Here is a 72,089-nt window from a genome sequence, read left to right as displayed (position 1 = left end):
GGTCGCATACGAACATTACAACATTAAAACCATTGTATGTTATATATAAACAAACTGTTAAAATTTTAGCTAAAAAGCCAAGGAGCTATCATCATTGCAACTGTATTGCACAACAAAAATTACTAACATTTGACAGTTTCTTATTTTATGCTGATGTGTGTTTAATGTATAAAATATTTCATGGTCTTGCACCACCACCCCTCAAACAATGTGTGATTGTCGGCAAGGACAATATAAGACAGACTAGGTCATCTGTTAGAGGTGGTTGTTCAGTTAAACTTAAGAGAACTGCTTTTGAACAATCAGTTTTTTCAGTTAAAGCAGCAGAAAGATGGAATAAAATACCAGTGTATATCAGAGAGAGCAGCACTTTTAATAATTTTAAAACTGTTCTTAAAATCTGGCTAAAACAAAATCAAATATGCAGCCACTGATTTGATTTCATTTTATTGACAATGATGTATTGTATTTATTGAACTGTAAGTGTATATTGTATTTGTTATAAGTGTTAAATTTGTTACTTCCTGCCCAGGGACTACAGATGTAAATTAGCTTTATAGCTAACTCTGGCACAACATGTCATGTTGTACATTGTCCCTGTATAAATAAATAAAGTAAATAAAAATAAATAAAAAAACAGATTTCCCCAAAAAAATTATGATTAAAAAATTTTATTTTAAAAATAAGTATATTTTCATATTTGAAGAGTTTAGATGCAAAAACCTCTAAATGCCATTATTATATTTTCTTGTAAAATTTGTATTTTTTTCCAACTTCTGTGTGTGTACTCAGTGATTTTACTTTTATAGTGACGAATACATTATTTTTATTGTCTTTAAAGTGAAATAACCGAACATAAATATACGAGGCTTAGAAAATGGAGCATAGGCTGTAGTTTTTCTGACAAATTGTTTCAACCAAATTTGGAGATGTTACTCTAAGAGATTAAGAGAACAAGTAGGGTCATACGTTTACATGTAGGTGTTTATTCTGCTGTTAGTTTTCAGGGAATATTGTTCACAGACTATATCAGTCTGCTTTAACAATAGACTGACCGGAAAGCGGTGAAAAACACAAGCAATAGCAACATTATAATGATGGACTCATTCAGTAGCGAACTTGAGTTTATGTGACTTACACTTTTTGTTTAAAAAGGCTCTCTATGTCTACCTTTTTTTGCTACCTCCATCCTCACTTGTGCGTGTCACACACTTCACACACATAGGGAAATTCCCCCCGCGCAGTTTTTTTGGCGGTGCTGTTTGTATCTGAAACCTGAAAGCAGCCTCTCTCATGACGGCAGGGAAAGGCACAGCCAATCACAATGTTCATATGTGTTTGGTGGTGGTGCGACTCGAGGAGAGAACGTGATTTAACCCTTTCGGCATCTCTAGGTTTATACTGACAGCGCAATGTTTTTAAGTGAATTAAATTATTGGTGGGGACATTTCAGTAGTTGGTGAATATTGATGGGGACACGTCCCCACCGTCCACCCTAAATCTACGCCCCTAGCAGTGAATGAAAACCAGTACAACAGATAGCCACAACTCCAAAACCTCTTACCCTAAAAAGATCTAAAGTGTGTTTCCTACAAAAAGACAAAGCTGGTTATGTTTCACAGCTGCCTTTTTCTTTTTTTTCACTCAAAATTACGAGCACTGCTCAGTGGCGCCCCCAGAAAATTTTCTTAGGGGTGGCCAGAAGAGGCCGCTCCAAATCTTGGGGTGGCACACAAAAAAAAAATAATGAATTCAGTGTAATGTTATATTTTTGTTTCTGGTAAATGAAATAATGTAGTTTTATTCATTTAATTAATTCTACTTGAAATATTGCAATTTATTCTTTGAAATAATTCAGCAAGTACATGTGCAAACCAAATAAAAATCTATGTTTAGTTTAAAAACACTTTTCATATACTGTATAAATGACTTCTTTTTTTACGTGCCTTTATTGTACATCATACGAGATATGCCATGTCTAAAATTAATGAAGATTAATGAGTTTATTATTCCCAGTGATGGGTTGCAGCTGTAAGGGCATCCGCTGTGTAAAAATGTGCTAGATAAGTTGGCGGTTCATTCTGCTGTGGTGACCCTGGATTAATAAAGGGACTAAGCCGAAAAGAAAATGAATGAAAGAATAATGAGTTTATTAATTACCCAAACAAATGAACAAACTGAACAAAAGGCATTACTATACACACTCACTATACCTAATAATATTATTTATCCATATTGCTTTTTGAACCATTTTATTAATGCAGCTTCTTCTATTGATATACTGTAGCTTAAGGTAAATATTAAATAGCCATTGCTGTCTATCGGGGAGGGTAGTGGTGGTTCTAGTTTAAATGACACCCTGGGCGAACCACCCTATACACCCCCACCTCTCTTGAATTGTTAGATTTGTTATTCAATAAATATAACAATTTATTTATATTTATTCTAAATAAATACAATTAATATTAATATACAATTATTATTCTAAATAAATAACAGAAATCAGTCCTAAATATTACTGGAAAACAACAACTGGAGTGATATGCCAACATCACTTAAGAAACCTTTTGCATGAAAATTAATTATGACAATTTTAAAGAATACAAAAAATGTATTATAGAATTATCTGTGGTCTTAGACCAGATCATGGCTGAGAAATCATGTTATGAAGTCTTACCTCCCTGACTCATTATCCCTCCTTTCTGCTTTAAAGACATGCTTAGTGAAAGTAACATCATCATCATCATCATCATTATATTATATAAACTTTAAACGACTTTCAAAACTCGCTGCGTGCCGACACTTCTGCACAAAAGGCTGTTACTCCGGTTTCACGGCGCATGAGCGGTGCCTATTATGTCGGCGTGCATGCAAACAACCAACCGGGATTCACACAGGAGTGCGTGAGGCGCGCGGGAATGGTTTTCCGCGCGCATGCGTCAGTTTGCTTTCACCAGCATTGAACCAGAGGGGGAGAGCTACGTCAGTAACACCAACAATAATTTAGTGACTGCATTTTATTTATTTATTTATGTATTTATTTATTTATTTATCTAAATATTGGGAATTTATAAGTTCATTTAAATCAATAATGTCAACCGCAAAATTATATTGGGGTGGCCAAAGGGGTGGCCACAGGGGTGGCCAGAGTTTACCGAGGGGTGGCCGTGGCCACCCCTTGGAGGCGCCCCTGGCACTGCTCCGTTTGAGCCCTCGCAATCTGCATGTTGCCGGCGCCCGGCAGAGCTTGTGCTGAGCGGAGCTCTCAGTAAGGGACCGTCGGAAAAAACCGTCTTCTTTTTTTTTTTTTTTTTGCTCCGCCCTGCGTGTTTTATTTAAAACACAACTAATTTTCTCTTAAATGAGCACAAACAGTTACTAAAGTAATCAGATGCTTTCATTATAGATCTGTGCATTCTTACATTAACACCTCTGTTATCGAACAAAACAAAATGAGCGATTAATTTGCTGCTCTTCAGTAAAACTATAGTAACTTTAATCAATATGCAAATACAGTTAAAAGTGAAGTAGATTTTATAGCTTTATTTAATTTCTGGATGGACCATTGATTTTAATAGGCTAAACCTTTTTTTATTGTCAATATTTTCTAATGTTTGCTATGTATTCTATCATTTGAAGCGATTTGTTGTCCCATATTTTTTACATCCCAACGTTGAAAGATTGCTAATCAATAAATAGCTATAGTGCTATTGATTAGTCTTAACGTAACCTAATGTTATGGAAGGGCATAGATGTTATGGAATATAGTAATGTAACTACCCCCATCATTCCTTCCTCAAGCAAAATTGTAAATATTAGATCTATTCAGCAATAAAGTTAATTGCAATGGCATATTTATCTGACGTTTTCCCAGCTTGTAGTAGTCGATTAAAAAGCTATTTAGTTTCTTCTGACTACACCAGCAGTGGAATTTACTGCGATGTGACGGGGCTTGATCATAATCAAGGAGCTTAATCAAAGGTTGATCATATTCTCTTCTGAAGAAAAGAAGAGTTTTTTTTTCAACAAAAAAATTATCACAGTTACAGCCAGCATCCCACAAAAAGCACTTTGAGCCTCATTTTGTGCATATCAAAACGCAAAATCCAAAAAGCCACACACCATATATTTTTGACTGCTTTGAATGGATACTTTTTTTTTTTTTTACTCATTTTTCCATATTAAAATATTATGGTGGGTCTTGAGATTTAATTACTTGCCTAGGTGGGTCCCGAAATAAAAAAGTTTGGGAATCCTGAAGAAGATTTCTATTCTCTCAGTGTTAAGTATTTTCTAAGTGTAAAGCAGTTAATTTTCTCTTCACAAAATATATGTAGTGTTTGCAGCAAACATGCCAGCCTGTGTTAAAAATACAGTGATATGTCTGTGTAAGATGAGTATGCCTGCACAGGAGCAACACTAGGAGAAGGCTGAGTGACTGATTGTGTAGAATAACTGAATATGTAAAGCACTGATTATATATGTTAAATACTTCTATGAAGTTATATGTGTCAGAAGTTAGAATGAGTAACATATTATCAAGTGATTATGCTTTCATGACAATGTATGTAAACACTTAATCCTTTTGCATAAGTTGCATCTATGGAGAGAGAACTTTGGTGTCAAAACAGTTGCTGACAAAGACCTGTAACATCTCTGTTGACATGAGCTAGTGGGCTGAGAGCCAAGAATAGCAGGACCCCTTAGACTAGAAAACCTATTCAAAAATGGTCAAAAGTTAAAAGAGACACATAGGGGTGTGTCAAAAACATAAATGAAGGAGAAGGAGCTGGAGAGACTTTAGAAGGTGTCCAGGAGAGACTTCAGAATGCTCTGGGGTCTGCTCTGCTCTTTCTCGGCTTTATTATGGAGAATGAAGTCTATTTTCTGATATTCAAAACCTCTGGTCTGATAATTTCTAATTGATAAGACGTCGAATTTACGACAAATGGCGCCAAAATCATGGGGCTGGAAAGAGATGGACAGGTGACGCTGGACATGCTGGGGCTTGGAGGAAAATCACAAATATGTGGCCACGATAAAAACGGTAAGCAATTTTCGCTTATACGTTTGTGTTTTTTCTACCAAGGACCTGCTTGTAACGGTAAAAAGTCACTTGAACTGTTTCTCCAGTAAAACTAAATTAAGTAAAACTAAAAAAGTAAAGATATGAAAGTAAAACAATGGGGTTTTGAATACCAGGAGAAAATAACAATTTGCATGCAAATGATCTGTGTTTTCCTAAGAGGGCCTTGACGGATAGGATAAACGTTAACTAGTAACTGTTACTCATGTTTGGGAAATTTTTAATAATGAAGAATATGCATGAGCATTTTTAAGTTTTAAGAGGAAGTTCTTAAAGTGTGGTGACAGTTAAGAGATTAAAACAGATTAATATAATTAAAGGTATAGAGAGAAGCGCGCAAAGACCTCGGAGTACCCGTTCTGTTTTAATAATAATAAATATTATTATTCAGGAGGCTGGGGGAAAAAAGGCAAGAATCCTGTGAAATGCTATTTTTACTGAAGAACAGTAAAGACGGGAGCAGAAGTAACAGGTCACTCAAGAGGAGTGTAGTGGAGAATTCTGTGGTTACAGCTCTAAGGTTAGAGGCTGCTCGGATAGGTCACTCAAGAGGAGTGAGGTGTATTTATGTAATTGTAAATATTTGTGTATTTGTCTGTGTTGCAGGGGTGCTTAGAAGCTATCACCTTTGATCTAGAGAGACTAGAATAGAGGTGAGGTTCAGGTTACAGATGAGTTAGAATGAGTGAGAAGTATGATTGTGTTTAGAAGTATGTTTGCAATAAGAGTGAGTTTAAAAGAATTATCGTTTTATATTATAATATAAAAGAAGGACTGCATATGTTGTGTGATTTAAGAACAATAAGATAGAGAGTGATGCAGTTTAGGGAAGAGATTGTGATACAGAGGAGGTTTAAGCCTCATAAAAATAATTGAGATCATATTGCATTTGAAAGACACAGACTAAAAACAAGAATCGTCTCGGGTTACGTATGTAACCATAGTTCCCCGAGAGGGAACGAGACACTGCGTCTAACCAGAACGCTAGGGGAACACCTCTTTTATACGCGTCTTGAAGCACATGTGAAATCAATCTAATGTAATTAAGCAGGTGTCGTCAGACCAGAGAGTATAAAAGCCTGTACTGAGCATTCAGTATCAACTTCGAATTTGCTTGAAAGAAGTAACAGGCAGAAGAGAGTATGGCGGAATACGCAGTGTCTCGTTCCCTCTCGGGGAACTATGGTTACATACGTAACCCGAGACGTTCCCCTTCTAGGGAACTTCAACACTGCGTCTAACCAGAACGCTAGGGGAACGCAATACCCACTAGGCCAGACTCACTGCTGACTGTGAACGCACACTACGCAGTGAGAATAGAGGACCCTGGTGAGGGGTCTACATCGAGTTGATAGTGACGCACAAATGTATGTGGAGTCGACCATCCTGCCGCCAAACAAATGTCAGAAAGGGCTGAGCCCGAAATAGAAGCTTTGGAGGCCCTGACAGCCCTTGTGGAGTGGGCCTTAACAAATTTAGGTGCAGGGTGTCCAGCAGCCTGATAGGTAAATGAGATAGTCTCAACTATCCAATTACTTATTGTCTGCTTATTTGCCGGACTCCCCCTTTTTGAGGGTCCGAAGCAGACCAGTAACTGTTCACTCTTTCTCCAGTTGATAACCCGGTTAACATATGTATTCAGAGCTCTAACTGGGCAGAGTAAGTTTAACTTCTCTTGGTCCGACGACTGAAATGGGGGCGGGTTAAAGGCCTGTAGCACAGCAGGTCTCGCCACATGAGTGGTCACCTTAGGCACGTACCCCGGTCTGGGATAAAGAAAGGCTTTGGACATGCCTGGAGCAAACTCCAGAAATGAAGGTGCAACCGACAAAGCCTGGAGGTCACCAACCCTTTTTAAGGAAGAAATAGCTAATAAGAAAGCTGTTTTTAGTGTCAGAAACTTATCTGACGCCTCCTGCAGTGGCTCAAATGGGGGAACAGAGATGCCCTCGAGCACCAATGTTAAATCCCATGTCGGTACCCTGTGTGTGCTGACAGGCCTTAGCCTTATGGCTCCACGAAGGAAGCAACGAATTAGCGGATCCTGTCCTAGTGACTCATCATCTAGGGGAGAACGGTAGGCCGCTATAGCTGACACGTACACTCTCAGAGTGGATGCAGCTAACCCAGCAGACAGGCGATCTTGGAGAAATTCCAGCACTGAGGCTAACTGGCAGCTGACTGGGTTCAGCTGGTGTTCTCTGCACCAAGCTGAAAAGAGAGCCCATTTTAGGGCATAAAGCTTCCTTGTGGAGGGAGCCCTGGAGCTTAGAATGGTCTGAGCAACCTCGGTTGACAATCCATACTCTATGAGGTGGGCCCCCTCAGAGGCCACACCCACAGTTTCCACAGGTCGGGTAGGGGATGAAGTATCATTCCTCCCCCCTGGGACAGAAGGTCCCTGCTGATGGGGATCTCCCACGAGAGACCCGCCAGCAGGGCTATGAGGTCCGAAAACCAAATCCTGGTAGGCCAAACCGGGGCTACCAGCAGTAACCGTACTCAGTCTTGACGGACCCTCTCCAGGACTCCTGGGAGCAGAGCGATCAGGGGAAAAGCATACAGACGTAGCCTCGGCTATGTCTGAACCATGGCAACCAGTCACGGAGGGGCTGGATGCGAGAGAGAAACCCATAGTACGCAATGCGTGGTCTCTTGGGAAGCAAACAGGTCTACCTGCGCTTTCCTTAATCTTTCCCAAATGGACTCCACCACCTCGGGGTGAAGAAGTTTCCATTCCCTGGATCTCACCCCCTGCCTCGACAGGAGATCTGCTCCCATGTTCAGATGGCCCGGGACATACATTGCCCTGATGGACAGGATTTTGTTCTGGGCCCACAGGAGGATCCGATGTGCTAGTTTGCATAGCATTCGAGACTTCAGACCCCCCTGCTGGTTGATGTAAGCGACCACCAATGTGTTGTTCGTGCAGACTAAAACATGATGGCCCCTTAGATCTGGGAGAAAGTGTTTTAAGGCCAGAAACACGGCCATCATCTCCAGGCAGTTTATGTGCCAGTAACGATGATGTTCTCCCCATCGTCCCGCTGCGGGAAGCCCCCTCAGGGTTGCTCCCCAGCCCGTTAGAGAAGCATCTGTCATAAGCATGACGCGATGACAGACAGCCCCCAACACTAGGCCCTGGGACAGGAACTAGGGCATTTTCCACATACTTAAGGCTCGAAGGCAGCGCCGCGAGACCTTGATCATGCGGATCAAGCCCGTTGCTCCCTAGCCCGTCAGAGAAGCATTTGCCATAGGCATGACGCGATGACAGACAGCCCCCAACACTGGGCTCTGGGACAGGAACCAGGGCATTTTCCACATACTTAAGGCTCGAAGGCAGCGCCGCGAGACCTTGATCATGTGGAAAGGATTCCCCTTGAGGGAAAACCCCCTGGATTTGAGCCACCACTGCAGGGGTCTCATGTACAGCAGACCGAACGGAATCAAGCTGGCTGCTGCTGCCATGAGACCCAACAACCTCTGAAAATGTTTCACAGTGATGAACTGGCCTAGTTTGACTCTGTGTACGGTTGACTGAATCGAAGCGATTCATGGCGGGGACAGACGTGCTCGCATCGTCATGGAGTCCCATAGCACACCTAAAGAAATGGTCGTCCTGGCTGGAACAAGCACACTTCTTGCGGTGTTTAACCGAAACCCCAACCTTCTGATATGGGTGAGAACGACATCTCGATGCCGAACTGCCATATCTTGAGTCTGAGCTAGAATTAGCCAATCGTCTATTTAGTTTAGGATACGTATCCCCTGCATACGAAGTGGAGCTAGTGCCGCTTCGACTATTTTGGTAAAGGTTCGAGGTGACAGAGCTAGGCCGAATGGAAGAACCCGATACTGGAACGCTTCGCCCCCGCAAGCGAACCTCAGGTATTTCCTGTGTTGGGGAAGGATGGAAATATGGAAGTATGCGTCTTTCAGGTCTATCGTCACAAACCAGTCCTCGGACTGAATTTGTGACACCACGTTTTTGATGGTTAACATCCTGAACCTGAGGGCCTCGACGGACCGATTTAGATTTCTCAGATCTAATATGGGACGCAATCCCCCATCCTTTTTGGGAACTATAAAATACCGGCTGTAAAACCCTGACTCTTTGTCGAGTGGGAGAACACGCTCTATTGCGCCTTTTATTAATAAGGCCAGTACTTCCTGTTCCATAACCAGAGCCTGTTCTGGCTTCACTATGGTGGGTGCAATACCGTTGAAGCGAGGTGGGAGTGCACAAAACTGTATTTTGTAGCCGTGTTCTACTGTGAACAGGACCCACTGGGACACCATCGGCAGGTGTTTCCACGCTGCCAAAAAATGTGCTAGGGGTACCAGCCTCTCGAGACTGGCCTCTGGTTGTTCTTTGACCCCCCTGCAGAGGGGGTGGGGCCCCCAATGCCCTCAGACACTGAGGAACGCCCACCCCGGGAGACACAGAGCCCCCCACCAGCATACGTGGTGAGGTGGTCTCTCCCTTTCTCCGCGGACCCTGGTTCAGTGAGAGCGCTGAATGGTGCTCTCGGTGTCCAGGGGGGGCCCTGGAAAGCCTGACTCCCAACACGTCAGGACTTAGTTTTATCCTTTGTACTTCATGATATGAGGAGCTGGTTGACGGCTGGCCCTGACTTTTTGATCTTGGGGGGAGAAAGTCCCCGAGGGAGCTAGAGCGTTTTTTAACTCTGTCGAGGGATTCGGCGACGCGATCAACGGCGTCACCGAAGAGCCCTGAGCTCGATATTGGAGCGTCCATAAGAATAGCTCTATCGGTTTCTGACACTTCTGCTTGTGTCAGCCAGAGGTGCCGCTCAGTAGCCACAAGGGTAGCCATAGATCGCCCCAAACTAGAGGCTGCCTCTTTAGTAGCTCTTAAAGCTAGATCTGACGCCCGAAGAGCTTCTCGAAGCTGTTCGGGTGTTGCTCCCCCACCATCTAGGCACTCTTTAATTAGGTCAGCCTGATATGCCTGCAGCACTGACATGGTGTGCAGGCATCCAACAGCCTGACCAGCCGTCATATATGCTTTACTGACTAGACCCGATGTTAATCTTAATGGTCTCGACAACAAAGGAGGGACCCTTGCAGATTTTAGATCTGAACGACGATGACACGCTAAGTCCTCTTCTATCATTGGCATTACTGTACATGCCTTTTCCCCTAGCCCACGAACTGCTGAATAAATAGCTGTTTTTGGTGTCATTAACCATGCTGAATACGGATTTTTCCATGATTTAGAAACCGCATCATGTAGCTCGGGACAAAAGGGGAGGTCCCTTAGTGGAGGATCTACTCTGCTGGGTAATTCTCTCTCATCCAGCATTCCTGTCAGACGCAGCTGCTGCTGCTCACGTGCTGGCTGCCAATCTATTACTTCGAACCTGTCAGCAGCACGTGAAATCACCTCCACTAACTCCTCATATTCCACTGACTGGGGCGGCAGATTCCCCGACCCTCTTTTTATTTGTTGCTGCGGCGCCTCGGTTTCCTCGGAAACGGAGGACGCCGCCCTCCCACGAGGCGCAGAAGAAACCGCAGAGCGTGCTTCTGACGCTCCCAAAGGAGGATTAGATCTCACGGATCCAGAGAGAGAAAGGACAGAGTCCGTCTCCATCTCATCCGCCAGATCTAGCTGCGAACCCCACGACCGAAGTCGACGCTCAGCCTCAGCACGAGCGGGACCCGAACCGCGAGGAGCGTACGCCACGGGAGCTTTATTAAAGAACTCTCTCCGATTGCGCAGCTCTTTACGGGAGAGAACGTCACAGTGTCCACAGTCAGCATTCTCAAATGCTACCAGGGCATGCTCTTCTCCCAAACACTCTAAACACAAATCATGTGAGTCACCAGCCGTAATAAAGCGAGGGCATGGAGGCACACAACGTTTAAAGTTTTTCTCTGCCATACCAAAATAAAAAAGTAAGTTGTCAGTTTTTTTGTATTTTGTGTATGCAAATCAGTAATGAAAGTTCACAGAAAGAGGGTGTATTTTCACGTGCGTGCTTCTTGAAAGCAAAGAAGTTGATACTGAATGCTCAGTACAGGCTTTTATACTCTCTGGTCTGACGACACCTGCTTAATTACATTAGATTGATTTCACATGTGCTTCAAGACGCGTATAAAAGAGGTGTTCCCCCTAGCGTTCTGGTTAGACGCAGTGTTGAAGTTCCCTAGAAGGGGAAATACTAGTTAAACATTTTTCTGAATAATCTCTGTGTGTTTAAAGTGGTTTTAAATATGAACTAGGCAGAGAGGGGACTGAAATTCCTGACATGTCGACAGTCTGGAAGAAGGTCTGCTTCAGGAGTGGTAAGAATCTATCTATTTTAAGAACAAAAGTTTCACAGGACAGATAGAAGCTAAAGAGTCAAGATATATTATAAGGTATTAAATAAATAGAAATATTATAAAGTAATGTAATAAGATAAATGAAATAAAAAAATATTCATGGTTGAATAAGATTTTATAAATAAAAAGTGTTAATAAAAATACAACTGGAAGTTAGACTAATAAATATTAAGAAATTAAAAAAAAAATTAAGCATAGAACTAACTACATATGGAGATAAATTGATATATTAATAAGGAAATAAATTTACTAAATCAGTATGAATCAAAAATAGATGTCAATAATTTGAGTAAAGAAAAAACTAGAGAAGAGGAAAAATTTAATGAATATTTATTAATGAAAGAGATAATGATCAAATGTTTAAGGAAAATAAGTTTAAAGAAAAATGAATTAGGAAAATCTAAGAGACAAAAATGCTAATTTTTGAAAGGGAAAAGAAGCATAGGAAAATGGAGAAAAAAGAAGTCCAAACTTTGTTTAATAGAATAAAAAGAGAAGATGTTTATATATATATATATATATATATATATATATATATATATATATATATATATATATATATATATATATATATATATATATATATATATATATTAAACAGATAAAATAAAAATTAGAAAAAACAGTAACATTTTGAAGAAACTAAGATTTGGCTTTAAAAGATAAAATTATGTTTAAGTGCAATAAAAAATTGTTGTGGTGTAAGTTGACTGTTGTCATCTGTTTTAAAGTCAGCTACAGGCTGTCATCTGAGCCAACAGCTATTTGTAGTAAAGCAGTGATTCAGATGTAAAGCATAGACAATGAGGAGACATTAAAGAACATCATACACTGTAAAAAATCCAACTTGCAAATTGCTAACTCAAATCAAAATTGTAAGTTGGGTGGACATATTTTGAGCTCAGTGTTGAGTTTACTTTTAAAAATGAGTTAACTGAAGGTGTAAAACTGGTTTGTTCAATGAAAGTAAATACTTAAGTTGAGCAGACTTTACATTTTGAGTTCTTCACTGGATCATCTACTTCCCGTCTTTGCACATGCTCAGTCTGTCTTCGGGTGCCATTTTGCACGAGGTGTCCTCTCACCAGCAGCAGCTGCCATCTCCTGATTCAGGTAAGCTTTGTTTTAGCTTTATTATCAAAATTAATCTAAATAGCGTGCAAATCTAAAGTAAAATGTAATGTTATGTTCCCAAAAAACTAAAGCCGCTTTTCCACTATCGTGCTGAATTGTTCTTTAAACAGAACTGTTCCATTCCGTGCCAAACTGGGCCAGACAGCACGGATACGGTTTCATTTTCCACTGTCGTGCTGCGACAAAGCTCTTTAAAACATTACACAAAACGCATCAGTAGTTGCCTTGGTAACGCAATGTAAACGGCTCCCTTTGTTCAATTAAAGTTAAATAAGAGCCGAAACTTTTTTTTTTTTTCATAAAAGCAAAAGCAACCATGTGACTAAACACTGTTATGCCGCTCTATCAAATAGGGGTGCTAAATGTGCACCCTTATTTATTTATATGTTTCGCAGCTCTGGCTAAATTTTATTTGGAGGGAAAATGACCAAAATGTACCGTGATGATTGAAAATAATTGGAGGGGAAATAAATAATATTTAAAATCTCTGAACATAACAGAAAAATAAACAATGATAAGACAACAATAATAGTGCATTTGCATTATAGTGGCAGAAATATAATTTTGGACAGGCCTTGTCAAAGGTGAGCGGGCACTTTCACTAATAAATACACAGCACATAAATATTTCATTTTTATCAATTAATTAAATTACACTGCGTTTTTATATCAAAAGTTGATAATGATATAAAAAATACTACATTTTGATGGTAAAATGAAACCAATTAAGCGATGGCTGTTATTTGTTTTACTATTCAAACATTAAATAACGAATGCAGCAAGTGAAAAAAAAACGAATATGAAACAACACATATATTGCAGGATTTAAAGCATATAAAGCACTATTATATTCAGCAAAATGCTGCTCTATTATCTTTTTATTTTGATCATTTTATTTTCATTATTATAATTATTTTTGTGCTCATAATTAACTAACAAGCTGTAGGCGAATTATTGCTAGACGTTTTAGAAAATATTTGTGTAGCTATATTAAAGATCACCACAAAAAAACAAAAACACAGAAACATGTTACATGCCTCATAAATGTCATATAACTTATGTATAACTGAATCATATAATTGCCTATAGCTGAAATGATGAAAATTGCTCATTTTATTTTTATAAAACATTTGTCAAAACGTATTGATATTTTTTGAGTAAAAGAAATACTGACATTTAAGAATCCATATTTATTTAATTCATTAATTCTTTTGACTTGTTTATTAGTGCATATGCTATAATATAAATCATACAACAGTACCTTGGACAGTTACAGTGCCGCTCCGTAAAGCTTTCAAGCAATGTCTTTTGGACGGCCGACATTACAACACGAACACGCCGTCCTTCAGGTGGTCTCGCCGGTATTAACAAGCTGTCCTGGCTTTGAATTAAAAAGTGCAATTATTTCCTCGTTGTTTAAAGAGTCTGCAAGTTCGTGTTTCATGGGTGATGTTGTTGTGGAATTTGGACATCGACGATGCAAAGCGTGACTTTATTCGCTTTATTTGATGCGCAGCAGGAAAAAAAAGTCAGCAGCGCAAGTCGCTGGCATGTCTCTCCCGGATCAGAGCGAGTTTTGTGCTGTGAAATACTGCGCTGCGTGCAATAAACTCACATTCAGGCAGGCGAAGTAGGTCTGTATTCAAGTCAATAAAATAATAACTTTAATGAATAAAATATCTTCGTAAGAATGTGATGAGTTATTCACTTCTCTGCCAGAGACTGCTCTATGGTTTTAAAACCCTTTTCAAACTGTATCGTTTAGACCTGGATCATTATTTTATATTAAATGTACTGTAGTTTATTGAGGATGTCTGATGACTAGCGCGCTTCTGCTGAGCCAGCTGTGGTAGCTTAGCAAAAGAGTCGCGACGTCAACACACAGAATCTGTCAGCACAGTTCAGCACGGTTGTCTAACCGTGCCGAGAATTCCGGGCCGAGAACGGTTTGTAATCGTGCCGCGCCGTTCCAGGCTCAGTGGAGAAACAACCGTAACCGTACCGAAGTGTTCTTAGAACGGTTTGGCACGATAGTGGAAAAGCAGCTTAAGTTACATCGTGTGAAGATCATTTCTGACAAGCTCGGGCTAACAAGCTAGCCACCTGTGACGTTTGCTTCATTTGAAGGACTGTTTAACGTTAATTTGCTTCTTAAACTGGAGGGAAATGTAGTGAAATATTGTTGTTGCAAACAGACATATCTGAGCGGCCGGTCACCACTGTATTGTTAACCCTGTTGTGTCTGTATTAAAACAGCAATGCGATAACATTAAAACCACTTCAAAATAATATTTAGCATACCACTTTAAATATACAGTCACTAGTAGTGTACAGTACATATAGTATTCCAGGAGCTTGTGGTTTTTATGATTATTTATTTGGCATACATTAACCATTTATGAGTTAAGTAACATGTATGTATGTATTATTTAAATCTTCTCTTTTTATGTTTGCAATATTTATTTTATATTGTGCTTTTTAAAAACATCAGTTTAATTTATGAAAACAATTTGACCTGCAATGTTACATTTTTATTTACTTTTTTATAGGTTTGTAATGCAGTGTAAGTTTTGCAAATTTGTAAACAGTAGCTGAGAAGTTACACTACAGGCTACATCGCTATCAAGGACCATCCTGGCAGCAGCCTTGTTTGTTCGCAGACTGCTTCTGCACTTTAAAGACTGTAGGTGCATTAAAATCACATTTGACATTAGCACATTAACAGTCTGCTGCAGTTACTGACTATTTGATTTTTTTAACCTCCTGTAGCTGATGTCCGAAAACAGTGGCCTGCATGTTTTTGGGAGTTTAGGCAAGTTTGCATTTAAGATTATTTATTTCAAAATGTATAACCCTTGTTCACAATTCATACTATTCATTTTTTTATGGTCTGTTTGTAGGTCTATGCTGAGTTTTACAGGATTACTCAAACCAACCTCAAAGATACCTTCTCTTTTTCGGATGAATACGCTATCAAGTTTTATGGATCATGTGGTGGGCGATATGGAGAGATAATAAGGACCGCCCTGGACCAACTGGACAATCAAGTAATTATTTAGCATTCAATCATATCACTGATTAAAGAAGGGCATATTAAACTTTATGGAGTTTACCATGGAGTTTCTCTTTTTGTGTGCAATATTGGAATTCATGCAGGTAATTAATCTTTGAAGTTACAAAACAGTTTGTTCCCTAAAAGAAAAGTTTGTAGCACTGTTTTCACCTCAGTAAAGGATGCTACATTTTCATCACTTAGTCTTTAGTAGAACAACCATGACTGAGTCCGGCTGACCAGGGAGTGAAAACAGGTGCTGCAACAATAATTATAAAGCAAATTTCATTTTTAATAATTAAAACATGTTGGGAATTTCTGATGAAAATGACTAACCTGTGAATAACCATAATTAATGCCCTTCAATTGTAAAGTGGTGCCACCTGTCATCTCTCAGGGTCAGAGCATCTGGTTTAATGTGACAATAGCTAATGACCTATGGCAAGCCGTTTTAACTTTTATTCTATAGCCCGTACTAGTATCTATTTTCTTGTTACTAGTACTTATATTTTAGATACTAGTATCTTTTCCATTAAGTACTAGTACTTATTTATTAGATACTAGTACTTATTTATTAGAAACTAGTACTTATTAAATAGATACTAGTTCTTATTTATTAGTTACTAGTACTTATTTATTAGATACTAGTACTTATTTATTAGTTACTAGTACTTATTAAATAGATACTAGTTCTTATTTATTAGTTACTAGTACTTATTTTAATAGTGACTAGTTACTATTCTGTTGTTACTCGTAATGAATTAAACATTTTCCCATTCATTTCTATGGGATCTCTAATTGAGATATCAACTATTCAGTTTTGACTAGTATGTATTCCAGCTGTGACTAGTGCATATTTTTATCTACTAGTAGTTAATCATTAGGTACTAGTACCTGTTACTGAGATGCTACTACCTAATTAATAGATACTAGTACTTATGTATTAGATACTAGTTCTTATTCATCAGGTACTAGTATCTATTTAATAGATACTAGTACTTATTTATTAGATACTAGTACTTATTAAATAGCTTACTAATGTTTATTCATGTAGAGTTGATGCTTAACGGATAATCAATTCACTATTTGCTAATGCTTAATAAATGATTCATTATTATAAAAGTGTTACCTGAAAAGTTTTATAAATAGAAGGTATATAAATGACTGTGTTACTGACATTACTACCTTTAGTTTCCAAATTAAGTTGCTTTGCCTTTGCTTTTTTTTACCTTGCTTTTTGGAGATGTTTGTGATTTAGCAGTAAAAATGTTTTTCATCCTCTTTTTATGTTTCTTTTTACTGCAGGACACAGAGCCAGAAGATATTTGCACAAAAGAGATGGAGATGGACATCCTTAGCACTGTTGAAGATGATGTTGCCACTCTTCAGACCAACCTAAATGTAAGGTGCCTGTCTGTGGTTCTGGGAGAGCAAATCGTGCTGGTAAAGATCTTCCAACAGCTGTTGTTCTCCTCTTTGGTTTGATTAATTTCCTCATTATGAACTACCACAAAGAACTGAAACACATCTTTGAAACTATTCAGAAAGTGTTTATTGGCCTTGATCCTCAGTGCTCAGCAAGAGTCCAGTCTTTCAAAAACAAAATGCATTTGTTTGTACACTGAAATAGTGTTACTCTTGGTGTTGTCACCAAACTTAAATTCAGTTTTGATTTTACATTTTCAAATTTTAAAAACATCCATTTCCCACCAATTGATAGATTGGCTGTTGTGTTCAAGCGCTCAACATAAATGACTGTGATTGGCTGAGAAGTTCACCATTTCACTGCTCTTCACTGATGTTCATGGAGTGCAAACACAGATACACACACACACACACACACACACACACACACACACACACACACACACACACACACACACACACACACACACAAACTGGAGTGTTTCAAAATGTCGCATAGTCGATCCATCAGCGTAACACTTGTGTCAGCTTATACACAGAGGAGTTGATCAATGTGAAATTCTTAAGTGTCCCTGTATCTGTGGTTACACTCAGTAAACAGCAGAGAGTTTGGTGAACTGATGATCTTCACGCCCAATCAGTCTTTTCTGTTGAGCATGTGAACACAATGGCAATATAACAGTGTTTAAAACATGGTCAACAACGCTCAAATGTTAGCAGGAAATGGACGTTTTTAAAATTATAGAACTGATGGGTAACAAAATTAAAATATCGTGACAAAACGAATTACTTTTGCACTTTGAAAAAAATGTTGATAGTGCAAGCATTTTAAATATTACTATTGCTTAACTCGAGCACTTAAAAGGCAATATAGGATTTGAGGATTTACCTTTTTGTTGCCTCTTTTCCTTCACTGGACTGCAGTACATTTCATTTGGACAGAAAGCTGTTTGCAGAATTGTCAATAAATATATTTTTTGATATTGTGTTTTATAGTGTGTTTTGTAATCTCTTAACTTCATACTTAGAGTCATACAGGTATTTGTTTGAGAAGCGCAGATATAAGATTTCCATAAAATTATGAATTAAAAGATAAAGATTAAATCAACTTAAAAAATTAAGGCAACCAGCTGCACAGCTTTGAGTTAACTGAACTTCTGTTAAGTTGTGCCAACTCATTTATTACAGTTTACTCAACCCCTGTTTAATTTTAGGCAAACTCATAATGACAAGTTAGATAAACTTAGGCTTGAAAGTTGTCATGACTTAAACCAGCCATTTCAGTCAACTTAAAAAAATAATTTGGCACAACTTCAACCACTGAAGTTGAGTAAACTCAAAATTTTTTTGCAGCCGGTTGCTTTAGAATTTTAAGTTTACTCAACTTTTTATTTTTTACAGTGTAGAGTGAGGTAAAAAATTGTATAATTAATATTTTATGTACCTAAAAATTAATTTAAAATTAAAAATTGCATTTCAGATAGGAAAAATGCTTAAAGTAAACAAACACGTGGAGTTAAAATAGTAATATGAACTCTAGCTATTGCAGTAAGGATATTGAACAGGTATATTAGACATTAGGCCACCATATAGTACTGTTGAATTAAAACAGGTATGGAAATGTTAGAGAAATTAAAATAATGTAAGATGTAATGTAACTAGTGAGGAAACACTAGAATAAGATTAGGAAAAATAAGTGAAGCACAATCTGAAGCCAAAGAAATTAATTATAAGAACATTTAACAAATAGAAAATTAAGCATATTTACATATGATAAAAATGATTGAGAATTAGAAAAAATAAGTTGTTAAACAGCAAACAAAAATGGATAAATAAATAAATTAATTAATAAAAAAATGGATAAAAGGAGTCTTTATTTGATGAAGGAAAAAATGGGGGAAAAAAAAGAGTCATGAGCTAAATTCTATATATATTAATTAAGAGGACATATGGATGAACTTTGGGGGACTGTAGTCTCGTACCTACCAGACATCTGAGTGCACTGGCAAATGGAAAGGTGTTTGAAAAACACAGAGCAAAATGGCTGTGGACACTTGTGACATGAACTTTTTGCTCAGGATTTACTGAGGACTGAAAAAGCTACATTTGTTCAGAGACATTCAAAAGAGACACTAACAAGAGACTGATGAACTGATCAAAGAAAAAATGCTCCACCAGAACTTTACAGTCAAAGAAAGAAGCCAGCCCAAAGAGAGAGGGGGAAACACTGCCCTGATATGAAGAAATTTCAGGACACCACAGAAGCACCAATCTGTGAGCTATAGTTGTCTCAGGTTGCGAGGGGGGATAGTCTGACAGTCCATCTCAAAGTAGCTCCTAAAGTCCAAATTAAGTTCAAGCATTACAGAAGGAAAATTAAGAACAAAGTTTAGCTACCCATTCTTGTATCAAATCAGACTCCTGTCAATTTGAGAGAAATTATGATCATGCAAATTTTTAAGAAAAAGTGTTATAAGGTAATTTTAAGATTAAACTTTAAATATTGAATGGTATATTATGATGAATGTTAAATAATTTAGGTTTAAGTTTTAATAGGTTTAATCATAAAAGTCCTTAAACATTGAAGGATAAATTACAATGCAGCAGATTGACTAAAGAAAAAGAGAAAAAGCTTTTGATAAGGCAATAAATAATTTGGAGAATAAATAAGAATGGAATTAAGTATTTAAACTAAAACTAAGTAAAGGAAATATCTTAACACAATCTTATTGTGAATGGCCTAAATCAAGATTGGATATTGAAAACTGGAAAGAGATTCAAATTTAGAAAAATTATTTATAGTTAAAGAGAAGATTGAAACAACAATTGAAATTAATTCATACGATATGATAAGGTCAAAAAGTAACAGTTCTAAATTACTATAAAACAAATTGAAAGAGAAAAGTGTTTAAGAAAAAGATAATGTTTTACATGAAAACATATGTGAAAAATAATTAGAAGAAAATATTAAGGAATACTAGTTAAAACAGAGCAAAAAGAAATTTACAAAACATGCAGTAAGTTTTAGTCAGCTGATAAAAAAGTGCATCAAAATTGTATAAACAACTAGTTTAATGGGATTGCCTTAGGAAATAATTGTTAGCCAAAAGACAGTAACACATATTAGGACAAAAAAGGAATTAATATATAGCTCTGAAAATTGATTAGTAAAAGAAAGAAGTGTCAAATTCCAACTAAATGATTGTCATTACAGGACTGAGATGCAGATGAAATCAGCCTGCACGGTGAGGGTTAAAATGGATTAGATGCAGATCTGTCCAGAAAGAAAACCACTAAATGCTGAAATAGGTATAAAACTCTATCGAAAAGTGAAAAATAGGAGCACTAATAGAAACATCTAGATACTGTAATATGCAATCTGTCCTAGACATTTCTATCTAAAGTCAATTTCAATGGAGTTAAAAAATTATAAGTAACTAAGAAGATTTAATTGAAGTTAATGTGATAATTAAAATAAATGGTTAATCAAGACAGATAAAAGAGACTTAATGTTGATAATATGATTTAGGAGTAATCAATAGGAGAAGATTTTCCAGCTAAAGTTAATATTGTATGTAAAGATATGTTCTTTTGGATGATAAATATTTCAAGTGGTTTGGTTTCTATTGAGTTTATTTTAGGTAACTACCAGAGGAAGGTAGAAACTTGTTTGTACTTATGTAGGCTGATGACTATCATATATTGTATACACCAAAATGCATAAAGGGTTATAATAAGGGAGAAGATCTTAGGATGGACACTGCAGCAATATGTGGATGATTGAATTGTCTACAGCTTCACAAAGATCTAGTTCAATTAAAAGACTTGACTGGAGACCATTGCTCCAAACAGTGAGATATGATGACTGTTTTTAGTGCTGAATGGATAGAGATTTATTCTGTAAACAAGCACAGTTGAGAAACTATGATGAGTAGATGATTAGAGGTAGCATCAGGAGCAGATTATGAAGCGGGGATAGTTATTACATCTGTGACAAGAGAAGTACTTCCTAAATTTCTAAATGCCTTCAGAAATAAGTTCATAAAGGGTTTGCATTCATAAAGTATTCATGAAGTTAATAAGTGATCAATAAATAAAAACATCTAAAGGAGTATGAAAAATTATGAATAAAGCAAAAGAGAGAATAATTATATTATGCTCAATTACCAGAAATGACTGAAAGAGATGAAGATGATCCATCAAGACCAACGCTCAATGAAATATGTGAAAATAATAAACTTAATGGGATTAATTTGCTAACAAGTGCATTGGTGAGTGATGGCATGGAAACTGACAGAAACAGACATCTAACACTGCATCGCATGAACTGCTATTGGGTCGACCCTTGAATGAAACCTTGCAAGAAACCACATGACCCTTGCAAGAAACCACATGAAACTTTGCATAAAACCTGGCATATAATCTCACCTATAACCTTGCACATAACCTCTTGGAATGGTTTGCAAAGATGTCTAATGCAGTAGGGATTTTTATGAAGAAACAAATAATTGCCATGTGCAAAGCGATATCTGTGCAGGAAACCAGAAAGGAGCCATGTGAGAGAGCAGAGATATAAGGTCCAATTGGTCCAGCTGATCGAGTCTATCTGTGGATGCTCTGGAGAGCTCAGGAGGAAAGGACCATATCTGGATGAGGGCAAATCCAACAGCTGCCAAAGTGGATGCCATTGATGAGGTACCAATGCCTCAATGAAGCGAAAGGAAACAACTCCAGCAAGGAAAAGCTGACCGGAAACAGAGGAGCCTGAATATTCCAAAGCTCTAAGCTACTAAGTGCAATGTGTGGAAGCAAGAGTTTATCAGAGCAAAGAAAAGAGTGATTCTGATAATGTGCCTTAGTACCACATACAGAAGTGTCACAAATCAAGGGATGATGAATGCACAACTGCAAATTTCAGAACTCAGACTCTCAACCACACATCTCCATCAACATCTTTTCAAAGTTTAATGAAGATGCTGATAGCTTACAAGAAGAGAAACAAGGATGAGCAAAGATCAAGATCAACATTTGATGCTTTTTACGTTTGCATATTGATTTTGTTTGCATATTGCTTTCATGGTACCTATATATAATATCACTTCAGTATATTCTACATGAGTGTGAAAACTAGCAGCTAGCACTGAACCAACTGAATACTTATGCTCAAAACATTGTTGTCTTTGATGTGTTAAGAGAAAAACAGAGTACAGTCTTTTACTTCCTTCAAATCAAAAGAGAAAGGGGAGATGTTTGGCTGGACTTCTGTCAAAGTACGGTGGCATAATCTAGTCAATTGATAACAGCTATGTGGCTAATATCAGTCACTAGATAGAGGTAATTAAGAGAACTGGATTATGAAATTGTACTTTGGGGTTAAAAGACAATAATATTAAGACCAAAGTCTTAAGAGGAGGGATTGAAGAAGATTTCTATTCTCTCAGTGTGAAGTATTTTCTAAGTGTAAAGCAGTTAATTTTGTCTTCACAAAATGTATGTAGTGTTTGCAGCAAACATGCCAGCCTGTGTTAAAAATACAGTGATATGTCTGTGTAAGATGAGTATGCCTGCACAGGAGCAACACTAGGAGAAGGCTGAGTGACTGATTGTGTAGAATAACTGAATATGTAAAGCACTGATTATATATGTTAAATACTTCTATGAAGCTATATGTGTCTGAAGTTAGAATGAGTAACATATTATGAAGTGATTATGCTTTCATGACAATGTATGTAAACACTTAATCCTTTTGCATAAGTTGCATCTATGGAGAGAGAACTTTGGTGTCAAAACAGTTGCTGACACAGACCTGTAACATCTCTGTTGACATGAGCTAGTGGGCTGAGAGCCAAGAATAGCAGGACCCCTTAGACTAGAAAACCTATTCAAAAATGGTCAAAAGTTAAAAAGAGACACATAGGGGTGTGTCAAAAACATAAATAAAGGAGAAGGAGCAGGAGAGACTTTAGAAGGTGTCCAGGAGAGACTTCAGAATGCTCTGGGGTCTGCTCTGCTCTTTCTCGGCTTTATTATGGAGAATAAAGTCTATTTTCTGATATTCAAAACCTCTGGTCTGATAATTTCTAATTGATAAGACGTCGAATTTACGACAATCCCTGATCTAAACAACTACATTCTTGACTTAAAAAGCCTCAAAAGTATATTTTGTTACGTAACAGCAGTAATATTTGTCAAAATGTAGTGTCTGCTTGTTGCTGGCTATATGTGGGCGGAGTAATACACAAAGGGTAAAGAGGCGGTACGGATGCTGATATTACTTATAGTGATATTACTTATATTACTTAATATATCACGGCTATCAGCCAATCAGATTAAAGATCCAGACAGAACTGTTGTAAAAAATATATATATAAACACACACACACACACACACACACACACACACACACACACATATATATATATTTATATATTAGCGCTGTCAAAATTAGTGCGTTAACGCATGCGATTAATTTTAAAGAAATAACGTGTAAAAAAAAATTTACGCAATTAACACAGTTGTAGGATTTTTTTATTTCCTGTTGTGGTGGACGTGTGTTCAACATGCAAGAAATGTGGATAAGTCCAAGGAAGCACTTTTTGAAGGCAAGTTCCAGTATAAAACAATTAGTTGCATCACAGGTTATCCAGAGTTTCATGCAATTTCGGGTGTTTCATTTTTAACTTTCGACTTCTGTTGTAAGTTGATACCGCATGGCAAACAGAAAGAAAATCCTCCCCATTTCGTGACTCTGTGTTGCTTTAAGGTTATAAAATCACTGCTTAGGCTACACGGTAGACTTTTAGTAAGAGTATAATCTTAATCATATTAAAATCGGAGTATTGGTGTCTTATGTACTTGTACTCAGAAAGTCTCTGGTGAAGTCGCGAACTGTCAAAGACAGGGCATTACTCTGCCTTTCAGCATGAGCCCTCCAAGTTTAGCGTGTTTCCTCATTAAACGCAACGTATGCTTCGCGTTGTTGTGTCAGAATCGTTCAAGGTTACAGAAGTAACCCTTCGTTCCACGAGGAGGGGAACGAAAGTGCTATACAGTGGATTTGATCTTTGGGAAATCCACGTATGGGAGGTTTCGGTTTAGAAGACGCTTGTCTGAAAGAGTATTGAACGGGCCAATGAATAAATGAATTGGCAGCGTAAGCTTGCACAGGTGTGCTTCATTGCCAATTTTCCCAGCATATAAGCACACCTGGAGCAAGCAAACGTCATCCTTTCAAGCTGAAGAGACTTTCAAACAGCTAAGGGACCGTCATTATGGCGACGGAGCATAGCACTTCCGTTCCCCTCCTCGGGGAACGAAGGGTTACTTCTGTAACCTCGAACGTTCCCCTTTGGTTGGGGAACTTCAGTGCTATACAGTGGATTTGATATTGAAAATCCACGTATGGGAAGACTATGGAAAGAGCCATAATGACTGCACCTTACCAACGCCCCCGATGAGGGGATAGTCAAGCAAGCGTGACGCACCCACATCATGGGAGGCACGGTCCTCCAAGGTGTCCCTGGCCCTAATTTATCCTACTTCAACAGAAGTCTTACGGATTTAGATATATTTGTGGGGAGTCGTGAGCATCTAGATAATTCTAGGAAAATACGACAGTACGTTGGGAAGCGTGCAATCCCGATAGGGGGGACGCTGCGGAGGCCATCCGTTACCCAAAGGGGGATAGATGGCAGAATTTACATATGGACTAGCCCTAAAAAAGGGGGAGTACGCATGGCAAAAAAGTGATTAGCTGTGAGGGAAGACACGGGTCCACCCAGGGGACGGGACTTAACCGTGGCAGAATAAGCATATGGGATCGCCTAGTGGGGATCACGCATAGCAGGCACCTATACCCAAAACGCGGGCTGACCAGTGGGCAGACCTACAACGTAGTGGGCCAGCAGGTGACTCCTCCGCTGAGTCAGTGCTGGGGGCCACGGAGGAATCTGCAGGGCTCACCTGACGGGCTTACTGACAGATAAAAAGGCGCATGTACCTCCGTGTTAGGGAGAATGGGTCAGCAAGCGTGTTTCAACACCCTACCGAGTTGTTTCCTCAATCACCAAAGGGTTACCTTATACCCTTGAGGAAACCGGCTTCACTTGCAGATTGTAAAACCTTGCAAATGTGTTGGGTGTCGCCCAGCCCACAGCTCTACAGATGTCTGTTAGAGAGGCGCCGCCTGCGCGCACCCGAGAGGATGTGAAGCTCGGAGTGGAGTGCGCACTCTCTGGGGACGCGGCTCACCTCGGCTCTGATAAGAGAGAGAAGGTATCCACAATCCAGTGGGAAAACTTAATTTCGGTACGGCTCTTCCCTGCTGTGACCGCCATAACAGACGAATTGCTGCTCAGATGATCTAAACTCTGAGTGCGGTCCGGATAATACGCAAGATGCGAACTACACAATAAAGAAAGGGCTGGGTCTGCCTCCTCCGAGGGCAGCGCTTGCAGGCTCACTACCTGGTATTAAAACGAAGTGGTAGGAACCTTAGGTACATATCACGGGTGGGGTCTCAGGACGTGAGAGAAAGCCAGCCCAATTACAGGCACGAGTCACTGACCGAAAAAATGCCTCCGATTCCCCGACCCTCTAATCGATATCAACGCAACCAGCAGAGCTGTCTTCAGGGACAAAAAGATACTGAGTCGAGGATCGAAGGGATCTGACGCGGCTCGTGTAACGAGGGCGAGATCCTAAGAGGGCATGAGAGGGGGCATGAGAGGGGGCGGGGTTCAGCCGCGGATGACTCCAGTGGAGCAGACGGCAGGCGAGCTGAGACATGCGGCGAGAGCGCATACCCCCCTTACGGTTGATATACGCTGCCGCCGTAGTACTGTCCATCCTGACCAGCACGTGTTGTCGCTCTAGCACCGGAAAAAACGGTGGAGAGCGAGAAACACTGCCAACAGCTCCAGGCGATATGCCAATGCAACTGGTAACCTTTCCACAGGTCCGCAGCCGCATGCCCGCAACGCACAGCCCCCCAGCCCGTGTTGGAAGCGTCTGTTGAAACGACAACAAGACTGGACGCCTGTCCTAGAGGCACTCAGGCCTGTAGGAACGAGGGGTCGCTCCAAGGGCTGAGGGTGCGGCGACACAGCGCAGTAACAGAGACTCGGTGTGCGCGCGCGTGCCATGCGTGTCTGGGGACTCGATCGTGAAGCCAGTGCTGAAGTGGTCTCATATAGAGTAATCCGAGCGGCGTGAAGCGGCTGCGGATGCCATATGCCCCAGGAGCCTCTGAAATAGTTTCAGTGGGACCACTATTTTACTGTCGAGCTCTCTCAGACAGTACAGCATCAGCTGAGCGCGCTCTCCGGAGAGGCGCGCTGCCATGGTGACCGAGTCCAGCTCCAGCCCAAGAGAAGAGATCCTCTGCACGGGGCGAGTTTGCTCTTTTCTCAGTTGACCTGAAACCCCAACAGGTGGAAGTGCCGGAGCACTTTGTCTCTGTGCATAATCAATTGCTCGAGAGTGGGCAAAAATCAGCCAGTCGTCAAGAAAATTGAGTATGCGGATGGCCGCGAGCTGAACCCTCCGCGGGCTTGGTGAGGACCCGCTGAGACAGAGAGAGCCCGAAGGGGAGGGCTTTGTATAGACCTTTTACGCAAAAACCGGAAGTAAGTCAACAACGTGTAAACCCAGTTCTGGTATGAGTTTTTTGGCGGAGAAAAGGCAGCTAGAGTGTTTTCGGCGAGCCTGAGTTGTCTTCCGAAGTTAATTAAATAAGTAATTAAATACATGCAATTAAAATAGGGGAGAGCGGGGCAGAACCTAACACAGGGCCAGTTGTAACACTCTTGTTTTAAATACTTCCACACATGCTAGTATGATAAAACTTCGTGTATTTACTAGATGTCACAGCAAATAACTGTTTCATTATTAAAAAAAAAAAAAATGTTATTTTATTAGTTGAGTTTCGTGAACAGCTTATATTATTAACATTAATTTGTTCAGGTAGATATGCATAACGGTACACACAGGTGACTATCGTTAACTAAATACACTATGAACAATCTTAACTGCAGGTGGGATAGTGGTAAAGTTGGTTTTATATTTGCACATTCAGACTTTCTCTTTAACAATATAATTTCTTTAAAGTATTATTTGCAAATATAATAACTCTAAATAGCGAAATCATATTAGCAGCCAATGACTATCAAAGTACAGCATTGTTCACAGTCAAATAACCAGTGTTAATGTTGTTTTTAAGTCATGTTTGCATGGTAATTTCGATCTATTATTAAAAGTAACATGGTAAATAATATAGAGACTTCTAAATGAAGGAATGTGTGAATATAAAACCAACTTTACCTCAATGCAGGTGGGTGTGTCACGTAGTCGTGATCCATCCTTGCTGCCTTCAGTGGCGCCCCCAGAAAATTTTCTTAGGGGTGGCCAGAAGAGGCCGCTCCAAATCTTGGGGTGGCACACAAAAAAAAAAAAAATGAATTCAGTGTAATGTTATATTTTTGTTTCTGGTAAATGAAATAATGTAGTTTTATTCATTTAATTAATTCTACTTGAAATATTGCAATTTATTCTTTGAAATAATTCAGCAAGTACATGTGCAAACCAAATAAAAATCTATGTTTAGTTTAAAAACACTTTTCATATACTGTATAAATGACTTCTTTTTTTACGTGCCTTTATTGTACATCATACGAGATATGCCATGTCTAAAATTAATGAAGATTAATGAGTTTATTATTCCCAGTGATGGGTTGCAGCTGGAAGGGCATCCGCTGTGTAAAAATGTGCTAGATAAGTTGGCGGTTCATTCTGCTGTGGTGACCCTGGATTAATAAAGGGACTAAGCCGAAAAGAAAATGAATGAAAGAATAATGAGTTTATTAATTACCCAAACAAATGAACAAACTGAACAAAAGGCATTACTATACACACTCACTATACCTAATAATATTATTTATCCATATTGCTTTTTGAACCATTTTATTAATGCAGCTTCTTCTATTGATATACTGTAGCTTAAGGTAAATATTAAATAGCCATTGCTGTCTATCGGGGAGGGTAGTGGTGGTTCTAGTTTAAATGACACCCTGGGCGAACCACCCTATACACCCCCACCTCTCTTGAATTGTTAGATTTGTTATTCAATAAATATAACAATTTATTTATATTTATTCTAAATAAATACAATTAATATTAATATACAATTATTATTCTAAATAAATAACAGAAATCAGTCCTAAATATTACTGGAAAACAACAACTGGAGTGATATGCCAACATCACTTAAGAAACCTTTTGCATGAAAATTAATTATGACAATTCTAAAGAATACAAAAAATGTATTATAGAATTATCTGTGGTCTTAGACCAGATCATGGCTGAGAAATCATGTTATGAAGTCTTACCTCCCTGACTCATTATCCCTCCTTTCTGCTTTAAAGACATGCTTAGTGAAAGTAACATCATCATCATCATCATCATCATCATCATCATCATCATTATATTATATAAACTTTAAACGACTTTCAAAACTCGCTGCGTGCCGACACTTCTGCACAAAAGGCTGTTACTCCGGTTTCACGGCGCATGAGCGGTGCCTATTATGTCGGCGTGCATGCAAACAACCAACCGGGATTCACACAGGAGTGCGTGAGGCGCATGCGTCAGTACCGCGCGCATGCGTCAGTTCGCTTTCACCAGCATTGAACCAGAGGGGGAGAGCTACGTCAGTAACACCAACAATAATTTAGTGACTGCATTTTATCTATTTATTTATGTATTTATTTATTTATCTAAATATTGGGAATTTATAAGTTCATTTAAATCAATAATGTCAACCGCAAAATTATATTTGGGTGGCCAAAGGGGTGGCCACAGGGGTGGCCAGAGTTTACAGAGGGGTGGCCGTGGCCACCCCTGGCCACCCCTTGGAGGCGCCCCTGGCTGCCTTAGCCACCGTGTCGCTATCTTCACAGCATAGCTGTTTAGACTGACATTTGTAGGTTCTGTCATATACTGACTCCCTTCTCAAAGGAGCTGTAAAGTTGTTCCAAGGGAATAGGCTCGGGACAACACCACTCTTCAGGCGGCGAACGACGCAACCACCACTGTAATCATCCAGAGCGAAGTGCCGGCTGCAGACATAGGTGCTACCTGTTTTACATTAAAACTATGCCCTTCCTCTCTTTAGATCGCCTGTATCCATTTGGGTTTCAGGTTTGAATCCACAGGAAAAGAATGAAATAAAAGGTAGGGCTGTTTTTGGTTAGAAGACGAACAGCCTGGAACACAACAGAAACTGTGATTTTTCGACTCTGCCATTTTTCGTATCTGCCGCTATGATAACAGGAAGTTCTAACACACTACATTGACGAATTCCGTTCGAAAAATGCGGAAGTGCGTTAAAGGTCTATTGCCAAGCTTGACCTTCAAACGCAAACCGCAGAAACTGACGGTGGTGAGGAAGAGTGGAGATATGGAAATACGCGTCCATCAGGTCTAATGCTACAGACCAACCCAGAGGACGAATGCACCGGAGGATGCGCTTCTGCATGAGCATTCTGAACGGCAGCTTGTGCAGACAGCGGTTCAAAATGCACAGATCTAGGATTGGCCGTGACCCACCGCTCTTTTGGGCACGATGAAGTGTGGGCTGTAAAACCGGCTTTCCATCTCGGCTGGAGGGAGCGGCTCGATTGCATCCTTCGCCAAGAGGACAGCAATCTCCTCTCGCAAGACAGGGGCGGAAAGGGGCTCCGTGACTTGGGGGGCCGTTTCGCAAACTGGATCACATAGTCGAGTCTGATTGTGCGTATGAACCAGCGCTAAGTCTGGCCTGCGCTAACCAGGCAGGCAGAGGTCTTGCTAATGGACTCCTCGCCACAATCGCTGACGTACCAGCAGTGGGGCAGCGCGGAGTGGGTGTACTGATCTGGGAAGCGCGCGGGTCCCACATAAGAGCTGGAGGTGAGAGATTTGCTCTCACTCCGCACCTGAGCTCTGGAGGGGAGGCTCGAGGGGTAGGAGAAAGGAGACTGTCCTCCCAGCGCTCGTGAGCCACTGGCGAAACGCACCAAATCTGCAAGCTAGAAAGCATAGCGTCCCAGACTGGCAGATTTCGGGCTGTCACATCCGGGGAAGTGGAAAAAGGGCTCTTTAATGATGTTTTCATGGCAGTAAAAAGTGCCATTGGAAATGGGGCCCTGCCCTCCAGCGGGGAAAGAGCAAGTTCCCTCTTCTCCAGATGGCCTGTCCCAGGGACGCTTCGCGGTCCGTTGCCGGACTTAGCGCCGTTCTGGGCAGGGGGGCTGCATGCTTCCGAGGTGCTCGACGCGCTCGCTTCGTTAGAGGCGTGTGCGGGGGCAGTGCAGCTCTCGTAGGCGGGCGCCTTTGGCGAGGAGCAGGTATGAATGGCACGGCGGGCGAATCGGGCTACGGACCACCGATAACACATCACCCATCAACTGCTCTCTCACCGCCTCGAATACCTGGGTGAATTCACAGACGGTGTCACCGAACATGGCTCGGGATACGGGGAAGTCAAGAAAGCGGACTTTGTCGACTTCGCGCATATCACCCAGGGGTGGCGCTCCTGGATCACTAATGTGGACATCGTCCTCCCCAACGCACACGCAGCGGACTCAGTAGTCCGAAGAGCTAAGTCGGCGGCGGTGCGAAGCTCGTAAGCCTGGGTTGGACCCACCCTCGTGCAGCTCGGCCAGCGCCTGCACTTGGTAGCGCTGGTAGGTGGCTATCGCATGCAAGGCGGAATCAGCCTGGCCCGCAGCCCTGTAAGCTCTAGCTCCAAGGGAGGCAGATAACTTACAGGCTTTGAATGGGAGACGAGGCGGACCCCTCCAAGGAGAGGCACCGCGCAGATTGACCGCCATCGCACACTCAACCGGAGGAATCGCCACATACCCCCTGGCTGTTCCACCGTCAACAGTGGTGAGGGTGGAGGGACACGCAGCACGAGCAGAAAAAAGTGCCCTTTAAGACCGCGTGAGCCTACTGTGCACCTCCGGGAAGAAGGGAACGCCCCTCTAGTCGGTCCGGCCGCGGAGCTGGGGGATAAACCATCTCCAAGCAGCCCGGGAAAGCACGGCTAACATGTCCATTTCAGGATCCGTTGTGACAGCGCTCACCTGCCCGGAGGGGGCGAGCGGGTCTGGATCATCATCAGACAATAAAAGCCCACCCTCCGATGCCGCGGTGGACGTCTGGTCTTGTCATCGGGCGTAAGGGCTACCATCTGTTAGACGGATCGCTTCCCCCACCCGAAGCTTGGATGGAGCGCTTAGAGGAGCGGGAGGTCCGCGAGCCCGTGGGCGACTGATTATCTCTCGCTATAACCCTCAGATCTGCCCGAGTGCCCGCTGCAGAGCAGGGGACAACTGGGGTGGTTCGCCCTTTTGCAAAGGCTAGCCGCGATCTTTACTCCGCAACAGTCATGGCATCGGAATGATGACATGCTGGACTCCCCAGGCATGCAACGCAGTGCCCGTGCCCATCATCCGAGGACAGGACACCACCGCATCCAGAAACGCACAGTCGGAGCGCCATCCTGAAAAGGACGTGCTGCACGACTGTGTTGCTCTTTCTGTAAAGTTTGCAACTTTATACGCACCGCTCTGGAGGACCGGACCCAAAGAACGCCAGGCAAGGGAGAACCCCAGCTCGACCGTCTTCTGGTACATGTACACACTCTGGACCGGGAGGATGCTCTCGTTCGCTCGGAATCGCTGGATCACAGCAGGAGGAACCCTTGATCGACTCGATCAGAAAGTCTCTGAAGCGAAAAGGATGGCGTTTGCTTGCTCCAGGTGTGCTTATATGCTGGGATAATTGGCAATGAAGCACACCTGTGCAAGTTTACGCTGCCAATTCATTCATTCATTGACCCGTTCAATACTCTTTCAGACAAGCTGCTTCTGAAACGAAACCTCCCATACGTGGATTTTCCCAAAGATCAAATCCACTGTATAGCACTGAAGTTCGTCAATCGAAGGAGAACCTTGTGAAATACAGTAATACTTTAGAACGCTTAGTTTAAGCAAATTTGATGAACGCGATCAAGCGTGTTGAATCTGAGGGGAGTCGCTCCAGTATGGAAGGCCGTTGGGGCCAAAACGTCTGCAGCGCGTTGTGTGTCTCTGTGTGTGTGTCTGTTTCAGGCCCGTTGAGGGGTATCAGGGGTGGAGTGAGCGACGAATATGAGTAGGGGCGTGTGCGTGCGAGACGTACCTGAGTTGTGCGCGACATAGGCTACCTGAAGAGCTAGGAGGGATGCGGGGGAGAGGGGTGTGCAACGTATTTAACGACTGGTTTGCGAGAAATTATCATTAATTTGCGGGCATTTGGGAATCTCTGTGCACTTGCGGGATACTCCTAGTCTTAGCAACTGGATTAATGTAAAGGAGGATTAAGCAAAATTGTTTCTACTCTATAACTAATGTTCTCAACTCACAGCAATAAAACTTTACAATGAGTGCAACAGTTTGTATTCAATATTTTATTATTATAATTTTTCATTTTCCATATCTGCAATTCCTGTATTTTGGCATTTTTTTGCAGTCCACTTGGAATTCAACATGGAAATCAATGTTTTCTTTATTGGCATTGATTGTTTTAAAATTTAAATGTCATTAACATGCCTGTGTTTTAATTTCTTTAATAAATATGGCTGTCAAGCCAGGATCTTGATGGTTTATTGTGGGTATGTTGATTACATAAAGAAATCCGTGTTACAAGTTAAACAAAAATTCTATTAAACAATTATATTTTTAATTTTAATTCTAATAAACAATTATATTTTGAATTTAAATAGTTTTTGTCTTGCGTTTACATTAATTTTACATTTGAATAGCCAAAATTACAAGTTTCAGTATTTTAAATGCGATTAATTTTTTTTTAAAAGGTGCGATTAATTAGTTAATTATTTTAATCGATTGACAGCACTAAAATATATATATATATCAGAGGTTGCGTTAACTGAATTTTTTTTGCAGTGCTTGGTGGTCGTGGTGTACCACAGAAAGTTTTAGTCAACATCCTTTTTTGCTCAAGAAAAAGTCTACAGTAAAGCTGTGCGGGTCGTTCACATATCATATCAAAAGCTCATAAATACTTCTGTATAAATGTTTATTAATAACTTTTCTATGAAAATGTTCATCAAGACGACGACAAGGTTTGTTTGAGCTTGGGTCGACCATGCCCTGCTATTATGTGTATACATTATTACCCTGTAATCCCTCGGTTGTGTATTTAAAACATGGTGGTTCCTTTGTTTTCATTCTGGCTTGTTGCGTGTGCAAATGATGTATCTCTGTAAACCAATAGCATTCAGCTGTGTGTCTAGCTCCGACCTTTGGTACCCTTGGTACCCTTTTGCAAAGGGTGCCGAAAAAGTGGTACGGTCTGCTTTTAGGTACTCTTTGACAGTGGAAACGGCCATAAAAGCGTACTGAACCATACTGTACCCCTCAATAAAAATGATAAAAAATAAAATTTTTATAAAATAAAATAAAAAAAAACATGTCTGTAGAGTCGTACCTGTTTCAGACAAAATCTCTTCAAAATGATTAATAATTCAACTCAAATCAGTACTGGCCAGGCACGTGCACACATAGGGCTCAACCTGTGCAGTGCATATGCCCTTTTTAGTCTTGGATAGAAAGTGCCCAGTTCGCGACAACTCGTGCTGATAGAATATTTGAAGCAGTGCTTTCATGTTAACTTTGACACAGTTTTATGTCAGACATGGCACGTGTATCAGCAGCAGATTTTATATTGATTGTGTCACAACTTTCTATATGAGATAATGAAAAGCTGATAAAATCAGAACGTGTAAAGTAAAAAAAATACTAAAATCTGCAGACCTTATTTATAATGAGTGGTTATTTGAGTTACTGTTGCCTTTCTATCAGCTGGAAAATTATTATTATTAAGAATTTTCTTTAACAATTTCATTAAGAAGAAATTTTCTGCTGCAGTTTTTATTTATCTTCCAGGAAATAATGTTTTAGACATGATTTACCTGTTGCTCCTGTTTACTGAAGATTTTTTAGCAATACATTTGGTAACATTGACCTTCAACATCAACATTTTTAAAGGTTACTAATGGTCCAGTTACCAGCAATTTACTTTTTTGAATTTTTACTGTAGTTGGGTTTAATGAAGTTTAATTTCATCTCAGTGTAAGTAATGCCTTAGCTAAATGTTTTACAACAATAGATAAGTATGTTGGTTAAGTCTTAGATGCAATTTCAAATTAACTAAAACAAATTAAAATTGAAATTAAAGTGTCCCCTCAACCGTTACGGTCTTCAACCCCGTCAGTCAATGTATTTTCAACCCTGTGGAATTAATATTTTTTGGAAAATAAAATAAGGAAAACAAATAAATATAGAAAAATTTCTTCATGAGGACTACCCACCAGGCCTAACATTGTCAATATGTGGTTTGGGTAAGACATCTAAATTCAAACCTGTTTTAGAAAAATTAAGAGACCACAGAATGCATAAGTTGTAAAATTGTAACCTAAATCACATTTAAATCTAAAACTTATCAAAAATGTCATATTTTAGCCATCAAATTGATTTAAGGGACATATGAACAATCAGTAAATGCTGGTTTTATTGCAAAAGCTTTTTAAAATACTATTATTAACAACTCAGTTTTGTCTGTTATGTTGTTGATAATAATGGGTGTCCAAATACGAATAAAACAGACAATAATATAAAGGCTTTAATGCTTGAGGTTGGAGAATATTTTTTGAAAGTTTAAATTGTGCCCAATTATGTTTGCTATTTTAAAATATAATCAATACACTTTTAAAAATGAGTTTGCTCAAGCTGAAATATTACCAAATGCCAGGAATGACCCTTACACCAATTCTACCAACTGTATTTTTCTCACTCTAAAGATACCCAGAAACCAGACTGCCTTACTACAGGTCAGAGTTTACTCATATTTCCACTCATATTTGTATAGTACATTGTCATTTTAAAGGATGTAATGCATTCCCAAAAGGCCAGACAGACTTACTACATTTGAGATTTATCCATATATCTATTCATATAAATATACAGTATGCAAATATTTTGAAAAATATTTAGTCATTCACCCTAATGTAATTTTATAACCCAGTCTCACGGCAGTTCGTGAAATAGTCACGGAATTTAATCTATTGATTTGTGTTCATGGGCACGAATTTTTTTTTCATGTCACCCTGCACGAATTTCCATCTAATGTATTTCAATAGGAAATCATTTTCGTGTCTCTAACACGATTTATTTTGCCATAGGGTACCCGATGCTACGCTTTTTTTAAAATTATTTTTAATAAATAATATTATAGCCACAGGGTACCAGATGCAGTATTTTGATTAATATTATTATTGACACAGGGTACCAGACGCAGTATTTTGATTAATAATATTATAGCCACAGGGTACCAGACACATTATTTTGATTAATATTATTATATCCACAGGGTACCAGATGCAGTATTTTGATTAATATTATTATTGACACAGGGTACCAGACGCAGTATTTTGATTAATATTATTATAGCCACAGGGTACCAGACGCAATATTTTATTATATTGTTGACACAGTACCATATGCAGTATTTTGATTAATATCATTATTGACACAGGGTACCAGACGCAGTATTTTGATTAATATTATTATAGCCACAGGGTACCACATGCAGTATTTTGATTAATATTATTTTAGCCACAGGGTACCAGATGCAGTATTTTATTATATTGTTGACACAGTACCAGACGCAGTATTTTGATTAATATTATTATTGACACAGGGTACCAGAAGCGGTATTTTGATTAATATTATTATAGCCACAGGGTACCACATGCAGTATTTTGATTAATATTATTATAGCCACAGGGTAGCAGACGCAGTATTTTATTATATTGTTGACACAGTACCAGACGCAGTATTTTGATTAATATTATTATTGACACAGGGTACCAGGCGCAGTATTTTGATTAATAATATTATAGCCACAGGGTACCAAACGCAGTATTTTGATTAATATTATTATAAACACAGGGTACCAGACGCAGTATTTTGATTAATATTATTATTGCCACAGGGTACCAGACACAGTATTTTGATAAATATTATTATTATTGGCACAGGGTACCAGACGCAGTATTTTGATAAATATTATTATTATTGGCACAGGGTACCAGGGTAACAGGGTATTTTGTTTAATATTATTATTATTATTATTATTATTATTATTATTATTATTATCACAAGGTACCAGACGCAGTATGTTTTATTCATTTTTATTTTATTCCATTTTTTCCATGGTCTTGCAGTACAATTACCAATAGATACAAACGCAATAATTTAAACCTGGTTTACGCCTATTATCGTTTTTTTTTTTTTTTTTTAATTATTTAGAAATATGTGATTTTTGTTTTGTTCATGAAAAGCATCTGTAAAGAGGGTTGAGACAACTGGTAACGAGAATATACCTCGGTTAACGTGACTTTTATTTAACGGTGAGATTAACATTGCTTAGCTATTGGTCAAAATGCAACACTGGTGAGTTTACTGATGAGTTCAACTGTGCAGCAATACGTTGTAGGTTAATGCTGCATAATGTATTTTTTTAATTTATATTGGAGATTAGTCTGTGTTGATAAATATGTTATCATTTATTTTATATTTAATGAGTGAAATTATATTCGGTTGCCCAGTTTATGGTAATCATGCTTATCAAAAGCAGAGGTGGGACCAAGTCATTGTTTGGCAAGTCACAAGTAAGTCTCAATTCATTGCCCTCAAGTCCCGAGTCAAGTCCCGAGTCAAGACAGGCAAGTCCCGAGTCAAGTCCCGAGTCAAAGGCAACAAGTCTCAAGTCAAGTCCAAAGTCCTGCAGTTTGATTTTCGAGTCTTTTCGAGTCTTTTTAACAGAAAAATAAAATATATACAGATTAGGTATGGTTGTAAGATCTGTATTAATTAAACAAACCTTTTTATGAAAGAACATTGCTCAGATATATAAAATACAAATGCAATTTTCTGAAAAAGTACTGAACAGTGCTGCGTCTCGTCTTCACAGCATAATGCACAAGAACGAGTTCCACCAAAAAAAGACTCCATTTCGCCTCACATCACACAGAAATTGCAGGTCTACTGCTGTCTAATTTATTAGGTTTAGTTGTGCTATGTTATGTCTTCGGTGATCAACTTGTGATTAACCAAAATTACATAACCTCAATGTGGTAGCAGACCAACTCCTGTATATGCTGCAAAGTTAAATTGAGTGAAATTGGAATTTTGTCAATTGAATCTCGTGTGTGCTAAAGAGATGGAGTTGCAAATCTGTCTAGCAGCAATGTAAAATGGTAGCACATATTGTTAATGAAGTAGGCTACTTCATACAAACAATAACGTTGTTTTCTTCACATAGCGTTGAAGAGCTTTGCTCTCTACCTTGTGTGATGCTCGTGCACAGATTTCCTCTGTTTGTGGACAAAACTGATTGCGACTTCTCAAATATACGCTGCTCACGCGCAAATTTTCTCTCGCTCTCAAAGATGCACTGCTCACACACAAATTTTCTTGAGCGCTCTCAGATATTATATGCAAACTCACAATTTGTGTCGTGTTCCCTCTTCCTTTCATGCTTTTTGATATGATTCATATTGCTGCACTGTTTAATAACAATACCCAAAATACTAAAATAGACTTACATATTAAATGTTTAATCTAATGAACCATAACATTTTTGGTTGTTTTATATGATGAGATATTTTCAGTTTCAAACACTTAAAGACAGAGAATAGACCAGTGGTGCCCCCCTGAAAATTTGCTTAGGGGTGGCCAGAAGAGGCCAGCTTCGTCAGTGGCACCAATCAATCCACAATAATTTAGTGGCTGCTATTTATTTATTGAAATATTGCATTGTATTGCATTTATGCAAGTAGATTTAAATAAATAATGTCAACAGCAAAATCATATCGGGGTGGCTAGAGTTTACACAGGGGAAACACCCCTTGTAAAGGGGTTTACACCACTATAAGGCACCCCTGGAATAGATGTTGGATGTAAAGAATACATTTTATTTTAAAAGCATTTAAACAAAAACTAATGCAAGCGGAAATGTAACTGTGATAAAATAAGGAAACACTTGATAAGGTATTATAGCCTACTGTACTATTCACTCTTCAAATAAATCTCACTATCAATCTCATTTTATCATGGCAGCTAAAATAAAGTAAACTAGTGTCTGCTGGCTTCCACTTTGCTGATGAGATTGTGGAGGACATTTTCCATGTCATCCTCTTCATTTTGAGGAAAGCTGTTCCACAAGGGCCCCTAAACACGTATATTGGCATGTACTGTGTTTTGAACAGTAGCCTACTACAGTAAAGAACTTCAATTGATCAGTTGTGGTAATACTATAGCTGCTATGGTAACACAAGTGTAATATAAACAAATTACCCAGTGCTGTATTATTTTACAATATAGGGTATTTTATACTACAAATCACTACACTTTACTGTAGTAAAACTACACTTTGTATTTTATCTGTTCACTATTGTTAATACTACTATAATAAGTATAATACAAGTATACAACAAGTATAATACTCAAAAACACTAGATTTTATTAAAGAATTTACCTTAACCTTTTAGTTTTTGGTGTATTGTAAATAAATAGTAAAGCAAGAAAGAAACCATATCAATATTCTTGGAATAACCCTTCGCTAAGCCTCGCCCTCCTTAGTTACTGTTGCTACGCCTGTCAAGCTTTCATGCCTGGCACATCTCTTACAGTGTGTATGCGCTGGTGTCAGACATTCCCAAGGATTTATTAGTCATTTTTGACAAACAGGTGAGATATCTGAGAAAGCCAGACAAAAGAGGACTGCAGTATACATTACAGGGGTATATTCACAACATAATAGCAACTGATTAGAGAATAATTTTATCAAAATTAAAGCAAGGTTAGCCTAGCAACCTCATATGCTGAACATTCAACAGCATAGTTCATGCACAGCAGGAGAGGTGAAATTATAAAATAATATAATAACCTAAGAAACTGATAGATTTGTGCCGAATATTAGCATCATTGACCCATAACAGTGTACAGTACCTATTACTGTCAGCATGTTTGTGTGCTCTTTATCCAGTTTTTATTCAAACTTGCAGTTAAGTGGAAGAAAAAAAATTGAAATGCAAATCAAAGTATAAATAACAGAAGTGAACAAATAGATATTTCCTACCAGCAAATATTAGTGTATGTATTTATATGCGTTACAATGGCGAGGGTTTAAACTAAGCAGTGCTCATAATATCGAGTGGAAAAAAAAGAAAAAGACCGCTGGTAAACATAACCTGCTTTTTTTTTTATAAGAACACAGTTTAGATCTGTTTAGGATAAGAGGAGTGTGAGTTATTGCCACCTATCACTGAATGTGAATATCGAAAACAAAATCAACTTAGCTGTTAACTCCTTTACCGCCCCTTACACCAAGTACACCCGTCTGCAGCCCGCAGATCGGGGCGGGGCTGAATATGGGGCGGAGCTGATTGTGCAGCCCCGCCCATAAATGGGCGAGACTGAACATGTCACTCCGCCCACAAGTCTTTCATTGGTTCATGGAAACAGACGTTGATGTAATGTATGCTTTCGATTCCGGTTTTCATCTCTGCATGGTAAGTACACATCTTCTGTCATGTAAATGGTCAAATTATAGTGCAGTACACCTCACGTATTATGTGTCATTTATTTAATTAAAGGCCTTTAAGGAGATATGAAGTTTTAAAGCCTAAAAAAAAATGTTTTCTGTGTTAGGGTTGGCGTTTTCCAGGTTGATCGTACAGTTGGTGGTTTTATTCACTTAGAAGAATAATGTAAACTTTAAAGAGTTTTGAGCAAAACAGTTCATCACATGAAGTTTATTAATATCAAAGATAACAAAATATATTTTTCTTTGTGGCATGTTCTCTAATTGATATACTCTGGTAATGTTAATGCTAAATATGTACAATATAAAACTTGATTCTTAACTTACTGATCTATACTACATTCTGTTTGCAGATCATTGGCATTGATATATATAGTCATCACTATGATTCCTGTGGAGCATATTCTCTGTTTTATTTTATTTTACCTCAGTTCTTTCTCTCTTTTGTTTTAATAGATTTGTGCATTTAATAATTTTTAATATATTTATTTACACTTCATGTTCTCTCTCTTTTTTTTTTTTTTTTTTACTTTATAACCCATGCATGAAACTTATGCAAAGGGGAATGTGAGGAGGGGCATGCCTAGTATAAACAAATTTAATTCTTTGAGTTTAACTTTAATATACTGTATGTTAAGCGACATGTTGATGATTGTTGGTTATTTTGTACAGATGCCGCCTGAGATCCTGTAGTGTATCCTACTGAGAGTTGTCACACAGGATGGTGATGGGACATTTCTGCAACTCTCACTGACATCCAGGACCTTCTGAGCAATTGTCATTCATTCATTCATTCATTCATTCATTCATTCATTCATTTTCTTGTCGGTTTTGTCCCTTTATTAATCCAGAGTCACAACAGCGGAATGGACTGCCAACTTATCCAGCAGGTTTTTACGCAGCGGATGCCCTTCCAGCCGCAACCCATCTTTGGGGAACATCCACACACACACACACTCATACACTACAGACAATTTAGCCTACCTAATTCACCTTTACCGCATGTCTTTGGACTGTGGGGGAAACCTGAGCACCCGGAGCAAACCCAGGCGAAGGCAGGGAGAACATGCAAACTCCACACAGAAACGCCAACTGAGCCGAGGTTCGAATCAGCGACCCAGCAACTTTCTTGCTGTGAGGTGGCAGCACTACCTACTGCGCCACTGCCTCGCCAAGCCATTGTCAGTAATCCAAAATTCAAGAAGCAGGCTGTGTGTGTGTGTGTGTGTACACATGATAAAGAGTACAGAATATGCCAAGCACTTTTTACTGCAGATTGTTACTAATGCTGTAGTGGAATTTCCCTGTAAAAAATATATAATTGTTTTTATGTTTATTAAAGATATTAATCACAAACTGCTGTATCTTAAATTATTATTATTTTTTTCTATAAATTGTCAGTCTTCCTTTTGTACGTGTGCATGTGCATACACAGATGTTCTGTAGGTGAGACATCTGACATCTAAAAAACACAGATCTGCCAGATTTTTACTCGAACCGAGAAAGAGGGACTTTCAACTGACTGTATTGCTTTGTGTTGGTGTTTTACTGAAGATGAAGTTGGTATTTATTTCTCAGGATTTGTCAAATAAAAAAAATCTGAAGTTTACACGAGTGCTGCACTTATTAATGTCAAATTTATTTTCATTAATTTGTGTCCTGATAGATAAGTAATAAATAAAACTGGCCGTTTGTGCCACACTATTAATATAATATTAAGTGTATTTAATATTCTAATTAAATGAAATAGAATAACAATGTTGTATGTGACTCTTAATAACCAAACAAAATCATTATAAAAAATATTTTTAAAGATCTACAGTGCAGAAATGGACACAGAAGGGTTGTTAGAAAGTGGTATTAAAGTATTTACCCTGCATTTACAAATAATACAAAAATAAAACCAAGAAGACTTCATTTTAAATCAGTAATATTAGATTATGAAATTATTTGTAACTTATTAATTAAATTGTAGAACAGATATCAAAACTACCCAGTAGGTGGCAGCAGAGCACTGTCTTCATTCAAATGGAGTAACTGAACAAAACTTTAATGGATTAGTAAATAATAAATAATGAAATTGATTGCATTCATAGATGACACACCATGTAATATGAAAAAAATTAATATAAAATTTTACTCATGCTGGAACATTTACATATAACAGATCATATACATGTATATTCATAGCAGCATCAAAGTAAAAATAAATCCATTATATGATGAAATAATCTGATTTAATAAGTAAAAAGGTTACAAACGTATACTTCCCTTAATAAATAATAGCTTATTCCTGCTCTTAATAAAACTCAAAGCAGTGCAGTATTGAAAGAAAAACAATTGGACACATGCCCAATATTTTTAATAGACTTAAATCAAAGTATAATTTTAATATTTTCAATTGTAAATTTTCCAGAGAACTCTTCCATTCAAAGGGAAAAAATTAAACTGAACTAAAAACACTGCATTTTTATTTATTTATTTATTTTTTCTCTCTCCATCTTTATTTGTTGTAAATATGCAATATGCATTTGCATTTTGAAGCAAAATAATAAACCATTAAAATATCAGAACTAAAATCACTGCGTTTCTGAAGTGACACCATTGTGAAAAGAGTCTTTTGAGTCTTTTGTAATATTTTTTAGCAGGAAAAATACCATTATGAAATTCACATAACTGTTAACATAATTAACATATAAAACGCTCAGCAAGAATGTCCACTTTTGTGCATTTCTGTGTTTATTAACAATAAAAATAATATTTAAGAAATTGTACATGCATTTCCTGTTTACTGACACTACGTAGTGGGCATTCACGCTATTACGTTTCCACTAACCAATGAAATTACAGATGGGCGTGGCTGAATGTGCAGCCCCGCCCCACATTCATCCCCGCCCAGATCTGCGAGCTGCAGACAGGGGCTTCTCCCTCACACAGCTTGATCCACGCTGGCATTTCTCCACTTGGGCTTTAGGTTTTGAAAAGGGAAAGATCCCACCACCCAGTCCAAACTTTTAGGATAGCGGGTGTCAGATTTGCACAATCCAATAATTGCGCAACGATTTGGCTTGTTTCCCTCCCTCGAAAGCTTGACAGAGCCCCTGTCCGTAGCCACGATTGGTAAGCCGCGATTGGTGGGTGGCGGTTTTTGGGCGTGGCTTAGCGAAGGGTCAGTTTAAAAGGAGGATCCCGTGAGAGCAAAAGCACTAAAGGTATGAGACGCCATCGTAAACAAAAGTCAAGCGAACGCAAAGAGACTGAATGCACGAGCGAGAGAGAGAGAGAGAGAGAGGTGTATGTTGTATGTGAGAGAGAGAGAGAGACAGAGTATTGGCACGCGAGTATTGGCTCGATCTCAAATTCAAATTCTCTCTGCGTTCGCTTGACTTTTGTCCACTCCGGCGCCTCATAGTAGTCACGTTGGATACTGTCGAATCAAAACAATCTACCGTGCTTTGATTGGATGTCATGCCGAAAGCGCGCATGCTGTCACACACACACACACGCGCGCATGCTGTCACACACACACGCACACATAAACGGGGAGAGAGAGAGAGCGGTCCATGTCAACATACTTTTTTATCTTTGGGCTTTTCATGGGAAGCAGCAAGTCTTTACAAGTCAATAGGGGCAAGTCCTAGTCAAAGTCTGAGTCATTTATGTTCAAGTCCAAGTCGAGTTGCAAGTCTTTTTATATTTTGTCAAGTCAAGTCTAAAGTCATCAAATTCATGACTCGAGTCTGACTCGAGTCCAAGTCACATGACTCGAGTCCACACCTCTGATCAAAAGTGATCAATTTGTTCATTTTTTACTTTAAAAAATACTACATTTAAAGTACTAAGTTTAAAAAATTTTTTAGCTGATATTTTTATTATTAAATTATTCATTGAAGTTGGGGTCATTGCATGTTGCAATCTATTTTTTTTTACAGTCTATGGCATGGGTGGGCAAACTCGGTCCTTGAGGGCCGGTGTCCTGCACAGTTTAGCTCCAACCCTAATCAAACACCTGCTTATAGATTTCTTGTGATCTTAAAGACACTGATTAGCATGTTCAGGTGTGTTTGACTAGTGTTGGAACAAAACTCTGCAGGGACACCGGCCCTCCAGGAACAAGTTTGCCCATCCCTGGTCTATGGTCAAAATCCCAAGGTTCATTGCAATCCCAAGGTCCACTGCGGTTTTCCACTCCATCGGTAAGTAAAAAGTAAACAAATGTTGATGATTTGTTGATTTAGATTAGGGGTTTGTAAGGTAGCTATCTCCTGATGCAGTAAATGACTGCAGATTTGATATAAGTAAAGCATGTACTGTAAACTAGTGACGTTATCTAATTACATCCAAGTTCATTTAAAAAATATTTTTTCCCGAAATAATCGTGAGGAACATCAAGATTACCAGATTGTTGTTTTTCACAATAGTAATCGTCCAAAATCTAAATAAATTATGCAATATGCAAAAATATGTTACCTCTAATAATACAATAGTATTCATAACTTCATCTACAGTAGGTGAGAGTTCAAAGTGACTATTACCGCCGGGGCATTTACCGCCGCCGTTTAAAATTGCTGCCGCTCTGTTTTTAGTGTATGACTGCAGTTTGTCAATAAGCCGCCAGGGGGTTATTGTAAACTTTTTAAGTGCAAAGAGGACTCGTTTTGGAAAATAGAATTGAAGAAAAAAGACAACTAAAATGAAAGAACAAACATTCAGTACAAATAAGTATGCCTAAATAAATAAATAAATAAATAAAGCAGTCTAATAGCCTAAATATAGAGAGATGTTCAGTGTTTGCTATTTTGATAGGACTAAGAAAAGACATTTTCATTTATGTTTTTATTTACGTTTTTATTTACATTTTCGATGTTGATTATATTTTACTATCTCATTTTATGTCTCAATTACTGTACATAATAATAAAAGAATAATGAAAATAAATAAATAATAAAAATAGGCCTAAATTAATCATTTATTTAAAGACATTGTGGCGAAACACTGAGAAACAGTCAGGCGCATGGTCTAAAGAGCTTAAGTTTAATGCTGCTTCATCCAAAGCAAAAAATTAAAGTGACCTACCTCAGGGAGATCACTAAAAGTAGCCTATAATAAAAATAATTTTGCCGCAGGACATAAATTAAATCTCGCAGGTTTATTTTTAATAATTTAGTTTCAGTTCAGTTTTTTTTTGTTTTAAAACATCAATGTTCTGCTTTAAAGTATAACAGTTGTTTTGTTTTGTTTTTTTTACTTAATGGCTCAGTATGTTTTGTATTTAATTTCAATTTCAGTCACCTTGTATATGCGTGTAAAATATAATGCGCGCATAACCTCGGAAAAAGAAGAAAAAGCTGTCAGTTAGAGCTAATTCATCAAAATTAGCTTTATTAAAATACAGCATTTATGTTAATACAGGCAGAGTGTGAACAAACTCAAGGTGAGGCTAACATATGCGCTTGCCTTTTGATGCAATTAAAAAGATTTGCGGCCTTTTTATAGGCTACAGGCTACTATGGTGTATAATAATGTTTTTTTTTTTGTATGGTAAAGGACAATGCACAATAATCGTCCAAAATCTAAATAAACTATGCAATATGCAATAAATGTTACCTCTAATAATACAAATGTATTCATAACTTCATCTACAGTAGGTGAGAGTTCAAAGTCACTATTACCGCCAGGGCATTTACCGCCACCGTTTGAAATTGCTGCCGCTCTGTTTTTAGTGTATGACTGCAGTTTGTCAATTAGCCACCAGGGGTTATTGTAAACTTTTTAAGTGCAAAGAGGACTCGTTTTGGAAAATAGAATTGAAGAAAAAAAGACAACTAAAATGAAAGAACAAACATTCAGTACAAATAAGTATGCCTAAATAAATAAATAAATAAATAAATAAATAAATAAATAAATAAAGCAGTCTAATAGCCTAAATATAGAGAGATGTTCAGTGTTTGCTATTTTGATAGGATTAAGACAAGACATTTTCATTTATGTTTTTATTTACGTTTTTATTTACATTTTCGTTGTTGATTATATTTTACTATCTCATTTTATGTCTCAATTACTGTACATAATAATAAAAGAATAATGAAAATAAATAAATAATAAAAATAGGCCTAAATTAATCATTTATTTAAAGACATTGTGGCGAAACACTGAGAAACAGTCAGGCGCATGGTCTAAAGAGCTTAAGTTTAATGCTGCTTCATCCAAAGCAAAAAATTAAATTGACCTACCTCAAGGAGATCACTAAAAGTAGCATATAATAAAAATAATTTTGCCGCAGGACATAAATTAAATCTCGCAGGTTTATTTTTAATAATTTAGTTTCAGTTCAGTTTTTTTTTGTTTTAAAACGTCAATGTTCTGCTTTAAAGTATAACAGTTGTTTTGTTTTGGTTTTTTTACTTAATGGCTCAGTATGTTTTGTATTTTAATTTCAATTTCAGTCACCTTGCATATGCGTGTAAAATATAATGCGCGCATAACCTCGGAAAAAGAAGAAAAAGCTGTCAGTTAGAGCTAATTCATCAAAATTAGCTTTATTAAAATACAGCATGTATGTTAATACAGGCAGAGTGTGAACAAACTCAAGGTGAGGCCAAGATATGCTCTTGCCTTATAATGCATTCAAAAAGATTTGCGGCCTTTTTGTAGGCTACAGGCTACTATGGTGTATAATAATTTTTTTTTTTTTTTTTGTATGGTAAAGGACAATGCACAGTATGGTATTGATGTAAACTTAGGCTAAAACTTACCATTGATAAAGTGACCCACCTTAATCAGATCACTTAAAGTATAATAAAAATAATGTTGCCGCAGGACGTAAATTAAGTCCCGCAAGTTTATTTTTAATATTTTAGTTTCAGTTCTGTTAATTTTTTTTTTCCTAAAATTTCAAATTTCTTCTTCAAAATAATTTTTTTTAAACTTATGGCTTAGTATCTCAGTATATATTCTTAATAAACTTCACAGCCACAAATATAAAAAAAAAACTAAACAGCGCATTCTCCTCGCCTTCTCGTTTATAACCAGCGAGACGCGCTACTAAGCAGGCAGGAGAGACTCCGTCATTCATAATCTTAGCTGATGTATCGGAGTCGAAATAATATATTACAGAGGAATGTTCTTTTAACAGTTCCGATATGTTTAATCTTTTTTTCCTGTCATTCCTCTTCAGCAAATTATATATTTTTAAAGCTGCTTGATTCTTTTAAAACCTAAAGCAGAGCCCGTCAATTGGTGTTTTCCCTATAATATACTTATTTATGAATGTTTTATTTTATGAGTAGTCTTTAATGTGCTTTGGCAGTTCATTCCGCTGTGGTGACCCCGGATTATTAAAGGTACTAAGCCAACAAGAGAATGAATGAAGGAGCTGAAACTCAACAGCACATTATCTTCGCCTTCTCGTTCATAACCAGCGAGACGCGCTGCTAAGCAGGCAGGAGAGACTCCGTCATTCCTAATCTTAGCTGATGTATCGGAGTCGTAATAATATGTTAAAGAGAAATGTTCTTAATAGTCACAATATGTTTAATTTTTTTTCTTTTTTTCTTGTCATTCCTCTTCAGCAAATTATATTTTTTAAAGCTGCTTTATTCTTTTAAAACCGAAACCAGAGCCGTCAATTGGTGTTTTTCCCATAATATTGATTTATGAATGTTTTATTTTATGAGTAAAGTCTTTAATGTGCTCTTTAAAAGCTTTATTCTATTCAAAGCAGCACTTAGATGCGAATTTATCCTCAAAACGTGGCATGAGAGCGATGCATGTCATGTGTCCCAAGATTGCCTTTTTTCCTGCAATCAATTTCTGATCCTTTTGCATAAAGGTTTTAATCAAATGACAGGTAATTTAATCACTTTTGATGAGCTAAAATATTTGTTAAACGAATGTTATTTTTAAAAAAGCATGTGCTCATATTAATACTGTAAAACAGACTAAAATGCATGGTCTAATCTGAAATAAAGGAAATTATATATTTCATTATTTAATGCATAAAACAGGCCAGTCTTTTGATAAATTTAGTTGAATTGTTTTTGAAACTTTTAATTGCATTTTTTTGTCCTGTAAATAATAAAAGTTGCATCAGATTGATAAAAACGAATCTGAATACCTGCGTGAACAGGGCCATAGTTACTTTTTTTCAGTAACAGGACTGGCAAACGCGTCAGAAAAAAAAAAAACTGCTGAATCTCTGCAAATATTTGGTTAACTTATAAAACAAATATCTGGTTTAGTGATGTTAGTAATGCATAGAAAAAAGCAAAGCAGAATTCTTCTGAGCTCATCAACCCACTGATGACAGCCAGGGAATCACTGGCCCACCACATTCTTACGAACATATTTTATTTATTAAAATTTATTATTTTATATTTTTATATATTGTTATATATTATTATTATTATTAAAACATTAAAATAATAAAATAGCCTATTATTTTATTTGTGGCTAGAGCTTGAATAAATTGATTAACAAGCGATGTGCTTTTGTTTGTTTGTTCTTGGTGATCTTTAATATGTACTGGGTATACGCAAAATATTTTCTTAAATGTCAAGCAGTATTTGTCCACAGCTTTAATTAATTTAAAATATTTAAAAAATAAAAAAATGATAAAAATACAAAGATAAAAAGAGCAGCATTTTGCTAGTTATAATAGTGCTTTATATTTATATCCATGTTTTGTTTCATATTTGTTTCATTTGACTTGATGCATTCGTTATTTAATGTTTGAATACTGAAATAAATTACAGCCATCGTTTAAAGGTTATTTCACCATCAAAATGTAGCCTATTATATGTATCATTAACTTTTTATATAAAACTGTGCAGTGTAAATGGGACCTTAATACAGTTTAAAGCGAAGTTGTCTGAAAGGATGATGGGCATGGCATGTCTTTTGTTTTGGCTTGCATTGTGCATATTTGAAAATAACTGTCGGGTAAAGGCTTTATGGCCGTGCGAAACTGTCTGCTGCTGTCGCTCTGGCTCAGCAGGCAACACACTATTCAGCTATGTTCTTTGTTTTTTGCGAAAAAATATATTCGTTTTGGCGAATGCTAGGAGTCTTATATAGATATTTTAAATAACACATAGTTTTGTCCAGAAGTTGCTGTGCATAGAAACATACATTTTCATAAGGCCCCATATTTCATGTGGTTTCGTATTAAAACGCATAAGTTTTGCTATGGTTATGCCATCCGTCCTACGTCAGAGTTTTGGATTTTGTGCATGTTTGTGAAAAACATGGATACACAAGTGTGGAAACTACTTCCCCCATCTCATAACCAAAAGCTTTTTTGTCAGGTGTTAATAGGCATCATTGTGCTTTACCCAAAAAAAAAAAAATAATTATAATAATATTATTTTAAATAATATTATTATTATAATAATAATAAAATAAAAATAAGGTAATAATCTTTACACACAGATGCCACAAAAGCGGTCTTTTTATTTTTAGAGATGGTACATTTGAATTGCCTCTGCCCACTTCCCCCAGCTCAAACCTGAAAGTTGCAGAGAGAACTATAGCCCATTTACACCTAGGACAGAGTTAAGTGGAAAGAAGATCGAATGTCACATCAGAATCACACAGATAAAGCGCACCATTGCACCATAATGAAACTATTAAAATGGTGACAACCGAATACACATTACTGCACCGAATTAGCTACATTAAACGTTTAAATGCATAAGCCATTCGTGGACTGATGCGCTTTTTTAATCAAACAGATTTGAAACAGAGATTTGAAATATCTATTTGTTTCCCCTCCAATCATTTTCAATCACAGCTAGAAAGTCTGTGTGGAATTTGTATGTTCTCCCAGCGTTCGCGTGGGTTTCTTTTGGTTGCTCTGGTTTCTCCTGTGTTAATGGTACACTGCATTGTGCTTTAACTGGGAAAAAACAACAACCCAAAAACACTGAATTGGATTACAAGGGTTGCTGCAGAAAATAGCCTAATAATACTAACAAAAAAATAAAAATAATAATTTCTAGTGATGGGTTGCAGCTGGAAGGGCATCCACTGCATAAAATGAGTTGGTGGTTCCAACTCAGTTGGTGGTTATGCAAAAATTGAGATGCTGGATGAATTGGTGGTTCATTGCACTGTGGCAACCCCAGGTTAAAAAAGGGACTAACCCGAAAAAAAAAAATTAATGAAAAATAATAGTAATTTTAAAATAAAATAATCTACACACAGATGCCACGGAAGCGGCCTACTATTTTAGAGGAGATACATTTGAATTGCTGCTGCTGCCGCCTTCGCCACTTGAAAGTTGTAGAGCGAACACCTTGATGCCTTAGCCTGAATAGCAAAAGATCATAGTCCATTTACACCTCAAGAGGACAGTGCAAGTTTAGCGGAAGAATGTCAAATCAGAAACATGCAGATGAAGCAGCTGCTACTATCATGAAACAATTAAAATGGTATTGGCATAACTCTTTTATTTGCAGCAGCTTTTTTTTCGCGCAACAGAAATGCGGCGTTGGGAAGCATTTAAAGAGCCCATATTATGGGTTTTTGAAAATTCCCCTCCATGTAGTGTGTAACACAGCTCTAAGTGAAGTGAAGTATCCAGCTAAGGCTTAAATCTGTAAGAATACTGTGTTTAAAACGGTTGATTCATCTATAAAAGAGTCGACTCATAGTGCGATTAAAGTTGTTGCCTCGTTGACTCTAGCTTGCAAATGTATTTAGTTGTGATTTGTTACTTGTAACCGCTTGTACTGTATCAGGTTAACTGGCTATATTCTCTAATCGCATGCAAAGTCACGTTAAAAACGTGACGCGTGCTGCTTTGTTTATAGAGCTCCGTGGTAGAGGTCTGCATTCCCGCGGCTGTCCCCACGCCAGATTTCTGCGGCGCGGGAATAAATTTCCGAATAAACCGCGGGAGCGGACGGTAACGAATTTAATTTTGGACGGGAGCGGGCTGTCTAGCAATATCACGGATATTGCTATGCGAATGAGAAAGATGTGTCTGCTTGGTGCTTGTGTGTATGTGTGTTAGTGCGCACGCGCGCGTATGAGAGAGAGAGAGAGAGCGAGAGAGACTTTTTTGTGCTTGGTGCTGTGTGTGTGTTTATACAGACAGCTTGGCTGTCTGGACTGTATAGCTGGGTGATTTTTGGTTGTGTTCTCCCCCGCTCTTTAGCAGGATCGGGCGCGGCAGGCAGAAAACGGGGCGGGTTCTCAGGCTAAAACCTGGCGGGTGCGGGCGGAAGCGGGAGCGTTGTCGTCCGGAGGTGTGTGTGTGTTTTTGTGTGTGTGTGGCAGCTAAAATCCACGCCTACACTATCGAGCGTGTATGAACTGTGATTACTTTTTATATTGCTGATTAGCTGTTGTGCATTTCACTCTCTGACTGAAGGCAGTCGACCAATCGCGACAGACTGTCATCGGTCCAATCAGCGCAGATTAGCTTCGCGCTAAGGAGGGGTTTGGGAACAAATGAATCACTGGACGATTCATACGGGAGTCGCTGGGATAATTAGGTAAAAATAAATGCAGATTATAAGACCATGAAAGTGTTTTTTGACCTTGCAGGCATATTAGACTGTTGTTGGAGACCCTTACAACCAAGATATGACCCTATTTCATGTATAATATGGGCTCTTTAATGAATAAAAACAGGGTTAATAGTGAAATCGGCTTTTCATTGCATCCCTATTAACTATATCAGTGCACTGAAGGCCTTTTAGTGTCATATCTTGATAGATTAGCCTAAGTTATATTGAAATAATTTAAAGAATAAATATATAAAAAATTTGATTAAATGGAAATAAACCAATTATAAATTTGTTTTGGTTGTCTTAATTTTAATGCCCTCATGATGATACGATGTGCTTTATCATTATGGGCGTTTTACGTTATAACTATTGTGATTCAAATGATGGATCTGTGCCAGAGAAATGGGTTTTGGGAAACACCACAAATAAGGCAAGGCAAGGCAAGGCAAGTTTATTTATATAGCACATTTCATACACAATGGCAATTCAAAGTGCTTTACATAAACAAGAATAAAAGAAACAAGTAAAATAAAAATAAAAACAAATAATAAAAATGCGTAAAAACAAAACAAAACATAAAAACAGGTAAAATGTGATATGAAAGAATGAAGAAAAAGAGAAAAACATGATAGTGCAATCTGTCGGACGCAGCACAGTGCTCATTCAGTAAAGGCACAGCTAAACAGATGTGTTTTCAGTCTTGATTTGAATGTGCCTAATGTTGGAGCACATCTGATCATTTTTGGAAGCTGATTCCAGCAGCGAGGGGCATAGTGGCTGTTACAAACCCCTGATGTTAGTCTAGGGTGTGGGGTTTGACATTTATTTAATTAAAATATATTTATATAAACAGTGAATGAGTGGAAAGACAACCAAAGTAATGCCAAAAAAAATGTGTGCTTTTATTTACAATCCCAAAGTGAACAATAACAACGAATTAATCAAAAATAAAGAAAAAGTAAGTAAAGCAAAAATATACTATTTACAATATGTACAACACTGAAACAAATAAAGACGGGAAAAACAAGAGAGCTGGCAGAAGGGACGCGGGCGGCGCTAAAGAAATGAAAAGAACAAACTGAATCTAACTTCCCAGAAGCATCTAGCTAACTAACTACGTGAAAAACAGTATAATTAACACACGAAGATCTTCCGAGTCCTAACTATCTACTCTATCTATCTATCCAAAAAGTACAAGGAGTGGCGCTCGCCCCTAACCTAGTGTACTAGACAGCAGAGTAGTCCTATGTGTTGCGAAATGTATGTCACGTGACCTTCTTACCTGTCCGCTTCGTCCAAGCCTCGTAAACAATGATAAACTAAGAACAATGTACGAATAGCGGACGGATAACGTGCACACAGAAACAAGCAACAACAAAACACAGTTTGACGGGGTTATTTCAAAACGCACGCGGTAAATACAAACAAGCGACAAAACAGCGAAAGAGAAAAATGCAAGCAAAGAACGAGCGAGTGGTCTGGCGCGCGCTTTTAAGACGGGTGGTCTTTGTTCATTGGATGTGACGTAAGAGTGACGTAACCGGGGAGGAATGACTGACAGCTGAATGGACCAATGAACAGAACCTGAGAATACATGAGAGCAGATACGGGAGAACAGAGCGAGAGAGAGAGAGAGAGAGAGAGGGAAAAAAAACACAGAGAAACAGAGCACACAAAAAAACACAAATACATAACACTCCCACCCATGACAACAAACATATAATATTGTTTGTAAAAAAAAAATTGTGAAATAGAAAAAAAAAAAACTCGCAAAACAAACCATGCGGTTTAATTACGACCAACTACACACACCTGGAAAGAGCATCGGCCACTATATTGTCGGTGCCTTTCTTGTGACGGATTTCCAGGTTGTAATTCTGTACAATCAAAGCCCAGCGCATGAGGCGCTGATTTTGATTGTACATACGGGAGAGAAAAACGAACGGATTGTGATCGGTGTAAACAATGATTGGAAACGAACTGGAACCAAGGTAAACTTCAAAGTATTGTAATGCCAATAGTAATGCAAGTGCTTCCTTTTCGATAGTGGAGTAATTAATTTGGTGTTTGTTGAATTTTCTGGAAAAATAACAGACTGGGTGCTCGATACCATCACGGTCCTCTTGAATAAGTACCGCGCCAGCACCTAGAGCACTCGCGTCTACTTCCAGTTTAAAAGGAGTGGTGAAATCTGGGGCCGCGAGGACAGGAGCGCAGCAGAGCAAAGCTTTTATGCTCTCAAAAGCATGCTGACCAAACAAATTGCTGAGAGGGACTAAGTAAATTCGTTAGGGGTGAAACCACACTGGAAAAGTTTCGGCAGAAACTCCGATAGTACCCCGACATACCCAAAAACCGGTGCAACTCTCGCCTGGTTTTAGGTACGGGAAATTCGGCTATGGCGGAAACTTTCGCAGCGACTGGCCGAACTTGACCTTGACCAACTTCCTTACCAAGGTATGTGATTGTCGCCCTAGCAAATTCACATTTTGCCAAATTTAATGTTAATGTGGCGTTGGACAGCTTTTCAAAAACAGTGTGCAGCAAAGAAATGTGTTCAGACCATTCAGATGCATAAACCACTAAATCATCCAAATATGCGTTACAATTTGGAACGCCGAATAAAACCGTATTAATTAATCTTTGAAATGTGGCAGGTGCGTTTCGCAATCCGAAGGCCATAACTGAATATTGCATGAAGTAATCCGGAGTAACGAAAGCTGAGATAGCAGAAGCTTGCGGAGTTAACTTGATTTGCCAGTAGCCCTTTAACAAATCAAGTTTGGTGACAAAACTAGCTGAACCAAGGTTGTCAATACAATCTTCCATACAGGGTGAAGGGTAGCAATCTGGGACAGTGACAGCATTAACCTTACGGTAATCTGTGCAGAATCTAAATGTTCCGTCTGGTTTGGGTACCAGAACGCACGGTGAACTCCATGGACTGCAACTAGGAACTGCAAGACCATTTTCCATCAAATATTCAACCTCCTTCCTCATAATAGCACGCTTGTGTGCGTTCACACGGTAAGGGTGTTGCTTTATTGGGGAAGAATTTTGAATATTGATGTCATGTTTAATTACGGATGTTTGCGTTGGAGTGTCACTGAAAAGATTGAGGGATTTCTGAATTAAATGAATGATATCTTGCCTTTGTGAATCTGATAAATACGTGAGATGTGAATTCAGATTTTTCAGCATCTCTGAATTAGTTAAACGAGCGCACTGCTGAGGAGCATTGCGCAACAGCAGGCCATCATCATCAGCTTCAGAATGCGTAACATCGCTCACAACTGCAACAGAGGGAAGAACAGGTGTGGTGATCTGAGTTTTCTCTTTAAAATGGTACGTTTTTAACATGTTAAGATGACATACGCGCGATTTGCGTTTTCTGTCAGGTGTTTCAATTACGTAATCTGTCTCGCTTAACTTTTTCTGCACCACATAGGGTCCAGAAAAGCGGGCAGAGAGAGCAGAACCAGGCATTGGCAACAGTACGAGCACCTGATCGCCACGCTGAAAAGAGCGCGCGACCGCTCGGGTGTCATACTGACGCTTCACGACATTTTGCGCAGCTTTAAGTGATTCTTTTGCCAATTTACAGGCATCATGTAAACGTTCTCTGAAACGGCTGACATAACTAAGAACATTCATTTTAGGACTTTCCTTAATTTCCAAAATGTTCTCTTTCAGAAGTTTAAGAGGAGTTCGCAAATCGTGACCGAATACAAGCTGAGCGGGGCTAAACCCGAGAGACTCTTGGATAGTTTCTCTCACCGCTAATAGTACCAATGGAACGCCCTCAACCCAGTCCTTGCAGGTATCCGCACAGTATTTCTTTAACATAGACTTGAGCGTCTGGTGAAATCGTTCGAGAGCACCTTGACTTTGTGGGTGATAAGCACTTGATACTCGGTGGGTGATAGACAATGATTTTAGAACTTGAGAAAACATTTTTGACATAAAATTTGATCCTTGGTCAGTTTGTATGATTTTTGGTAAGCCGAATGTGGAGAAAAATTTAATCAATGATTTGATTATAAGAGGAGCTGTAATTCTGCGGAGCGGTATTGCCTCAGGAAATCGAGTGGCAGTACAAATTATTGTTAGTAGAAACTGATTACCTGTTTTGGTTTTAGGTAATGGACCCACACAATCAACAATTACATGTTCAAATGGCTCTCCTATGACTGGGATGGGAAAAAGAGGAGCAGGTGGAACTACCTGGTTTGGCTTCCCCATGCATTGGCACGTATGGCAGGTGCGACAAAACTGCACGACGTCCTTCTTTAAACAAGGCCAAAAGAAATGTTTAAGTATCCGATTGTATGGTTTCGAGATACCTAAATGACCTGACATCACATGATCGTGTGCTAGACATAATACATGTTGGCAGTAAGCGGAGGGAACGACAATTTGATAGACATTATTCCAATCAGCATCAGTCTCAATATTAGAGCACCACTTGCGCATCAACAAGCCATTTTCAACGAAATACGCAATTTGCTTTTTATCAATCTGATCTGAATCAACAACGGAGTCGAAGCACTTTACCAAAGAATCATCATCTTTCTGCGCAGCAATAATCTGCTGACGAGTAACGGGCAAACTCAGAGCATCACCATCAAAATTAAAATATTCTGATTTTTCCTGTTGTTTCTGTGTAGCTTTTTGTCTGGAGGAGAAACTACATTCTCAGAAAATACTGGCGCAATAAAAGAGTCTGATAAATCAACTGAATCATCTTTCCGTGACATGGTGCGCGTCATTACGCACGCTGGGAAAGTATCTGGGTGGTTTACTGATAATTCGTCTTGACAATAGGTAAGATTGGGGTGATCAGTAACTTCTAAAATAGGCATTACTTTACCACCGGCCAAATCATTACCTAGAATAAATGAAACTCCTTTAACAGGAAGAGAAGGACGAATGCAGACTGACACAAACCCAGTGAACAAATCGCACTGTAAATGAACTCGATATAGTGGCACATTTACAAAACCCATCTCAATGCCTTGGACTAAAATATTAGATCCACAAGATGAGTGTTCAGGCAGAGATAATGCATTTTCTACCATGAAAGAGTGAGAAGCGCCTGTATCACGCAGCAGTACAATCTCACACTGATCTTCAGGGTTGCCAGATAATGAAATTAGACCCCTGAGCAATCATCATTGCTGTTAGTTAAAATAGATTTTGCAAAACCAACACTTTTAGATGGCTGTTGCGGATTTTTTCGCTTCAGCGTGGAACATTCAGATAATTTGTGCCCTTTCTTATTGCAGTAGTAACACTCTATTGCCTCTTTAGGTCGGGAAGTAGCAGTCGGAATACGTGGAAAATTCACAGACTGAACAGTGGGATTTTTATCCGATCGGACTGGATAGAACACATTTTTGTGCGTAAGCACAAACTCATCTGCCAACACAGCTGCCTGTGACAACGACACGACTTTTTGTTCGTTAAGGTATACCACCACACATTCAGGCAATCTATCTTTAAATTCTTCAAGCAAAATTAATTCTCTTAACGAATTAAAGTCAGTTGCCTTACTTGCATTACACCATTTATCAAAAAGAACGCCTTTCTCTCGCGCGTACTCAACAAAAGTCTGGCTAGAAAGCTTTTTGTGATTTCTAAATTTCTGTCTGTATGCTTCAGGTACGAGTTCATAAGCGCGGAGGATTGCTGATTTAGCAGTATCATAATTAAGGCTGTCCTCTAAGGACAGTGTAGCAAAAACCTCCTGTGCCTTTCCAACCAATTTGCACTGGAGAAGAAGGGACCATGAATCTTTAGGCCAGCGAAAAGAAGCCGCTATGCACTCGAAAGCGCTAAAATATGTATCGACTTCGGATTCCCTAAATATTGGTACGAGAGATACATATTTGCTTATATCGAAGGTGGTTGAGGTTGGATCGCCCACCGGAGCAACAGAGGTCTCAGCACGGGTGGACTGCGCAGCCACTTTTATTTCGAGTCTCAGTTCCATCTCAGCCTGACGCGCTTGTGCCCGTTCCTGTGCCTCAAATTGTAAATGGGCCAGGCGGACTTTTAAACGTCCATCCTCTTTAGACCCAGAATAAACGGGGGAAAACGGATCAAAAGGTGACAGTGTTGGCTTGCCTTCAGTGAGCGCAGCCGCAGCACCGCTTTCATTTCGCCCTTCATCCGGCTCATCTGCACTTGAGCTTTGCGTGCCAGCACCAAGAAACTCGGTTTCTTCCTCTTCCACAACAGGCATTATGAGAACCTTTAATTCAACCAACCTTTCGTATAAGGCACTCTTAATATTTTTCTTAAGAGCTTGTTTTACCACTGCAATTTTTAAATGGTCCGCTATCTGTATTAAATCATCTTTTCTACAGCGGTCGAATTGTTCTATTGTCGGATTATCAATAAATGTTTGTAAATCAAACAATGCCATCCTGTTTATTTACCTATACCAGAAACAATACAGAGAGAAATGTGTATGTGTGTGTGTGTTTACCTGAGCAGCGCGTTCCGCGGATTGGGCCTACTGTGGGCCTTTGTAAATTAGCAGGTTGCTTTCACACTCAAACAAACTATAAATACAAATAATTTCAATTGTTTAAAAATGGGTTAAATGATCCTGGACGAGCCCCCAAAAATGTTACAAACCCCTGATGTTAGTCTAGGGTGTGGGGTTTGACATTTATGTAATTAAAATATATTTATATAAACAGTGAATGAGTGGAAAGACAACCAAAGTAATGCCAAAAAAATGTGTGCTTTTATTTACAATCCCAAAGTGAACAATAACAACGAATTAATCAAAAAAAAAAGAAAAAGTAAGTAAAGCAAAAATATACTATTTACAATATGTACAACACTGAAACAAATAAAGACGGGAAAAACAAGAGAGCTGGCAGAAGGGACGCGGGCGGCGCTAAAGAAATGAAAAGAACAAACTGAATCTAACTTCCCAGAAGCATCTAGCTAACTAACTACGTGAAAAACAGTATAATTAACACACGAAGATCTTCCGAGTCCTAACTATCTACTCTATCTATCTATCCAAAAAGTACAAGGAGTGGCGCTCGCCCCTAACCTAGTGTACTAGACAGCAGAGTAGTCCTATGTGTTGCGAAATGTATGTCACGTGACCTTCTTACCTGTCCGCTTCGTCCAAGCCTCGTAAACAATGATAAACTAAGAACAATGTACGAATAGCGGACGGATAACGTGCACACAGAAACAAGCAACAACAAAACACAGTTTGACGGGGTTATTTCAAAACGCACGCGGTAAATACAAACAAGCGACAAAACAGCGAAAGAGAAAAATGCAAGCAAAGAACGAGCGAGTGGTCTGGCGCGCGCTTTTAAGACGGGTGGTCTTAGTTCATTGGATGTGACGTAAGAGTGACGTAACCGGGGAGGAATGACTGACAGCTGAATGGACTAATGAACAGAACCTGAGAATACATGAGAGCAGATACGGGAGAACAGAGCGAGAGAGAGAGAGAGAGAGAGGGAAAAAAACACAGAGAAACAGAGCACACAAAAAAAACACAAATACATAACAGTGGCTAAAAGCCGATTCACCCTGCTTTGACTGAACTCTTGGAACTTCTAGTTTATTTGATCCTAATGATCTGAGTGATCTGTTAGGTTTGTATTCAGTGAGCATATCTGTGATGTATTTAGGTCCTAGGCCATTTAGTGATTTATAGACCAGTAATAATACTTTAAAATCTATTCTGAATGTAACTGGCAGCCAGTGTAAAGATCTGAGGACAGGTGTGATGTGCTCTGATTTTCTGGTTCTGGTCAGAATTCTGGCTACAGCATTCTGGATGAGCTGCAACTGTCTGACTGTCTTTTTAGGAAGACCAGTGAGGAGTCCATTACAGTAATCCACCCTGCTGCTGATAAAAGCATGAACAAGTTTTTCTAAATCTTCACTAGAAACAAAGCATCTGATTCTTGCTATGTTTTTGAGATGATAGTATGCTGATTTACTGACTGCTTTGACATGACTGTTGAAACTCAGATCTGACTCAAGAGTCACACCAAGATTCTTGACCTTATTTTTTGTCATTTGACCTTTAGTGCCAAGGTACGCATTTACCTTGAGAACCTTGTTTCCAAACACAATCATTTCAGTTTTCTCTTTGTTTAACTAAAGAAGGTTTTGGCACATCCAATTGCTCATTTCATCAATGCATTGGCAGAGGGTGTCAATGGGGCTGTAGTCATTAGGCAGTAAGGCTAGGTAGATCTGAGTGTCATCAGCATAGCTGTGGTAGGAGATTTGGTTCTTTCTCAGTATTTGGCTCAGAGGGAGCATGTAAAGGTTGAACAGGAGAGGTGCCAGAATCGAGCCTTGTGGGACTCCACACGTCATGGGTGTCCACCGCGACCTATGGTCACCTATACTGACATGGTAACCTCTACTTTCAAGGTAAGATCTAAACCATTTGAGGGCCGTGCCAGCAGGGGCGCCTCCAAGAGGTGGCCAGGGGTGGCCACGGCCACCCCTCGGTAAACTCTGGCCACCCCTTTGGCCACCCCAATATAATTTTGCGGTTGACATTATTGATTTAAATGAACTTATAAATTCCCAATATTTAGATAAATAAATAAATACATAAATAAATAGATAAAATGCAGTCACTAAATTATTGTTGGTGTTACTGACGTAGCTCTCCCCCTCTGGTTCAATGCTGGTGAAAGCAAACTGACGCATGCGCGCGGAAAACCATTCCCGCGCGCCTCACGCACTCCTGTGTGAATCCCGGTTGGTTGTTTGCATGCACGCCGACATAATAGGCACCACTCATGCGCCGTGAAACCGGAGTAACAGCCTTTTGTGCAGAAGTGTCGGCACACAGCGAGTTTTGAAAGTCGTTTAAAGTTTATATAATATAATGATGATGATGATGATGATGATGATGTTACTTTCACTAAGCATGTCTTTAAAGCAGAAAGGAGGGATAATGAGTCAGGGAGGTAAGACTTCATAACATGATTTCTCAGCCATGATCTGGTCTAAGACCACAGATAATTCTATAATACATTTTTTGTATTCTTTAGAATTGTCATAATTAATTTTCATGCAAAAGGTTTCTTAAGTGATGTTGGCATATCACTCCAGTTGTTGTTTTCCAGTAATATTTAGGACTGATTTCTGTTATTTATTTAGAATAATAATTGTATATTTATATTAATTGTATTTATTTAGAATAAATATAAATAAATTGTTATATTTATTGAATAACAAATCTAACAATTCAAGAGAGGTGGGGGTGTATAGGGTGGTTCGCCCAGGGTGTCATTTAAACTAGAACCACCACTACCCTCCCCGATAGACAGCAATGGCTATTTAATATTTACCTTAAGCTACAGTATATCAATAGAAGAAGCTGCATTAATAAAATGGTTCAAAAAGCAATATGGATAAATAATATTATTAGGTATAGTGAGTGTGTATAGTAATGCCTTTTGTTCAGTTTGTTCATTTGTTTGGGTAATTAATAAACTCATTATTCTTTCATTCATTTTCTTTTCGGCTTAGTCCCTTTATTAATCCAGGGTCACCACAGCAGAATGAACCGCCAACTTATCTAGCACATTTTTACACAGCGGATGCCCTTCCAGCTGCAACCCATCACTGGGAATAATAAACTCATTAATCTTCATTAATTTTAGACATGGCATATCTCGTATGATGTACAATAAAGGCACGTAAAAAAAGAAGTCATTTATACAGTATATGAAAAGTGTTTTTAAACTAAACATAGATTTTTATTTGGTTTGCACATGTACTTGCTGAATTATTTCAAAGAATAAATTGCAATATTTCAAGTAGAATTAATTAAATGAATAAAACTACATTATTTCATTTACCAGAAACAAAAATATAACATTACACTGAATTCATTATTTTTTTTTGTGTGCCACCCCAAGATTTGGAGCGGCCTCTTCTGGCCACCCCTAAGAAAATTTTCTGGGGGCGCCACTGCGTGCCAGACAGCCCAACCCAGTTTTCCAGCCTATCCAGAAGTATGCTGTGATCGACAGTGTCAAATGCAGCACTGAGATCCAACAATACCAGCACTGTTATTTTACCTGAATCTGTATTTAGGCGTATATCATTGATTATTTTTATAAGAGCGCTCTCTGTACTGTGATGTGCTCTAAAACCAGATTGAAAATTGTCTAAACACCCCCTGAAGTTTAAGAACTTGTTAACCTGGTTAAAAACAACTTTTTCAATGATTTTGCCAATGAAAGGGAGATTTGAGAATAAAGAGTACCAGTATTTGTGTGTTGGAGACACTGGAGTGGGTCATTGTTGGTTGAACACACAGCAGCACAAACAATCCCCCAGTAAGATGGGCAGTTCTGTTCGACAGGGACTCAAAGTTGTTTAGTATGTGTTAGATTATCGGGTAGAATTTCTCCCGGATCTCGGAGTATTTAGTGTACTCGTAAGAATATGCAGCTACGTCTCAACCAGCTGCTGAGGGCAGTGTGGGCACAGCCGCTTCCCACCAGCAGCCATGTTTTTCTGTGCCGGCCCGTCTCTATGGCCAGCTGATGTCCGCTGCCCGCTTCTAACATGTTAGAAAATACTGCAAAACAAGCTGTCGGTATCTCCCCGCGGTTGAAATTGTTCGTTATTCGGAAAAAAAAAAGAAAAAAAATATATATATATCAGCGCGCAGTAGCCTGGTTGCTTTCTAGATTATTTTAAGCCTGTATTCAGCTGATAGCGCACGTTTTAATCTTGCAATTATGATAACTTTTAGAGATAATGTCTGTTATGTCATAATGTCATTTATTTCTCATTTGCTACTTATTTTATTAATTTGTTGATGTTAATATGTTACATAGGCTTGTATATGCATATTTAAAATCCTTTGGCATTCAAATTTGCTTTGAACTTGAAAGAGAGAAAGAATCTGATTTAGCCTGTCAGAGTGAGCACATTGCTCCTTAATAGCATTTATTTTTTTATTTCAGTCTTTACTTTAGCCTATTAAAAAGAGAAGTGTCATAATAAATACAAATATTATCATTAAAAATGGAATTATGTTTTGTTTATCGCATATAGTTAAAGTGAAATGCGGGAAGCACTGTGATAGTTTTTCCAAAAACCGGTGAAATAAATACATAAAAATTTTTATTAAGTGTTGTTCACATTAAATAAAAACAATACGAAAACAACTATTTAAAAAGTATTTTGTGACACCCACATCTGTCATTAAAACGCTTTATCTTTTAAATAATAACTCAGAATCCATGCGATAATTTTAGTCCGATAAACAAGTCTATGCAATACTCTATGTAAAAACTAAACTATTATAAACTTTTGGAAAACGGCAAATCAACAAACTATGTTTGTAATGACAGGACCTTGGTTGGCTAACGATAGTTTTGGGAAACGCATCTAAATATATTTTTTCACACTATAAGCTATAGCCTAAGCAATTGAGTACTTAGTATAATAGTAATTACTATTAGCAAATTATTATTATTATTATTATTATTATTATTATTAGGCTATTTTTATTATTAAACATTAGTGGACGTAATGCTTTTTTAAACAAGCGGATTTTTTTCTTTCTCTACATGCGTGTGAAAGAGAAAATGAACAGAGAAAATAAACAGACGATAAATAATATGCGGCTCACTTTGCGTGCGGATATGCCGATTTATTTAATTAATTTATTCAAACATGAGAGTGTTTTACATGAAGTGGCAGTTGGTCAAATATTTGTAACATAGTCTGTAATAAATAATAAATAGCCTACTGATAAAGTAAGTTCAGGTTCACAATCAGGTGATGTGCTCCACCGGCATGATAATCTTAAAGAGCCCATATTATACATGAAATAGGGTCATATCTTGGTTGTAAGGGTCTCCAACAACAGTCTAATATGCATGCAAGGTCAAAAAACACTTTCATGGTCTTATAATCGGCATTTATTTTTACCGAATTATCCCAGCGACTCCCGTATGAATCGTCCAGTGATTCATTTGTTCCCAAACCCCTCCTTAGCGCGAAGCTAATCTGCGCTGATTGGACCGATGACAGTCTGTTGCGATTGGTCGACTGCCTTCTGTGAGAGAGTGAAATGCCCAACAGCTAATCAGCAATATAAAAGTAATCACAGTTCATACATGCTCGATAGTGTAGGCGTGGATTTTAGCTGCCAGTGGGTCAATGTAAATACAGACGATGGACTTAAAAATACCGACGACTAACTATTTTATTGAGCAAAAACTCCAAAAACAGTTGAGGAGATCTTCTAGCTTGTCTCACTCTGCTCTTTTCACAGACTTACACACATATTGCCCTCGTCCTTGCGCCACACACACACAAACACTTTACCCTGCTCCGGACGACAATGTGCGCGCACACACACACACACACACAAACACGCACACACACACACACACACACACACACACACACACACACACACACACACACTACCTTCCTCCACGGAGCTCCGTAAACAAAGCAGCAAGTGTCTTGTTTTTAACGTGGCTTTGCACCCGATATGAGAATAAAGCGAGTTAACCTCATACAGTACACGCGGTTACAAGTAACAAATCACAACTAAATACATTTGCAAGCTAGAGTAAACGAGGCAACTTTAATCGCACGTACTTACACTTGAGAAATGGAGGAAGAAACCCATCCTGATGTCCATCAGTAAGTTACTCTTTACTGATCCTTCCTTTAACCAACGCCGATGAAGTATTCTTTGTAGCATGTAGTTTCCAGAAGTTTCCAGTAGTTTCCAACTGCTCGGCTATAATGCTGAGGTTTCATCTTTGGGTAGAGACTCAATAATATCCATCTGCAGTGTGACTTCAATCGACCTGCATGTTTGTGTGTGTGTGTTTGTGGGTGTGTGTGTCTGGGTTTCTGTGTAAGAGGGCGGGGCCGCAGGTTTCAAATCTCCCGGGTTTGCGCGTGCACGTGAATAACTTGGTTTCGTTAGTACGTCATGGCGAAACACCTAATGACTCGTTATCAACGCGACTCGTTTGAAGCACTATGAGTCAGCTCTTTTATAGATGAATCAACAGTTTTAAACACTGTACACTAACAGATTTAAGCCTTAGCTGGATACTTTACTTCACTTAGAGCTGTGTTACAAACTACATGGAAGGGCATTTTTAACAACCCATAATATGGGCTCTTTAATATTATTTTGCTGTTTTTCATATGTGCACGTTTAAGATTTGAGGTAATAACATTGCCATGATGGTCAAAGAAATCAAAACATTATTTCCACCCAAACACAATTCAATAGGGCACTAAAGGATAAAGAACTTAATTCTTATATTTGCTTTTTGAAGCCTATGACTTCTGACCATGTATCTTTTCTAAAGCATTCAGTATAGTGTAAGAGCATGTTTATTACTAAGAAAACTAAATCAAAATTATATTTTAATTGAACACATCACATACAGTAAGCTACTACGCATAAAGTCTGTTTAGTATTGTGAAAAGGCAAAGCTGAATATATGTGGTTAAAGTGCCACCCAGCGGTCAAAAGCTGTTAGCGCACCACTTACCAATGTCACCGCGGTATGAATGGCGGCAAAAGGAACACATTGAAGTACACTATAAAAAATAATACCCCATATCTACTTAATAAATTTGAGGCAACAGATTACAAGCAATATTATTAATGAAATTCAACATATATGGATTAAGTAACAATTAATCAAATTAGCTTATTTAAAATTAGTCATTTAAATTGAGTAACCACAAAAATACTTAAAAGAAATGAGCAAATTTTAAACAAAAAATTATATTTTGTATTTAAAATATTTTGTTATAATATTATAAAATATTAATTTAATTGAACAGAAAAACCAACACAATGTGTATGAAAACTACTCAATGTTTTATTTAGATTTAACATGAAATGTGTGGAGCCTGTTCATCAGCTCTAGAAAATAATGCTTTATATCTACACAATAAAATTGAGGCAACAGATTACAAGCAATATTATTAATTAAACTCAACAAGTATGGATTGAGTAAAATTTAATTAAATTTAGCTCAAATTAGAGGAGCCTGTTCAGTAGTGTGGAGCCACAATACAGAGTAACAACAATCTCATAATAGACAATACATCATATAATACACAATAAAACAAGTACGTTTAAACAAACTGATCATCTTAACAAGGACTTTGATATATATTTTTTTTTTAACAGCAGTTTTAAACAACTGGACACTAAACAATATTATTTAAAACAATACACAAAGTGAAGTTTATCTGATTTAATGCATGAAAGGTATTATTTGCCAGAATAATGCAGATTTATTGAAGTAAAGAGGACACAGCAGTTAATGGGAATACTACCCACTAATATCTTCCAGTGTTAACCAGACAGTCACTTGTAAAAACACCATTCTTTGTCACAGTTAAAATGCATAAGTCAAACCCAGGTGGACACAAGCTCTGGGAATGTAGTCAAGAGCCGTGTTTTCACTCTCGCGACTTATGTTAGCGTGGCAATGTGAGCCAGGGCCAGTCAAGTTTCCACAGTCACTTCCAGGGCCTGATCGGATACCTTGGGCCAAAACAGTCCAGTCTGGTAAAGTCTATAAGAACTTTAACACCTTCAATGATGATGATGCAAGTGTCTTTAGGCGGTCACTTGTAGAAGGCCCCTGTTTAGGTCAACATTACTGCCATCACAAGCCGTTCAGTTCCTGTTGGTTCTTCATTGTCCAACACCATTGAGTAACAGTAAGAAAAAAAAACGAATAAAAGAGATATATGTTAATAATCTGTTATTATGTTATGACACAGTCAGAAACTATAAACATGATAAACATCATAAACTCTACCTTTAGTCTCAGATCTCTGTCTTACTCCAAGAGCTCCTCAGCAGCTGTAAAGATCCACGGTGCACAGTGGCTTCTTTCTCAAATTCAGCACTCACCTTAAAAAACAGAATGACAGAAAAATGTTTACATGAGTTTTATTGATGCACTGTAGAATATTTGACCCAAAATTAACAGTAAATTACTGACTAAAAATTGTATTATTTTCACAGTAAGCCACTGTGATTTGTTTTACACTAAATTACTGTGAAATTGCAGCCATATGTGACTCCAAGGTAGATAGTAAGGGCATTTCTATGATTTCACCATATTCTCTGGTAGAATTAACTATATTTTACTGTGAAGTTACAATTAATGGCAATGTGGTTACTGTGATTTAACAGTATGTGAAACACTTAACTGTAACAAGTATGTCCTGCTTGCAACCTAGACAGTCATCCATTCATAGTCAGTCATTTTCCTGATACACACTTGCTGGTTGATGTGTCTCCTCTGCCTCGGACACTATACAATAAGTTGTAATTAGTAAATAGTGTTAGACAATATCATTTTTGTTTTGGTTTAATAATGAGGTTCATAATGGAAGTGAATGCCAGTGCTTACCTTGCTTAATTTATTCCTTAAACGTCTGTGGTCACTTTAACTCAATGCTGTACTGAAACAGAACACAGTTAACACTAAGTTAACAGAAAATTACCTTTTTAAAAACTTAAAAACTCTCTAATTTCTCAAAATTAGCATTAACATTACAAACATCTAAGCTTTTCACTCATCATAGCACACATGCTGCTGATGATGTGAAAATAAAGTGATTTGGTAACTTTGTTTAGTTTCGGCCTGCTAAACAGCATGACAGAAGAAGCTAAGGTTACTTGGTGAATTACATGTTATACAGAAATATATAACAATCATTTAATTAACAGAGTTGTACATTTCAACACTTACCGATAAATCCGTTTGGATGAGACAAGTTCACAATGCGGGCTCTCTGCGTTGTCTGGTGAAGCGAGTCGGCGTTGTTTATGAGTCTTGTGACTCGGTTCGGATCTAGGAATCGGCTCACTTAAGTGAATTGTAAGAGTCGTATCCCACCCAAAACCGATTGCCTTTTTGTATAATTAACAACACGATTGATTAGTATTTCGCTACAACTCAGTCACACGCACTTACACTATACACCAATTACATGTTGATGACTTTAAGCTTTTGAACACGTGCGATAAAAAGATTCCCGATCTCCCAGCAAACAGTTCAACCCAAAGACGGTTCAATCCGATTCAATCTCACACTGAACAGAACCAAAACAATAATCAAATATTGCCCTAAATACAGTTTAGTCAAGTATGACTAATACAGTCATACTTTTACCATGAAATACAGTTTTTACTGTTGTTCATGCGAGAATGTAGTTGTTTAAAACTCAAATCTGCGGTTTATTTCTAAAGATTGTGCATATTTTTAAATGTCTTTTGACAATTGCTGAGATGTCCACCTCCAGGTCCTGACAGGCGCTCATCACTCGTGTACCCGGCGAGGCAGCTGGTCATCGGCTAAACATACTGACTTGTGTGTCCCTGGCTAATTTGAAAATGCTCATTTTAATCACGTTGAATTTAATTAATATTTTCTCTTTCTGAAATTATTCAAAAATAACAGCTAAATTCTTATAATAAAGTCACGTTGGATTTAATTAATATATTTTTTTTAAATTATTCAAAAATAAAAGCTAAATTCTTATAATAAAATTGATTAAATTTTATTACAGACATTTTTAATTAATTTCAACGCAAAAATGCCCTAAAATCAGGAAATTCATTTTATTAAATAAAGTTTACATATTAATATTAATGAAATCTACAAGGCCACAAAATGACTTTTTACAGTGTAGTAACATCTGTATGTTAAAGCACATCCAGTATTTCTCAATAGTTTAAAGGCTACATTGTAGCTGCAATTATTTTCCATGCCTCAAAAGAAACAAAAAAGGCAAATAACAGAAATTCTGCCTGTTGAGCACATTTTATTCATTTTAGACCACAAAACTATCCAAAAACAGATTAATCTATATGTAAAAAGTCAAATTTATTGTTTTTAGTGGCTGTACACAATCATTAACTTTGCTATTAAAATTGTCCAAAATTTGCATGTTTAACGCTGCGCTGTTCCAAGTGCAGTCTGGAATAAAAGTCCCCAATATTTTGAATTCTGTGTCCGGTGTCATTACACATTAAATTCCCGGGCTACAGAGATTTTTGGTACCAGGAGGGGGTTCCATTGCTAAATTTTGGTAACATAAACAACGGTAGTAGTGAAGAGGAGGCAAGTGTTGCTGCCAATGAGGTCCATAGCACGGACGGCTACGTATCTAGAGAGACTACAGAGGAGCAAGGAATCAGCTTCTGACTACAAAGGAGGGTGTTTGCCTAAGTGCTGAAATCATTGGTGAAGGACCAGGGAAATTCATCTCTTCAGGTTGGCCTGCAGTGACTGTGACTTTTCTGTGACTCTTTGACATTCAAGTTAGAGATTTAAAAAGGGCGAAAGCAGAAACATGGAAGAGAACCAGGATGTCTCAGCTGCTCGTGCTGGACCCAGCCATGATGTGGACAGTGGTAAGGCTGCAGGTCATGTTGAAGGTAATCCTGTAGCACAACTGCAGTCACAAATTCATGAACTAGGTCAAAGGCATAATGAAGTGATGGCTACCCTTGTTAATATGAGTAATGCTAATACTAGGTCGTATGTCTATATTCTAAGGGAACGTCAGATTGTACACTTCAGTGGTAATTATGTGAAAGATGGTCAGTCTGTTGATGAAGGGGCTTGAACACTGATGACAAGGTGGATTTCATACTTTCTCAAAAAAGAAAGAGGGTCCGCTTTAGATAAAGTCAAACTGCGTATGGGGGGAGAACCTACACAACCCAGTGATCTGTTCTCATATTTGCGAAGGGCTTTTAGGGAGAAACGAACAACTCCTCAATTGTTGCATGCTTTTTATGCCCGCAGACAGTCAGTCTCTCTCTCAGCTTCTTAGCTCCGCCATCCAACAATCCCCCAATGCTGTGTCTTAACCCCAGCTCACTTTAAGAGATCAGTTTGTCGAAGGAATCCGTGATTCACATCTCTGTCGAGAGCTGTGCAAGCTCATCAGAGAAAAGCCCCAGTCCACCTTGTTTGAAGTCCGGTAAGAAGCATTGATGTGGGTTTCAGAGGACAGACCCTGTGGTGCTAGTGTGGCCAGAAGTCATAATATTGTAAGTACATGCTCTGAGGTGCCAGAATGCTCAACTTCAGGTGGTGCAGCTCAAACTGATATTGCAGTTGCCTTACAGGAGGTAGTGAAAATAATCACCCAGCAGGGAAAAGCGATTGGAGAACTCACTAATGCAGTCCGGGAACTCACAGCACAGAAAGCCAGTTCTAGTGTGAGCCAGAGTGACAGGCCCAAAGTCAAGCCTAAATATACAGCTGATGGCCAGCCCATCTGTTTGAGGTGTGAGGGTGTGGGACATATAGCTAGACAATGTCCTGTACCACGTAGTTCCAGGAACCAGTCCACTACTGCCCCAAGCTCTGGGGTGCAGGGAAACGGAGCTCCTCCATTGCTTTGAGTCGAGCAATGCGAGGAAAACCAGAAGGCTCAAGATGCAGCAAATTAACAAAAGAACGTTTCTTGGAACGTGCAGTTGGCAAGTGTCTAGAGGTGGATACCCACATTGGAGGTGATGTCTGCTAGACACAGGAAGCAATGTGAGTACCCTCACTGAAAGTTTTTTTTTTTGAGAAAATCTTCATGGAGAAGACAAGGACCTTCACTGCACTTCCAAGTGGCTAAGAATTACTGCTGCAAATAAGCTACCACTGCCATACTTGGGCTATGTTGAATTGGATATCAAAGTGATGGGGCTAATTATACCTGAGTGTAGGTTTCTGATTGTGAGAGATGGGGACACCGCTGATTTAACACCACCTGGTATCATAGGCATGAATATCACCCAGTGATGCATGGAGTTTGCACTGACTGAGATTGACACAACTTTAGGAGGAAAATTAGACTCTGTGTGGAAGGAAGCTTTCAGTCGTGTGCAGGAAGTTGAGTCAGCAAAAGCAACGTTCGTAGCAAGAGTTAGCGGTTGGGGCAAAACCCATATACCAGCATCCTCTGCAGCCACAGTCTATGCCAGAGTAAACAAGAAGATGACTCACACCAATGCATGGCTGCTGCTGGAACCAGGAAATTCACCATTACCAGGTGGATTGATTCTTATGCCCACCTTAGTGTTGCCTCGAAGTCAGGTGTTTCCAGTTCAAGTTATCAACTTTTCCCAGGAAGATGTTTGGCTGCCTCCTAAAGTTCAACTTGGTATACTTACCCACTGTCAATGTGCTGAAAGTGACATTTGTGATGTGAAATTCCAGCGCATCTCTGCTGAACATGAAGAAGTGAGAATTGACCAGAAAGAAGAGCCACTGTCTGATTCTGATCTGAGTAACCTGTTAAGTAGGCTGCATATAGGAGGGACTCCTGAACAGCAAGCAGAGCTGGGTGTACTTCTTATGAGACATGCAGATGTGTTTGCGGTTCATGATGAAGACCTGGGATATACAGATCGGGTAAAGCATGAGATCCATTCGACAGATGATACTCCCATTGCTCAGCCATATCGCAGGATACCTCCAACTCAGTTTGAAGAGGTCAAACAGCACATCTTAGGTTTGCTTCGTAAAGGGGTTATACAGAAAAGCTCAAGTCCATATGCCTCACCCATCTTTCTGGTGTGCAAGTCTGATGTAAGTCTAAGGGTGCGTGTCGATTACAGGAGATTGAACTCCAAGACTAGACGTGATGCTTTCCCATTGCCGCGCATCGACGAGAGCTTGGATGCGTTGAGTGGAGCACAAGTATTCTCGACTATAGACCTTGCTAGTGGTTACCATCAAGTAACAGTTGATGAAAAAGACAGACCTAAAACGGCCTTTACTACACCATTTGGCCTTTTTGAGTACCGTCGCATGCCCTTCGGGCTGTGTAATGCGCCCGCAACATTTCAACGGCTAATGAGTTTTAAACGTTGTTTAATTGTAGGAGAATATTTGTAAAATGTTCACATGGCAACATCTCATTCAATGTATTTTGTAAATGTAAAGTGAGAGATTCTATTCAATCTGACTTTGATGGTGGATGACTTACACTTGTTGTTTGTTTTCTCAGCATGACTGCTGCTACCGTTGTTTATGTACTATTTCAGTTTTGAAAAGTTATTATCAGTCATTGTAATTACAAGAAACGAAAGAGTACAACACATTTGGATATAAAAAGTCAAATTTATTGTTTTCAGTGGCTGTACACAATCATTAACTTTGCTATTAAAATTGTCCAAAATTTGCATATTTAACGCTGCGCTGTTCCAAATGCAGTCTGGAATAAAAGTCCCCAATATTTTGAATCCTGTGTCCGGTGTCATTACACATTAAATTCCCGGGCTACATATATATATATATATATATATATATATATATATATATATATATATATATATATATATATATATATTTATATATATATATATATATATATATATATATATATATATATATTATATATATATATATATATATATATATATATATATATATATATATATATATATATATATATATATATAAATTTTTAAATATTTCCCAAATTATGTTGATGATAAAAATAAGCGGACGCTAATAATTCAGGGGGGCTAATAATTTTACTTCAACTGTATATACAGATGTTACTACTTCAATGTGTTCCTTTTGCCACCATTCATACTGCGGCGATGGCGGCAGTTGGTGCACCAGCAGCTTTTGACCGCTGGGTGGCACTTTGACCACAGATATTCAGCTTTGCCTTTTCACAATGCTAAACAGACGGTTCTGAATGCGTACCTTATGTGATGTGATGTGTTCAATTAAAATATTATTTTGATTTA

At 38.4% G+C, this 72,089-nt stretch overlaps 2 long non-coding RNA genes across 2 annotated transcripts; both read left to right on the top strand.

Annotated features, from left to right (window-relative positions):
• The first annotated feature begins 12,498 nt into the window (after window positions 1-12,498).
• On the top strand, window positions 12,499-18,031 carry LOC141385770 (uncharacterized). The gene is made up of 5 exons (XR_015476638.2): window positions 12,499-12,553; window positions 15,123-15,256; window positions 15,343-15,385; window positions 15,474-15,620; window positions 16,931-18,031. It is a non-coding gene; the product is annotated as an uncharacterized LOC141385770 (long non-coding RNA).
• Window positions 18,032-39,687: 21,656 nt separating this feature from the next.
• On the top strand, window positions 39,688-41,117 carry LOC147846870 (uncharacterized). The gene is made up of 2 exons (XR_015476644.1): window positions 39,688-39,729; window positions 40,434-41,117. It is a non-coding gene; the product is annotated as an uncharacterized LOC147846870 (long non-coding RNA).
• Window positions 41,118-72,089: the final 30,972 nt, after the last annotated feature.

Source organism: Danio rerio, chromosome 1, assembly GCF_052040795.2.
Source record: "Danio rerio strain M-AB ecotype USA chromosome 1, GRCz13ab, whole genome shotgun sequence".
NCBI lineage: Eukaryota > Metazoa > Chordata > Actinopteri > Cypriniformes > Danionidae > Danio > Danio rerio.
The sequence above is the reverse complement of the archived record's forward strand: the minus strand, read 5'-3'. Positions and strand labels throughout refer to the sequence as shown.